Source organism: Eumetopias jubatus, unplaced genomic scaffold (genome assembly GCF_037043125.1).
Source record: "Eumetopias jubatus isolate StellerSeaLion01/CBP00866 unplaced genomic scaffold, mEumJub1_p1.0 scaffold_7, whole genome shotgun sequence".
In the NCBI taxonomy this organism is placed as follows: Eukaryota; Metazoa; Chordata; class Mammalia; order Carnivora; family Otariidae; genus Eumetopias; species Eumetopias jubatus.
The window spans coordinates 96,033,005-96,105,093 of record NW_028274813.1 but is presented as its reverse complement, the minus strand read 5'-3'; the positions used below and the strand labels follow the sequence as shown (position 1 = coordinate 96,105,093).

The window sequence follows — 72,089 nt, the reverse complement described above, 5'->3', positions numbered from 1 at the left end:
TAAGCATAGATCTGTACTTATCCACTTGTCAATTTTAACTGGATAACAGAAGATACCTGATGATCAGGCATTCAGTTAAGAAAGATGTGACAACTTTAAGATGCAACTAAAGCAAATTTAAATTTGCTTTTTAAGAAAAGAAGGCAGCTGTTAGGCATCCCTTCTGGGATGGCATTTGAAGAGTTCTGTGGATCTACTCCTCAGTGAAGCAAGGATAACTACTGGAAACTATAGCATAAAGCCCAAACATTTAAATTCTACGTATTTTTCTAAGGGCATACAGCTAATGAAGAAACGTTTATTCAAGAAAATCTCCTAAAACTGCGTAAGAGCCCTGAGAGTCTGTGGCACTTGAGCCATGACCAGTCTTCTCCCCATCATCTTGACAGAAGCTCTACTGCTAGTGGGTGTGGCCAAGAAGATGGGGCTCTCTTTCCCCTGAGTTCCTGATCAAGGGATGTATTTCATCAGGAGGGGAAGGTATACAGCACTTTTCATCCCTTCAAATTCTGAGTTGAAGAAGTTAACTTACTGTTGAGTGTGACTGGGAAATCAGAGAGTTCCCTTCATCTACCCAATCACAACTCATAAGGCAGAAGATCTCTTCCCGAAGTGGCAGACCAAGAATACTGAGGTCCCAAATGCCCTTGTCCCATTTCACTTTTTGAGCAGAGATTCCAAGCCAGGAGAGGTAAGCCAAGAAAATCAGAGTCTACCATACCTGCCCAGTGCTTGGAATACAAGCTTGAAAATTTTGCCCAAGGAGAGAAGCAATCCATATGGAAAGATGAACCTGAAGTTCTCTCCAAAGATATTGTTCTTATTTGAAAAAAAAAAATGTGGGGAAGTTTAAACCTAAGTATAGTCTCAAAAACAATGGAAATTTCTTAAAAATGGAAATGTTGGTGGCGCAGGTAGTTGCTCTAAATTAAGGGCAATAACCCAAGTCACAAGCCAGCTAGTTTACCAGTGAGAACTGGAGAGGCACAGCTAAGAAAGAGCCTTCTTCAGGTTAGAACAAACCTCAAAGACTGGTCCTAAGCACTACTACTGCCTGAATTTAATTGAGTGAAATTATAGAACAATTTATGCCCAAGCGCACTGTTGAAAACAGTAGAGCCATCAGATGGCAATTAGTGGAATGGAACAGTTGGGAATAATACCAAATGAGATAGACATTTTAACAGAGAGATCAGGGAAAGAGACAAAGAGAGCCCTGCTAAAACCACTGTCATCCAAGAGGCTTTGTCTCTGGTGGGGAAATAGACCTTACTAAAATTGTCTATCCAAGTGTCTAAACATGTAAAAAAGCAAACAACAATAAGAACAAGCCCCAGAGAAGGGGGATAGGAATCAGTATCCAGGGTTTCTACAATATGTTACCTAAAACATCCAGTTTTTAACAAAAAATTATGAGACATGCAAAGAAATAGGAAAGTGTGACCCATGTACAGGGAAAAAAGTAGGCAACAGATGCTGCCTGTGTGAGGGCCCAGATGTCAGATTTAACAGACACACTTCGAGGCAGCCATTATATATGTCCAAAGAACTAAAGGAAACCATGGTTAAGGAAGTAAAGGAAGGCATGATAACAATGTTTCATCAAATAGAGAGTATCAATAAAGTATATAAATAATAAAAATGAATCAAATTGAAATTCTGGAGTTGAAAGTACAATAATTGAAATAAAAAATTGACTCAGGTTCAATAGCAGTTTTGAACTGGCAGAAGAGAGAATCATCAAACTTAGAGATAGATTGATAGAGATTATACAATATGAAAAACAGAGACAAAAAAAAAGAAAAAAAAGTGAACAGAGCCTCAGAAAAGTGTGGGAAACCACCAAGCACACCTACATATATGTAATGGGAGTACCAGAAAGAGAGGCGAGAGAAAGAAGAAAAAAAATTCCAAAGAAAAATGGCTGAAAATTCCCTAAATTTGATGGAAATCATTAACCTACATACCTAAGAAGCACAACAAATTCCAAGTAAAATATACCCAAAGACTCATAACAACACATCATTGTAAATATGATAAAATCCAGAGAAAATCTTGAAATTATCAAAAGAAAAACGATTTCTTATGTACAAGGGGGCACCCATAAGATTAACTGCTGACAGAAACAATGGAGGCTATAATAAAGCAACTGTCCTGATTCAGTAATGCCGAAGTACATAAGTCATAAGTTTATAGACTGCAGCCCCAGAAAAGAACTTCCACTTATGATGAATTACATGTCAATACTTCCTAATCATTGTGTGCATTGCAGGCATCACTAATCAATAGCAATCCTCTTTCCCTTTGAATTTAGTTTCAGCCTTTGAAGCCTCACAAATAACCATCCAGGTTCCCACTGCCAGTCAACCAGAGCATGCATAAGAGTTGAAATACAGTTTTTATCATCCTAGCCTCATTTCACAGGTGAGGAAATCAAGGGCTAGAAGTTGTAGAGTTAAAGGCAGATGCAGAAGTAGCTCCCAAGTCTCCTGACAACTGGTCCACAATACCTCTCTACATTTGTTCATATTCAGCCAGCATCATAGGTCCTTTTTCTATCTCAGGAGCTTTGTGAGCCAACCTTGTTAGTTTGTTCTATTCCATATAAATGAAGAGCTTGAGAACTAGAACATTTATGTTTGAAAAGAAATGATTAATCAGTACTGAGGGAAGTTATATTTCTCTCTCTCTCTCTATATATATATATATATATAGAGAGAGAGAGGTTATATATATACCTTAGAAAGGTATATTCCCTCTCATATTTTGGGCTTCCCAGGGATTTCCCTGGGGTTCAAAGCTTTGTTCCTGAAGCACGACTTTCAGTCTTTCTGAAGGTAGTAGAATTGGCTGAGATAAGAAAGTAGCTTCCTGCCTTTCTCCCCTCGCACAGGGAGCATCCTGCCAGTGAGACTAATCTTTACTAGTACTTCAGAGGGAATTCTAAATTTCCATGGGTAAAGGCTTTCATTTGTCTGAGGTTAGCAAACTACAGCAAGTGTGTATTTAGTTCATACTTATTAATACACCTACCAACAGGAATTTGACAACTGAATGTACCTGTCTTTGGGTTTTTATTTATTTAGTTAGGTTTCCTCCTCTTGGTTTGAAGAATCCAGCTCTGAGAGCTCAGCTAGCTTGGTAAATTAGTTATGTAACAAAGAGCCTCCTGCCCCAGCCCAAATTGATGGGAGATATCAGTGGTTGAGTTATCACAGCTTCCAAGGATAATTCAACAAAGCCTCTTTCCACTATCTCCACCTATCCTCTTCTCATGCAGTTCTCTGCCTCTCCCAAGCCAATCCCTGCCTCCTGGAACCTTTCCTCCTTTGACAGGCCTACCATCTGGGTGAGGTTGATGTTGGCATTCCAGAAAGCTAGGACTGCACCTGTTTTCTCTTGATGACACTAATGTGAGGTACTGCTACCACTGCATTCTACTCTCCAATCTCCTACCCATCTTACTGATTTTGCTGAGACTAGCTTATCGTGAGAACTTCTAGATAATATCTATCTTGAAGGATTGCCTTCAAGTACTTTGTAAACAGTTAAGTGTTATAGTTTATTTATGTAGCTAAATCCACTCAGATTGTTCCTACAAACACATGTGTGTGAAATTTGGTAGATGGAAATGTAAAAATTTGTCTCATCTGTTGGTTTCTTTTTTTTTAATAATTTTTATTGTTATGTTAATCACCATACATTACATCATTAGTTTTGGATGTAGTGTTCCATGATTCATTGTTTGTGCATAACACCCAGTGCTCCATGCAGAATGTGCTCTCTTTAATACCCATCACCAGGCTAACCCATCCCCCTACGCCCCTCCCCTCTAGAACCCTCAGTTTGTTTTCCAGAGTCCATCATCACTAATGGTTCGTCTCCCCCTCCAACTTACTCCCCTTCATTCTTCCCCTCCGGCTATCTTCTTATTTTTTTTTTCTTAACATATGTTGCATTATTTGTTTCAGAAGTACAGATCCGTGATTCATCAGTCTTGTACAATTTACAGTGCTCACCATAGCACATACCCTCCCCAATGTCTATCACCCAGCCACCCCATCCCTCCCACCCCCCACCACTCCAGCAACCCTCAGTTTGTTTCCTGAGATTAAGAATTCCTCATATCAGGGAGGTCATATGATACATGTCTTTCTCTGATTGACTTATTTCACTCAGCATAACACCCTCCAGTTCCATCCACGCCGTTGCAAATGGCAAGATCTCATTGCTTTTGATGGCTGCATAATATTCCATTGTGTATATATACCACTTCTTCTTTATCCATTCATCTGTCGATGGACATCTTGGCTCTTCCCACAGTTTGGCTATTGTGGACATTGCTGCTATAAACATTGGGGTGCACGTACCCCTTCGGATCCCTACATTTGTATCTTTGTGGTAAATACCCAGTAGTGCAATTGCTGGATCATATGGTAGCTATATTTTCAACTGTTTGAGGAACCTCCATACTGTTTTCCAGAGTGGCTGCACCAGCTTGCATTCCCAAAAACAGTGTAGGAGGGTTCCCCTTTCTCCACATCCCCGCCAACATCTGTCGTTTCCTGACTTGTTAATTTTAGCCATTCTGACGGGTGTGAGGTGGTATCTCATTGAGGTTTTGATTTGGATTTCCCTGATGCCGAGCGATGTTGAGCACTTTTTCATGTGTCTGTTGGCCATTTGGATGTCTTCTTTGGAAAAATGTCTGTTCATGTCTTCTGCCCATTTCTTGATTGGATTATTTGTTCTTTGGGTGTTGAGTTTGATAAGTTCTTTATAGATTTTGGATACTAGCCCTTTATCTGATATGTCATTTGCAAATATTTTCTCCCATTCTGTCAGTTGTCTTTTGGTTTTGTGGACTGTTTCTTTTGCTGTGCAAAAGCTTTTTATCTTGATGAAATCCCAATAGTTCATTTTTGCCCTGGCTTCCCTTGCCTTTGGCGATGTTCCTAGGAAGAAGTTGCTGCGGCTGAGGTCGAAGAGGTTGCTGCCTGTGTTCTCCTTTAGGATGTTGATGGACTCCTGTCTCACATTTAGGTCTTTCAACCATTTGGAGTCTATTTTTGTGTGTGGCATAAGGAAATGGTCCAGTTTCATTCTTCTGCATGTGGCTGTCCAATTTTCCCAACAGCATTTGTTGAAGAGACTGTCTTTTTTCCATTGGATATTCTTTGCTACTTTGTCAAAGATTAGTTGATGATAGAGTTGAGGGTCCATTTCTGGGCTCTCTCTTCTGTTCCAATGATCTATGTGTCTGTTTTTGTGCCAGTACCATACTTTCTTGATGATGACAGCTTTGTAATAGAGCTGGAAGTCTGGAATTGGGATGCCGCCAGCTTTGCTTTTCTTTTTCAACATGCCTCTGGCTATTTGGGGTCTTTTCTGGTTCCATACAAATTATAGGATTATCTGTTCCATTTCTTTGAAAAAGTGGATGGTATTTTGATGGGGATTGCATTGAATGTGTAGATTGCTCTAGGTAGCATTGACATCTTCATAATGTTTGTTCTTCCAATCCATGAGCATGGTACGTTTTTCCATTTCTTTGTGTCTTCCTCAATTTCTTTCATGAGTATCTTATAGTTTTCTGAGTACAGATCCTTTGCCTTTTTGGTTAGATTTATTCCTAGGTATCTTACAGTTTTGGGTGCAATTGTAAATGGGATCGACTCCTTAATTTCTCTCTCTTCTGTCTTGTTGTTGGTGTATAGGAATGACACTGATTTCTGTGCATTGATTTTATATCCTGCCACTTGACTGAATTCCTGTATGAGTTCTAGCAGTTTTGGGGTGGAGTCTTTTGGGTTTTCCACATAAAGTGCCATATCATCTGCAAACCGTGAGAGTTTGACTTCTTCTTTGCCTATTTGGATGCCTTTGATTTCTTTTTGTTGTCTGATTGCTGTGGCTAGGACTTCTAATACTGTGTTGAATAGCAGTAGTGATAGTGGACATCCCTGTTGCGTTCCTGACCTTAGGGGGAAAGCTCTCAGTTTTTCCCCACTAAGAATGATATTCGCTGTAGGTTTTTCATAGATGGCTTTTATGATATTGAGGTATGTACCCTCTATGTCTATACTCTGAAGAGTTTTGATCAAGAAAGGATGCTGTACTTTGTCAAATGCTTTTTCTGCATTTATTGAGAGGATCATATGATTCTTGTTCTTTCTTTTGTTAATATATGTACCACATTGATTGATTTGCCGATGTTGAACCAACCTTGCAGCCCAGGGATAAATCCCACTTGGTCGTGGTGAATAATCCTTTTAAAGGACTGTTGGATCCTATTGGCTAGTATTTTGGTGAGAATTTTTGCATCCATGTTCATCAAGGATGTTGGTGTGTAATTCTCCTTTCTGATGGGGTCTTTGTCTGGTTTTGGGATCAAGGTAATAGTGGTCTTATAAGATGAGTTTGGAAGTTTTCCTTCCATTTCTATTTTTTGGAACAGTTTCAGGAGAATAGGTATTAATTCTTCTTTAAATATCTGATAGAATTCCCCTGGGAAGCCATCTGGCCCTGGGCTTTTGTTTGTTGGGAGATTTTTGATGACTGCTTCAATTTCCGTAGTGGTTATAGGTCTGTTCAGGTTTTCTATTTCTTCCTGGTTCAATTTTGGTAGTTGATACATCTCTAGGAATGCACCCATTTCTTCCAGGTTATCTAATTTGCTGGCATAGCGTTGCTCATAATATGTTCTTATAATTGTTTGTATTTCTTTGGTCTTGGTTGTGATCTCTCCTCTTTCATTCATGATTTTGTTGATTTGGGTCATTTCTCTTTTCTTTGTGATAAGTCTGTCCAGGGGTTTATCTATCTTGTTAATTCTTTCAAAGAACCAGCTCCTAGTTTCGTTGATCTGTTCTACTGTTCTTTTGGTTTCTAGTTCATTGATTTCTGCTCTGATCTTGATGATTTCTCTTCTCCTGCTGGGTTTAGGCTTCATTTGCTGTTCTTTCTCCAGCTCCTTTAGGTGTAGGGTTAGGTTGTGTATTTGAGACCTTTCTTGTTTCTTGAGAAAGGCTTGTATTGCTATATACTTTCCTCTCAGGACTGCCTTTGCTGTATCCCAAAGATTTTGAACAGTTGTGTTTTCATTTTCATTGGTTTCCATGAATTTTTTTTAATTCTTCTTTAATTTCCTGGTTGACCCATTCATTCTTTAGTAGGATGTTCTTTAGCCTCCATGTATTCGAATTCTTTCTGATTTTCCTCTTGCGATTGAGTTCTAGTTTCAAAACATTGTGGTCTGAAAATATGCAGGACTAATCCCAATCTTTTGGTACCGGTTGAGACCTGATTTGTGATCTAGGATGTGATGTATTCTGGAGAATGTTCCTTGGGCATTAGAGAAGAATGTGTATTCCGTTGCTTTGGGATGGAATGTTCTGAATATGTCTGTGAAGTCCATTTGGTCCAGTGTGTCATTTAAAGACTTCATTTCCTTGTTGATCTTTTGCTTAGATGATCTGTCCATTTCAGTCAGGGGGGTGGTAAAGTCCCCCACTATTATTGTATTGTTGTCAATGTGTTTCTTTGCTTTTGTTATTAGTTGCCTTATATAATTGGCTGCTCCCATGTTAGGGGCATAACTATTTACAATTGTTAGATCTTCTTGTTGGATAGACCCTTTAAGTAGGATATAGTGTCCTTCCTCATCTCTTATTACAGTCTTTGGTTTAAAATCTACTTTGTCTGGTATAAAGATTGCCACCCCAGCTTTCTTTTGGTGTCCATTAGCATGGTAAATGGTTTTCCACCCCCTCACTTTCAATCTGGGGGTATCTTTGGGTCTAAAATGAGTCTCTTGCAGACAGCATATAGATGGGTCTTGTTTTTTAATCCAATCTGATACCATGTGTCTTTTGATTGGGGCATTTAGCCCATTGACATTCAGGGTAACTATTGAAAGATATGAATTTAGTGCCATTGTATTGCCTGTAAGGTGACTGTTAGTGTATATTGTCTGTGTTCCTTTCTGGTCTATGTTGCTTTTAGGCTCTCTCTTTGCTTAGAGGATCCCTTTCAATATTTCTTGTAGGGCTGATTTCGTGTTTGGAAATTCCTTTAGCTTTTTTTTCCCTGGAAACTTTTTATCTCTCCTTCTATTTTCAATGACAGGCTAGCTGGATATAGTATTCTTGACTGCATATTTTTCTCATTTAGTGCTCTGAAGTTATCATGCCAGTCCTTTCTGCCCTGCCAGGTCTCTGTGGATAGGTCTGTTGCCAATCTAATGTTTCTACCATTATAGGTTACATATCTCTTCTCCCGCACTGCTTTCAGGATTTTCTCTTTGTCACTGAGACTCATAAGTTTTAGTATTAGATGTCGGAGTGTTGACCTATTTTTATTGAGTTTGAGACGGGATCTCTGTGCCTCCTGGATTTTGATGCCTGTTTCCTTCCCCACATTAAGGAAGTTCTCTGCTATAATTTGCTCCAATATACCTTCTGCCCCTCTCTCTCTTTCTTCTTCTTCTGGGATCCCAATTATTCTGATGTTGTTTCATCTTATCGTATCTCTTATCTCTTGAATTCTGCCCTCGTGATTCAGTAGTTGTTTATCTCTCTTTTTCTCAGCTTCTTTATTTTCCATCATTTGGTCTTCTATATCGCTGATTCTCTCTTCTGCCTCATTTATCCTAGCAGTTAGTGCCCCCATTTTTGATTGCACCTCATTAATAGCCTTTTTGATTTTGACTTGGTTAGATTTTAATTCTTTTATTTCTCCAGAAAGGTTTTCTCTAATAACTTCCACACTTTTTTCAAGCCCAGCTAGTATCTTTAAAATCATGATTCTGAACTCTAGGTCCGAGATCGCACTAATGCCCATATTGCATAGGTCCCTGGCAGACGGTACTACCTCTTGTTCTTTTTGTTGAGGGGATTTTTTTCATCTTGTCATTTTGTCCAGAGGAGAATAGATGAATGAGAGAAAAAAATGCTAACAGGTTAACAACATCCCCAGAAAATATACTCTAAACAAATCAGAAAAGACCTGAAACCAGGGGAAAAGAAAGGGAAAGAAAGAGAAAAGAAAGAGAGAAAAAAGAGAGATAAAAACAAAAACAGAACAAAATAAAAAAAACAGAATATGATCAAATATGATCAGGCTGGTGCATAGATCAGTGCCACACACTAGATTTTGGGTGTATTTTGGTCTGTTAGATGAACGTGCCTCCTAAAATTTTAAAGAAAGAAAGACTTATAAATGTATAAAATAAGGGTTGATATGATGAAGGGATGGAATATGACTGTAAAGATGAAAATTATAAACAATTTTAAAAAAGGAGTTGTTCAGAAGGTGTTTGAAAAAATAAAGAAGAGGATTTAAAAAAAGGAAAGAAAGAAAGAAAAAAAAGGGGATAGAATGTGATCAGGCAGGAGACTGGAAAAAAGCCATACACTAGAGATTTAGGTCATATTTTTATTTGTTAGAAGAAACTGTATCTAAAAATTTTAAAGAGAGAACAACTTATATATATATGCCAAAAATAAGAGTAACTACTATGAAGGGATAGAATATGACTCTAAAAATGAAAAATAATTTTTTTTAAAAAGGATTGATAATATGTTGGTTGAAAAAGGGAAAAAGAAAAATTTAAAAAAAAAGTTAAAAAATTAACTTTGAAAGACTAATGAATCATGGTAAAAAACCATGAATTCTATGTGTAGTATTCCCCTAGCGCTGGAGTTCTCCTGTTCTCCTTGATCAGTAAACTTGGTCTTGGCTGGCTGTTCATGCTGATATTCGGGGGAGGGGTGGGTGGCTGTTGCCATCGTTTCCAAATGTCTTTGCCGGAGGTGGAATTGCCCCGCCCTTGCTGGGTCCGGGCTAAGTACTCTGCTCGGGTTTGCTCTCAGGAGCTTTTGTTCCCTGCAAGCTTTCTGTACAGCGTTGGAGGACGAGAGTGAAAATGGTGGCCTCCCATTCTCCGCTCCGGAGGAGCCAAGAACTCGGGGTCCCACTCCTCAGTGCACCCCCAGAGAAGGGCAGTCAATCACTCCTGTCTCTCCCGGTCTCTGGCCGCACTCCGTGCTCACCCGGCCTGTGACCGAGCATTTCTATCTCTGGCACCCGACCCCGTGTGGAGTCTCCAAACCCAGCAGATCCATACGGTGTGCTTCTGCACCACTCCTCCTGGGGGAGGAAGGGGAGTCTTCTTGGATCTGCTGCTTGTTGGGTCCTTGCTGGAGGAGCAGTGGCCCGACTGTTTCGCCGATCACAGTTTATGGTGACCCCAAGCTGAGAGCTTGCTCCTCGGCTCCGTCTCTGAAGCCGGCTTCCCCACCCCAATATCTGGGAGCTCTGCTGCACTCAGGCACCCCCCCGTCTTTCTGTGACTGCGAGGGTCTTGAGACCACACTGTCACGCGAGGGTTCCAACCCCCGCTTAGCCACTGGAGTGACATCCCTCAGCGGAGCCGACTTCTAAAATTTCCGATTTTGTGCTCCGCAGCTCTATCACTTGCTAGAAGCAGCTGACGGAGGTCCCCTCCCCCACTGTCTATCCTCCCGAATATCGCCTCGGATTCACTTCTCCGCATGTCCTACCTTCCAGTAAGTGGTCGCTTTTCTGTTCACAGAGTTGTTGCTATTCTTTTCTTCAATCTTCTGTTGAGTTCGTAAGTGTTCAGAATGGTTTGATCCCTATCCAGCTGAATTCCTGAGACCAGACGAAATCCAGGTCTCCTACTCCTCCGCCATCTTGCTCCGCCCCCCTGCAATCATCTACTTCTGATCTCTTTATGCAAAGGCCAATAGTCATAGGATTCAGAAAAACATCTGGACCAAGGAATGATTTCCTAAAAAAATTCTAATAATAAAGCAGTCTTTTGATAATAATATTTTTATTGGGAGCAATTGAAGTTTTTGTCACTCTTTTTTGAGTGCTGTTTTAAACATGAACTTTAGTTATAAGTGTCAAACTTGTCTTTCCTTAAGTTCAAACCATGATGGAGAGGTGGCTGGAAGATGATCTAAAAATAAAACACTATATTTAGAAGTCATCTCTTGGTTTTGTTTGGAAGGCCATACATTTCCATACCTTTTTGCCTTTTACTGCTCATAGCTCCCTGGTCTGTAATTTATGCTCTGCCTAGTAGACAAGGTTAGGGTAGCCAGATGTCCCAGATTTTGATGTAGATAAATGGTGAGGTTTTACCTAGCACCATAACAAAGAACCACTCTCTGATTTGCAAAGTTATTACTGGGGGTCATAAGATTAGCAATTTTCCATAGTGGAGTTGAGAATATTCTCCCCTTCCCCCAAGGTGATTAACTTCTGAGGTGTTATTTGTTTGGACACTGTTAATAACCTTGAGCTAACATTTCCTCATGGATTATTTTAAATGGATAAAAGACAGCTGACAAACTGTGAACCGTGACCTCTTAGTTAAATAGGATTCCAAAAGGAAATGAAGAGAGGCATTCAGAATCTTCACAGATTATCACAGTGGTTTACTTATTCTAAAATTACAGTCTATTTCTTATTAAAAAATTTTTGCCTTTGTTTCTATCTTATTTGTTCCCCTTCCTGAAAGTAATTTACGACTTTTTACTTCTGTCCTTTTGACTCTTGTTGGGTCTTTCTGTTCTTACCAGCTCACTGTCATCCCACCTGCCCACTTCTCTCACTTTTTTTTTTTTTTTTTTTGAGGCTGAAATCCCAATCCTGGTACAGTGCCCTAACAATTGACTGTTTATCATAAGGGAACATTTAAGAATTTTCATAGTCTGAAACCTGAGGAGAAAGAAAGGAACAGATTCTCTATTGGAGACTTTGTGGTGCCTCAGATGCCTCTTAAAGTCTGGAGACTGTGGCTAGGGGCGGGAAATCTTCCTGTGTCTTGGCTTGCTGTCTTTAGTCAGCTTCTGCCACTTCCTCTTGTATCATTTCTATATCTTGAAGTGAGTGGTTGAGAGCACTATTCATTTAGACAAATGGCAGCTCAAATCTCTTTTCAAGGTAAAAAAGAAAGTGAGATTTGTAAATGAAACCCAGGTAGGCAACGTAGTTATTGTAGTAGCAATTATTTCTATAGTTCTTAGAAGTTGGGAAGACTGTCAATGTGAATTTTATAGGATAGTCAGTATGTAACTGGTACTTTGAACTAGCATGATGTGTGGGATGTGACCTATGGCTGAGACACAACTTTGCTTTTGTCTCCCAACTTCCTTATAAAATTTATTGAGTGGGAGTAATCTGCACCTACACCTGGATGAAAATTCCAGCCAACCTATGGCTCTTCTGGTTACTCTCAGGTAATAACATTGCCATAGTCACTTTAAGTTGCAAACACAATCTCAATTCAGCAATTGGAATGCCTAATGCTAGCAGTTGGAATAAATCAAAATGCTGACAGTTTAAAACATAAAGTAATTTCACCTGTACCATTACATTCTTATTATGGTGTTACATTTTTCTACCTTTACTCTCCATTTTGGCTGCTTGCAGGGGGAAAAGGGGATATACGTTTTCACTTCTCACAAAAGTGAAAGGTATTTATTTTTGTGGATAGTGCCCTTTTGCTTCCCAGACTCACCAACAATGTTTTCTTTTTGAGAGATCTATTTCTTGCTCCCAGAAAGGTAGAATAGTGTAGTCTGGTTAAGAATGTGGAATTTTGTGTCAGATTTGGGATTAAGCTTCTTACCTGGGGAAGTTTCTCTCCTCTAAACTTCAGTGTCTGATATGTTAAGTAAAAAACACCTCACAGAATTGTTGTGAAGATTAAATGAGTTCATGGGTAAGAACAGCCAAATACAATGTCTGGCAGATATTATTTACTCAATTAATGTTTGATATATGGTCACTCTTTGGGTTCCAACCCCAAATCCCTTCCTGATTGTGGTAGGTATTTCTAGTGCTCTTCATATCTGGTTTTTTTCTGTAGCATCATTAATCTGGGAAGATGATTCCACTCAGTCCTAAATTGGAGCAGGTATCTATAAGAGGACCCTGTCAGAGCCTACTCATATTCCACGGACACCTCTCATTTCTGTGTGCTCCAGCCCAACTGCTAACCAAACACCAGCCCCATGACTCTTCCTGAGGGCTGCTTCTGGCAGCTGCAGCCTGCTCTGATGTGCACAGGACAGGCCAGTTGTAGAAGAATTATGTCATCAAACAATGAATACCTTAGATCTTTTACTCCTCAGGTAAGATATTTGTGAGGCACATATTCCACATTGTTTCTCAAAGTTTTCTGGTGTGATTGCGCTCAATCATAGTGGTAAATTGCTTGATAATATACCGTATATTGGCTTCCTTCCTTTTCCTGTAGTTGTAGATGGGTTCATTAGCATGCAGGATGTTTATTAAGGGTTCTTTTGGGATCAATACCTATGGAAGGGAGGGGAAAGAAGTAGAGTAGCAGAGGGAGAAGTTGGACTATAATGCAGTCCAAACAGAGGCCTCAGTTGACCGTTTGGGGAGCTCTGGAGCTGGAATGCCCTTTAGAGTCATCCTGAATTGGGGGAGAAGTTTGGGCATTTTTAACCTCACAGCGATTAGTCACTGGGTGTGAGTTGTGCCTGGAAGGAACCTAACGTGGGAGAGGCAATTTTCTTTAGCCAAGGCAGTCTCCAAAGAGGGCTGATAGCTGAGGCTCTTTTGGTAACATCTGCAGCCTTCCTTTCTGAGGGAATCTGGATGCATCACAGTGCCAACCATACCTAGGCTTCCCATTCCTCCACCAGTGTTTTCTGAGCTAATCTCCCAATAAACAACCTGATCTTGAATCCTCGTCTCAGTGTTTGCTTCTGGGGGAACTGAAAACAAGACAGGGCTTTCACAGTGGAGAAAGCTCTAATGGGAGAGCTCACAATGTGTCCACTGATGCTGCCGGTATAGGAAACAGGGATGTGACTCCTGCCCAGGGAATCTGAAAGAATATATTGCTTTGCTGATGGGGGCAACAGAAATGTTACTGCCTAGAGATTAACCTGTACCCCATTGTTTACTGAGGCAAAGAAAAGTGAGTGTGAGTGTTTTCCATGGAGCAGAGATAGACCTTGGGTGAGAAAGGGCCTATGTGGGCTTGGCTAGGTCCTGACCAGCTGGCAAAGGGACCCCTGTAGTAAGAAGCTAGGGATGGACACCAGATTCCTGGGGGCTCTGGAGAGAGCACGTGTGCCTACTCAATGTAATAAAACCAAGAAAATTAAAAAAAGTCTCAAATCCAATTCCTCCTGCCTACATTAATTACAGAAAACCTAATTTATCTGCACTATAAAGTAACAGTGTCCAGGGGTTTATCTGGACTGCTGATCTTTTCACATTCATCACTCTAGCTATTTGCATTCTGGCAGCCAATCCAGACTCTTCTTGTGGAGGATTAACTATTCCATCTCAGGGCTATGCTTTCTAATTTTACATTCCCTTTTGACTGAACACACCACAGAGGATAATAGAATAATCAAAGTTATACTACCTCTGGTCATGATTGTATTATTTTCCTTAATCAGGGCACCATGAAAAACCATATTAATGATTTATATTTTCTACAGTAGATATCACCAAACAACGAATTTCGTAACAATCCAGTAATTCTAATTGTATATATTAGAATTGTATGATGTTCAATCAAACATTTGGCATCTTATTTTTCACCTGGGTTGGTCAGGCCGGGTTAAGTGGAGTCTTTAAGTGTTCAATCCTTGTGCATAATATGTGTTCATTCTGGGTGGTACTCCCCTTGGCCAACAGTTCAAATGTGTCATTCTGGAACATCATATAAAAACAAAATTCAGCAATGCTACAGAAGAAAAAAAATTTTTTTCAAGTAAAACTTTATTCTCCATCTCCCAAACTTTGGTATTAATGTTATGTGGTTTCCTGAGATTTTGATTTGCATGTAAAATTATATTAATCCCCAGATACATCATAAATGTTTAAAGATTTTAATGAATCAACTTAATCCCAGTTTGTCATTATATATTTTTTAAAGGATTTTATTTATTCATTTGTTAGGGAGAGAGAGAGAGTGCAGAGGGAGCAGAGGGAGAAGCCGGCTCCCCACTGAGCAGGGAGCCCAGATACGGGACTCGATCCCAGGACCCTGATTTCATGACTTGAACCGAAGGCAGATGCTTAATTGACTGAGCCCCCCAGGCATCCCTGACATTATATGTATATATATATATATTTTTTAAAGATTTTATTTATTTATTTGACAGAGTGAGAGAGCACAAGCAGGGAGAACAGTAGAGGGAGAGGGAGAAGCAGGCTCCCCGCCAAGCAGGGAACCTGATGCAGGACTCAATCCCAGGACCCTGGGATCATGACCCTGAGCCAAAGGCAGATGCTTAACCATCTGAGCCACCCAGGCACCCTGCTGCCATTATATTTTTAATGAAAGAATACAATTTTGGTGAGTAGTTGAGGAAATGAATCCAAACTCCAATCATACCAGTATCCTCAACTTAAAAAAAAAATCTAAACAAAAAAGTGGAACAGTGCTTTTCAAACTTGACTATACACACAAATTGCCTAGAAGCCTTGTTACGATGAGGGTTTTGATTTGATAGATCTGGGGTAGGGTCTGAGATTCTGCATTTCTCACAAGATCCCAGGTGTTGCTGACGCTGCTGTTTGTGACTGTATTATGAGTAGCAAGGACCCAGAAGACTTTTTTAAGCACTTATGAATTTAAGCACAACATTCATTTTAACATTTCTCCATAAGCCAATTTGCTAAAGCTAGGCTAGTTACCCAACTGCTCCAGGGTTAGGGACGAACTCTCTCATTAAACACTAAGATGCCATTGATTGTTAGATGAGTCATTATTTTAAGTGCTGCTAAGGGAAAATGCTGATAATTAACTATAATGCACCTTATTTCAGAAATGCTCAAATATGGTTTTAAAATTGAAGAAATATGGTGGTTTCTTTGACTTCTTTCCAGCTTCCAAAATGAGTGTTTATTCTCTAGGTACTTTTTCTACGAGGTAATTACTATGATTATCTAATTTTATAGATGCTTGGAGTGAAATTACTTTAAATAGCACAACTAGAATTTGAACCCAGATCTCTATGACTGGGGAGCCCATACTCTCAACTTCCACTGTATACGAAGGGCTATTGTCCCTGAGGAAGATGCTTCCCTGCGCTGTCTTCCATGGCATTCACTTAAGGTAACAGCACCTATAATACTATCTGGGACTGCTGTATTTCCTATTATTTATTTTTTAAAATTTTTATTGTTATGTTAATCACCATAGATTACATCATTAGTTTTTGATGTAGTGTTCCATGATTCATTGTTTGTGCATAACACCCAGTGCTCCATGCAGAACGTGCCCTCTTTAATACCCATCACCAGGCTAACCCATCCCCCACCCTCCTCCCCTCTAGAACCCTCAGTTTGTTTTTCAGAGTCCATCGTCTCTCATGGTTTGTCTCTCCCTCAGATTTCCCCCCCTTCATTCGTCCCCTCCTGCTATCTTCTTCTTTTTTTTTCTTAACATATATTGCATTATTTGTTTCAGAGGTACAAATCTGTGATTCAACAGTCTTGCACAATTCACAGCACTAGCCATAGCACATACCCTTCCCAATGTCTATCACCCAGCCACCCCATCCCCCCTATCCCCCCACCACCCCAGCAACCCTCAGTTTGTTTCCTGAGATTAAGAATTCCTCATATCGGGGGGCGGAGCAAGATGGCGGAGGAGCAGGAGACCTAGATTTCGTCTGGTCTCAGGAATTCAGCTGAATAGGGATCAAACCATTCTGAACACCTACGAACTCAACAGGAGATCTAAGAGGAGAGTAGCAACAACTATCTGAACAGAGAAGCGACCACTTACTGGAAGGTAGGACGTGCGGAGAAGTGAATCCGAGGCGATATTCGGGAGGATAGACGGCGGGGGAGGGGCCTCCGCCGGCCGCTTCTGGCAAGTGCTAGAGCCGCGGAGCACAAAATCGGACCTTTTAGAAGTCGGCTCCGCTGAGGGACGTCGCTCCAGTGGCTAAGCGGGGGTGGAACCCTCGTGGGACAGTGGGGTCTCAGGACCCTTGGGGTCACAGAAAGACCGGGGGAGCCTGAGTGCGCCAGAGCTCCCAGGTATTGGAGCGGGGAAGCCGGCTGCAGAGGCGGAGCTGAGGCGCGGGCTCTCAGCTTGGGGTTGCCATAAACTGTGATCCGCGGCCCAGTCGGGCCACTGCTCCTGCAGCAGGGACCCAGCAGGCGGCAGATCCGGGGAGACTCCCCTTCCTTCCCGGGGAGGAGCGGCGCGGGAACGCACCGCAGGGATCTGCTGGGTTTGGAGACTCCACACGGGGTCGGGTGCCACAGATACAAACGCTCGGTCACAGCCCGGGTGAGCACGGAGTGCGGCCGGAGACCAGGGACAAGGCAGTGACTGCTTTTCTCTGGAGGCGCACTGAGGAGCGGGGCCCCGAGTTCTCGGCTCCTCTGGGTGGAGATTGGGAGGCCACCATTTTTGCCCTGGTACTCTAAGGCTGTACAGAGAGCTTGCAGGGAACAAAAGCTCCTGAGATCAAACCCGAGCAGCTTGCTTAGCCCGGACGGACAAGGGCGGGGCAGTTCAGCCTCCAGCAAAGACTTTTGGAAACCACAGCAACAGGCCCCTCCCCCAGAAGATCAGCACCAACAGCCAGCAAGCCAAGACCAAGTTTACCGATCAAGGAGAACGGGAGAACTCCAGTGCTAGGGGAATACTGCACATAGAATTCATGGCTTTTTTTTACCATGATTCATTAGTTCATCAAAGTTAATTTTTGTTAACTGTTTTTTTTCTTTTTCTTTTTCCCTTTTTCAACCAAAATCTTATCAATCTCTTTAAAAAAAAAACATTTTTTATTTTTTTTTCATTTTTAGAGTCATATTTTATCCCTTCATAGTAGTTACCCTTATTTTTGGCATATATATATAAGTTGTTCTCTCTTTAAAATTTTGAGATACAGTTTCTTCTAACAGATAAAAATATACCCTAAATCACTAGTGTATGGCTCTGTTCTAGTCTCCTCCCTGATCACATTCTCTCCCTTTTTTCTTCTTTTTTTTAAATCTTCTTTCTTTTTTCAAACAACTTCTTATCTTATCAAGTCTTTTTATAAAATCTTTTATAATTTTCATCTTTACAGTCATCTTCTATCCCTTCATTGTATCAAACCTTATTTTGTACATATATGTCTTTCTTCCTTTAAAATTTTAGGAGGCACTTTTTTCTAATAGACCAAAATACGCCCAAAATCTAGTGTGTGGCACTGATCTATGCACTAGCCTGATCATATTTGATCACATTCTGCTTTTTTTGTATTGTTCTGTTTTTGTTTTTATCTTTTTTCTTTTTTTTTTCTTTTCTCTTTCTTTTTTCTTTCTTTCCCTCTCTTTTCCCCTGGTTTCAGGTCTTTTCGGATTTGTATACAGTATATTTGCTGGGGACGTTGTAAACCTGTTAGCATTTTGTTCTCTCATTCATCTATTCTCCTCTGGACAAAATGACAAGACGAAAAAAATCACCTCAGCAAAAAGAACAAGAGGTAGTACCGTCAGCCAGGGACCTACTCAATACGGACATTAGTACGATGTCAGACCTAGAGTTCAGAATCATGACTTTAAAGATACGAGCTGGGCTTGAAAAAAGCGTGGAAGTTATTAGAGAAACCCTTTCTGGAGAAATAAAAGAACTAAAATCTAACCAAGTCGAAATCAAAAAGGCTATTGATGAGGTGCAATCAAAAATGGGGGCACTAACTGCTAGGGTATATGAGGCAGAAGAGAGAATCAGTGATATAGAAGACCAAATGATGGAAAGTAAAGAGGCTGAGAAAAAGAGGGAGAAACAACTACAGGATCACGAGGGCAGAATTTGAGAGATAAGTGATTCGATAAGATGAAACAACATTAAAATAATTGGAATCCCAGAAGAAGAAGAAAGAGAGAGGGGCAGAAGGTATATTGGAGCAAATAATAGCAGAGAACTTCCCTAATGTGAGGAAGGAAACAGGCATCAAAATCCAGGCGGCACAGAGAACCCCTCTCAAAATCAATAAAAATAGGTCAACACCCCGACATCTAATAGTAAAACTTATGAGTCTCAGAGACAAAGAGAAAATCCTGAAAGCAGCTCGGGAGAAGAGATATGTAACCTACAATGGTAGAAACATTAGATTGGCAACAGACCTATCCACAGAGACCTGGCAGGCCAGAAAGGACTGGCAAGATATCTTCAGAGCACTAAACGAGAAAAATATGCAGCCAAGAATACTATATCCAGCTAGGCTGTCATTGAAAATAGAAGGAGAGATAAAAAGCTTCCAGAACAAACAAAAACTAAAGGAATTTGCAAACATGAAACCAGCCCTCCAAGAAATATTGAAAGGGGTCCTCTAAGCAAAGAGAGAGCCTAAAAGCAGCAAAGATCAGAAAGGAACACAGACAACATACAGTAACAGTCACCTTACAGGCAATACAATGGCACTAAATTCATACCTTTCAATAGTTACCCTGAATGTAAATAGGCTCAATGCCCCAATCAAAAGACACAGGTTATCAGATTGCATTAAAAAATAAGAACCATCCATATGCTGTCTGCAAGAGAATCATTTTAGACCCAAAGACACCCCCAGATTGAAAGTGAGGGGGTGGAAAATGATTTACCATGCTAATGGACACCAAAAGAAAGCTGGGGTGGCAATCCTTATATCAGACAAACTAGATTTTAAAACAAAGACTGTAATAAGAGATGAGGAAGGACACTATATCCTACTTAAAGGGTCTATCCAACAAGAAGACCTAACAATTGTAAATATCTATGCCCCGAACATGGGAGCAGCCAATTATATAAGGCAATTAATAACAAAAGCAAAGAAACACATTGACAACAATACAATAATAGTGGAGGACTTTAACACCCCCCTGACTGAAATGGACAGATCATCTAAGCAAAAGATCAACAAGGAAATAAAGACTTTAAATGACACACTGGACCAAATGGACTTCACAGACATATTCAGAACATTCCACCCCAAAGCAACGGAATACACATTCTTCTCTAGTGCCCATGGAACATTCTCCAGAATTGATCACATCCTAGGTCACAAATCAGGTCTCAACCGGTACCAAAAGATTGGGATCATTCCCTGCATATTTTCAGACCACAATGCTTTGAAACTAGAACTCAATCACAAGAGGAAAGTCGGAAAGAACTCAAATACATGGACGCTAAAGAGCATCCTACTAAAGAATGAATGGGTCAACCAGGAAATTAAAGAAGAATTAAAAAAATTCATGGAAACAATGAAAATGAAAAAACAACTGTTCAAAATCTTTGGGATACAGCAAAGGCAGTCCTGAGAGGAAAGTATATAGCAATACAAACCTTTCTCAAGAAACAAGAAAGGTCTCAAATACACAATCTAACCCTACACCTAAAGGAGCTGGAGAAAGAACAGCAAATAAAGCCTAAACCCAGCAGGAGAAGAGAAATAATAAAGATCAGAGCCGAAATCAATGAACTAGAAACCAAAAGAACAGTAGAACAGATCAATGAAACTAGGAGCTAGTTCTTTGAAAGAATTAACAAGATTGATAAACCCCTGGCCAGACCGATCAAAAAGAAAAGAGAAATGACCCAAATTAACAAAATCATGAATGAAAGAGGGGAGATCACAACCAAGACCAAAGAAATACAAACAATTATAAGAACATATTATGAGCAACGCTATGCCAGCAAATTAGATAACCTGGAAGAAATGGGTGCATTCCTAGAGATGTATCAACTACCAAAACTGAACCAGGAAGAAATAGAAAACCTGAACAGACCTATAACCACTAATGAAATTGAAGCAGTCATCAAAAATCTCCCAACAAACAAAAGCCCAGGGCCAGATGGCTTCCCAGGGGAATTCTATCAGACATTTAAAGAAGAATTAATACCTATTCTCCTGAAACTGTTCCAAAAAATAGAAATGGAAGGAAAACTTCCAAATTCATTTTATGAGGCCACCATTACCTTGATCCCCAAACCAGACAAAGACCCCATCAAAAAGGAGAATTACACACCAATATCCTTGATGAACATGGATGCAAAAATTCTCACCAAAATACTAGCCAATAGGATCCAACAGTACTTTAAAAGGATTCTTCACCACGACCAAGTGGGATTTATCCCTGGGCTGCAAGGTTGGTTCAACATCCGCAAATCAATCAACGTGATACAATACATTAACAAAAGAAAGAACAAGAATCATATGATCCTCTCAATAGATGCAGAAAAAGCATTTGACCAAGTACAGCATCCTTTCTTGATCAAAACTCTTCAGAGTATAGGGATAGAGGGTACATACCTCAATATCATAAAAGCCATCTACGAAAAACCTACAGCGAATATCATTCTCAATGGGGAAAAGCTGAGAGCTTTTCCCCTAAGGTCAGGAACGAGGCAGGGGTGTCCACTCTCACCACTGCTATTCAACATAGTATTAGAAGTCCTAGCCACAGAAATCAGACAACAAAAAGAAATCAAAGGCATCCAAATCGGCAAAGAGGAAGTCAAACTCTCACGGTTTGCAGATGATATGATACTTTATGTGGAAAACCCAAAAGACTCCACCCCAAAACTGCTAGAACTCATACAGGAATTCAGTCAAGTAGCAGGCTATAAAATCAATGCACAGAAATCAGTGGCATTCCTATACACCAACAAGACAGAAGAGAGACAAATCAAGGATTCGATCCCATTCACAATTGCACCCAAAACCATAAGATACCTAGGAATAAATTTAACCAAAGAGGCAAAGGATCTGTACTCAGAAAACTATGAAATACTCAGGAAAGAAATTGAAGATGACACAAAGAAATGGAAAAACGTTCCATGTTCATGGATTGGAAGAACAAACATTGTGAAGATGTCAATGCTACCTAGAGCAATCTACACATTCAATGCAATCCCCATCAAAATACCATCCACTTTTTTCAAATAAATGGAACAAATAATCCTAAAATTTGTATGGAACCAGAAGAGTCCCCGAATAGCCAGAGGAATATTGAAAAAGAAAAGCAAAGCTGGCGGCATCCCAATTCCGGACTTCCAGCTCTATTACAAAGCTGTCATCATCAAGACAGTATGGTACTGGCACAAAAACAGACACATAGATCAATGGAACAGAATCGAGAGCCCAGAAATGGACCCTCAACTCTATGGTCAACTTATCTTTGACAAAGCAGGAAAGAATGTCCAATGGAAAAAAGACAGTCTCTTCAACAAATGGTGTTGGGAAAATTGGACAGCCACATGTAGAAGAATGAAACTGGACCATTTCCTTACGCCACACACAAAAATAGACTCCAAATGGTTGAAAGACCTAAACGTGAGACAGGAGTCCATCCAAATCCTAAAGGAGAACACAGGCAGCAACCTCTTCGACCTCAGCCACAGCAACTTCTTCCTAGAAACATCACCAAAGGCACAGGAAGCCAGGGCAAAAATGAACTATTGGGATTTCATCAAGATAAAAAGCTTTTACACAGCAAAAGAAACAGTCCACAAAACCAAAAGACAACCGACAGAATGGGAGAAAATATTTGCAAATGACATATCAGATAAAGGGCTAGTATCCAAAATCTATAAAGAACTTATCAAACTCAACACCCAAAGAACAAATAATCCAATCAAGAAATGGGCAGAAGACATGAACAGACATTTTTCCAAAGAAGACATCCAAATGGCCAACAGGCACATGAAAAAAAGTGCTCAACATTGCTCGGCATCAGGGAAATCCAAATCAAAACCTCAATGAGATACCAACTCACACCCGTCAGAATGGCTAAAATTAACAAGTCAGGGAATGACAGATATTGGCGGGGACGTGGAGAAAGGGGAACCCTCCTACACTGTTGGTGGGAATGCAAGCTGGTGCAACCCCTCTGGAAAACAGTATGGAGGTTCCTCAAATGGTTGAAATTAGAGCTACCATTCGATCCAGCAATTGCATTTCTGGGTATTTACCCCAAAGATACAAATGTAGGGACGCGAAGGGGTATGTGCACCCCAATGTTTATAGCAGCAATGTCCACAATAGCCAAACCGTGGAAAGAGCCAAGATGTCCATCGACAGATGAATGGATAAAGAAGAAGTGGTATATATACACAATGGAATATTATGCAGCCATCAAAAGGAATGAGATCTTGCCTTTTGCAACGACGTGGATGGAACTGGAGGGTGTTATGCTGAGTGAAATAAGTCAATCAGAGAAAGACATGTATCATATGACCTCACTGATATGAGGAATTCTTAATCTCAGGAACAAACTGAGGGTTGCTGGAGTGGTCGGGGGTGGGAGGGATGGGGTGGCTGGGTGATGGACATTGGGGAAGATATGTGCTACGGTGAGCGCTGTGAATTGTGTAAGACTGTTGAATCACAGATCTGTACTTCTGAAACAAACAACGCAACATATTTTAAGAAAAAAGAAAAAGAAGAAGATAGCAGGAGAGGAAGAATGAAGGGGAGTAAGTCAGAGGGGGAGACGAACCAGGAGAGATGATGGACTCTGAAAAACAAACTGAGGTTTCTGGAGGGGAGGAGGGTGGGGTGATGGGTTAGCCTGGTGATGGGTATTGAGGAGGGCACATTCTGCATGGAGCACTGGGTGTTATGAACAAACAATGAATCATGGAACAGTACACCAAAACAAATTATGTAATATATGGTGATTAACATAACAATAAAAAAATCTAAAAAAAAAAAGTTGATAGCAGGAGGGGAAAAATGAAGGGGGGGAAATTGGAGGGGGAGACGAACCATGAGAGACGATGGACTCTGAAAAACAAACTGAGGGTCCTAGAGGGGAGGGGGGTTGGGGGATGGGTTAGCCTGGTGATGGGTATTAAAGAGGGCACGTTCTGCATGGAGCACTGGGTGTTAAATGCAAACAATGAATCATGGAACACTACATCAAAAACGAATGATGTAATGTATGGTGATTAACATAATAAAAAAATAAAATAATGGTAAAAAAATTAAAAAAAAAAGAATTCCTCATATCAGTGAGATAATATGATACATGTCTTTCTCTGACTGACTTATTTTGCTCAGCATAATACCCTCCAGCTCCACCCACATCGTTGCAAATGGCAAGATCTCATTCCTTTTAATGGATGCGTAATATTCCATTGTATATATATACCACACCTTCTTTATCCATTCATCTGTCGATGAACATTTTGGCTCTTTCCACAGTTTGGCTATTGTGGACATTGCTGCTATAAACATTGGGGTGCATGTACCCCTTCGGATCCCTACATTTGTATCTTTGGGGTATATACCCAGTAGTGCAATTACTGGATTGTATGGTAGCTCTATTTTCTCTTTTTGAGAAACCTCCACACTGTTTTCCAGAGTGGCTGTACAAGCTTTCATTCCCATCAACAGTGTAGGAGGGTTCCCCTTCTCCGCATCCCCGCCAACATCTGTCGTTTCCTGACTTGTATTTTTTTTTCTGACTTGTTAATTTTAGCCATTCTGACGGGTGTGAGGTGGTATCTCATTGAGGTTTTGATTTGGATTTCCCTGATGCCGAGCGATGTGGAGCACTTTTTCATGTGTCTGTTGGCCATTTGGATGTCTTCTTTGGAAAAATGTCTGTTTATGTCTTCTGCCCATTTCTTGATTGGATCATTTGTTCTTTGGGTGTTGAGTTTGATAAGTTCTTTATAGATTTTGGATACTAGCCCTTTATCTGATATGTCATTTGTAAATATCTTCTCCCATACTGTCGGTTGTCTTTTGGTTTTGTGGACTGTTTCTTTTGCTGTGTAAAAGCTTTTTATCTTGATGAAGTCCCAATAGTTCATTTTTGCCCTGGCTTCCCTTGCCTTTGGCCGTGTTTCTAGGAAGAAGTTGCCGTGGCTGAGGTCAAAGAGGTTGCTGCCTGTGTTCTCCTTTAGGATGTTGATGGACTCCTGTCTCACATTTAGGTCTTTCAACCGTTTGGAGTCTATTTTTGTGTGTGGCATAAGGAAATGGTCCAGTTTCATTCTTCTGCATGTGGCTGTCCAATTTTCCCAACATCATTTGTTGAAAAGACCGTCTTTTTTCCATTGGACATTCTCTGTTGCTTTGTCAAAGATTAGTTGACCATAGAGTTGAGGGTCCATTTCTGGGCTCTCGATTCTGTTCCATTGATCTATGTGTCTGTTTTTGTGCCAGTACCATACTGTCTTGATGATGACAGCTTTGTAATAGAGCTGGAAGTCCGGAATTGGGATGCCGCCAGCTTTGCTTTTCTTTTTCAACATGCCTCTGGCTATTTGGGGTCTTTTCTGGTTCCATACAAATTTTAGGATTATCTGTTCCATTTCTTTGAAAAAAGTGGATGGTATTTTGATGGGGATTGCATTGAATGTGTAGATTGCTCTAGGTAGCATTGACATCTTCACAATGTTGGTTCTTCCAATCCATGAGCATGGAACGTTTTTCCATTTCTTTGTGTCTTCCTCAGTTTCTTTCATGAGTATTTCATAGTTTTCTGAGTATAGATCCTTTGCCTCTTTGGTTAGATTTATTCCTAGGTATCTTATGTTTTTGGGTGCAATTGTAAATGGGATCAACTCCTTAATTTCTCTCTCTTCTGTCTTGTTGTTGGTGTATAGGAATGACACTGATTTCTGTGCATTGATTTTATATCCTGCCACTTGACTGAATTCCTGTATGAGTTCTAGCAGTTTTCGGGTGGAGTCTTTTGGGTTTTCCACATAAAGTGTCATATCATCTGCAAACCGTGAGAGTTTGACTTCTTCTTTGCCTATTCTTTTTGTTGTCTGATTTCTGTGGCTAGGACTTCTAATACTATCTTGAATAGCAGTGGTGATAATGGACATCCCTGCTGCATTCCTGACCTTAGGGGGAAAGTTCTCAGCATTGAGAATGATATTCGCTGTAGGTTTTTCATAGATGGCTTTTATGATATTGAGGTATGTACCCTCTATGTCTATACTCTGAAGAGTTTTGATCAAGAAAGGATGCTGTACTTTGTCAAATGCTTTCTCTTCATCTATTGAGATCTATTGAAAGGATCATATGATTCTTGTTCTTTCTTTTGTTAATGTATTGTATCACGTTGATTGATTTGAAGATGTTGAACCAACCTTGCAGCCCAGGGATAAATCCTACTTGGTCATGGTGAATAATTCCTTTAATGTACTGTTGGATCCTATTGGCTAGTATTTTGGTGAGAATTTTTGCATCCATGTTCAACAAGGATATTGGTGTGTAATTCTTTCTGATGGGGTCTTTGTCTGGTTTTGGGATCAAGGTAATGGTGGCCTCATAAAATGAGTTTGGAAGTTTTCCTTCCATTTCTATTTTTTGGAACAGTTTCAGAAGAATAGGTATTAATTCTTCTTTAAATGTTTGATAGAATTCCCCTGGGAAGCCATCTGGCCCTGGGCTTTCGTTTTTTCGGCATTTTTGATGACTGCTTCAATTTCCGTAGTGGTTATAGGTCCGTTCAGGTTTTCTATTTCTTCCTGGTTCAGTTTTGGTAGTTGATACATCACTAGGAATGCATCCATTTCTTCCAGGTTATCTAATTTGCTGGCATAGAGTTGCTCATAATATGTTTTCATAATTGTTTGTATATCTTTGGTGTTGGTTGTGATCTCTCTTCTTTCATTCATTATTTTGTTGATTTGGGTCATTTCTCTTTTCTTTTTGATAATTCTGGCCAGGAGTTTATCAATCTTATTAATTCTTTCAAAGAACTAGCTCTTAGTTTCGTTGATCTGTTCTACTGTTCTTTTGCTTTCTATTTCACTGATTTCTGCTCTGATCTTTATTATTTCGCTTCTCCTGCTAGATTTAAGCTTTATTTGCTGTTTTTTCTCTAGCTCCTTTAAGTGTCGGGTTAGGTTGTATATTTGAGAACTTTTTTGTTTCTTGAGAAAGGTTTGTATTGCTATATACTTTCCTCTCAGGACTGCCTTTGCTGCATCCCAAAGATTTTGAGCAGTTGTGTTTTCATTTTCATTGCGTTCCATAAATTTTTTAAATTCTTCTTCAATTTCCTGGTTGACCCATTCATTCTTTAGTAGGATGCTCTTTAGCCTCCATGTATTTGAGTTCTTTCTGACTTTCCTCTTGTGACTGAGTTCTAGTTTCAAGGCATTGTGGTCTGAAAATATGCAGGGAATAATCCCAATCTTTTGGTACCGGTTGAGTCCTGATTTGTGACCTATGATGTGATCTATTCTGGAGAATGTTCCATGGGCACTAGAGAAGAATGTGTATTCCGTTGCTTTGGGATGGAATGTTCTGAATATGTCTGTGAAGTCCATTTGGTCCAGTGTGTCATTTAAAGTCTTTATTTCCTTGTGATCTTTTGCTTAGTTGATCTGTGCATGTCAGTGAAGGGGGTGTTAATGTCCCCCACTATTATTGTATTGTTGTCAATGTGTTTCTTTGCTTTTGTTATTAATTGCCTTATATAATTGGCTGCTCCCATGTTAGGGGCATAGATATTTACAATTGTTAGATCTTCTTGTTGGATAGACCCTTTAAGTAGGATATAGTGTCCTTCCTCATCTTTTATTACAGTCTTTGGTTTAAAATCTACTTTGTCTGATATAAGGATTGCCACCCCAGCTTTCTTTTGGTGTCCATTAGCATGGTAAATGGCTTTCTACCCCTTCACTTTCAATCTGGGGGTGTCTTTAGGTCTAAAATGAGTCTCTTGCAGACAGCATATCGATGGGTCTTGTTTCTTAATCCAATCTGATACCCTGTGTCTTTTGATTGGTGCATTTAGCCCATTTACATTCAGGGTAACTATTGAAAGATATGAATTTAGTGCCACTGTGTTGCCTGTAAGGTGACTGTTACTGTATATTGTCTGTGTTTCTTTCTGATCTTTGCTGCTTTTAGGCTCTCTCTTTGCTTAGAGGACCCCTTTCAATATTTATGGTAGGGCTGGTTTTGTGTTTGTAAATTCCTTTAGTGTTTTTCCTGGAAGCTTTTTATCTCTCCTTCTATTTTCAATGACAGCCTATCTGGATATGGTATTCCTGGCTGCATATTTTTCTCATTTAGTGCTCTGAAGTTATCATGCCAGTCCTTTCTGCCCTGCCAGGTCTCTGTGGATAGGTCTATTGCCAATCTCATGTTTCTATGATTGTAGGTTACAGATCTCTTCTGCCGAGCTGTTTTCAGTATTTTCTTTTTGTCTCTAAGACTTGTTTTACTATTAGATGTTGGGGTGTTGACCTCTTTTTACTGATTTTGAGAGGGGTTCTCTGTGCCTCTTGGATTTTGATGCCTATTTCCTTCCCCAAATTAGGGAAGATCTCTGCTATTATTTGCTCCAATATACCTTCTGCCCCCCTCTCTCTTCTTCTTCTGGGATCCCAATTATTCTAATGTTGTTTCGTCTTATCGTATCGCTTATCTCTCAAATTCTGCCCTCTTGACCCAGTAGTTGTTTATCTCTCCTTTTCTCAGCTTCTTTATTTTCCATCATTTGGTCTTCCATATCACTGATTCTCTCTTCTGCCTCATTTATCCTAGCAGTTAGCGCCCCCATTTTTCATTGCACCTCATTAATAGCCTTTTGATTATGACTTGGTTAGATTTTAGTTCTTTTATTTCTCCAGAAAGGGTTTCTCTAATAAATTCCATGCTTTTTCAAGCCCAGCTGGCATCTTTAAAATCATGATTCTGAACTCTAGGTCTGACATTGTACTAATGTCCATATTGAGTAGGTCCCTGCCAGTTGGTACTACCTCTTGTTCTTTTTGTTGAGGTGCTTTTTCCATTTTGTCATTTTGTCCAGAGGAGAATAGATGAATGAGAGAACAAAATGCTAACAGGGTAACAACGTCCCCAGAAAATATACTCTAAACAAATCAGAAAAGTTCTTCCAGAAAGTGGTCACTTTTCTGTTCAGAGAGTTGTTGCTTTTCTTTTCTTCAATCTCCTGTTGAGTTCGTAGGTGTTCAGAATCTGTATTTCCTATTTAAACACATCTTTTTCAGCCTAGATTCTTGTATTCATCACTCTACTGAAGTGGTTTGTTTTGAATTCAGTAGTGACCTCTTTACTGCCAAATCTAGCAGTCCGTTCTTTCAGTTTGAATTTTCCTTACCCTAATCGCTATCTAACATAACCTACTCTCCTTGAAACTCCCTCTTCTGTGTTTTTGAGTAGGTTGCTATTTATGTTGGATGCTTCTCTGGGTATGAGCAAATCATATTTTGTCATATTTTGGCTAATGTATTTATCATCAGCTCTTTTCCTTTGAAACCTGTATCAGAAATGTACAGACCTGTACCTCTGAAACAAATAATACATATGTAAAAAAAAAGAAGAAGATAGTAGGAAGGGTAAAATGAAGTGGGGGAAATCGGAGGGGGAGATGAACCATGAGACTATGGACTCTGAGAAACAAACTGAGGGTTCTGGGGGGTTGAGGTGATGGGTTAGCCTGGTGATGGGTATTAAAGAGGGTACATATTGAATGGAGCACTGGGTGTTATGTGCAAACAATGAATCATGGAACACTACATCAAAAACTAATGATGTATTGTATGTGATTAATATACCATAATAAAATTTTAAAAAAGTAGAAGAGACTTCACAGGATATCTGTAAGGATGATATCCCTTAAAAAAATTTTACCTGCAAAAAAAAAGCCCCCCAAAGTAGTACAATCAGTTTAGTAGTCCAGCAAAAATAAATAAAACAATAAAAAGAAAAAAAAAAGAAATGTATGAGAAGAATCCAGGTGGTCTCCAAATCCTCACTGAATGAAAATGATGAATTTGGGGACACAAAACAAACTTTGATTTTGAAATCATGGATCTTGTTAGAACCCTCTCTTCTTAGCTCCTACTTTGTGCATATTTTTATTAGTGTTTACAGTGTTATATTCTAATTATGTTCACTTGTCTTTGTATCCGACTTGATTGAAATCCTTGTGGGTAGAGACTGTGTTTTATTTATTTCTGTTCCTCCAACTTGTGTCCAATTCCTGGCACATAAATGACTCAACACTCCTATACAGGACCACAATTCATTATTTTAGTAGCAAAAGAAACCATTTCCTGATATCTTGTTTTGCAAGGGAATGTCACTTACAAGGTCTCTAGCCCCAGGAACAGACTAGTCAGAATGGAGCAGGGGGCTGTGGGGATGTCCTTTCTCTTTTTCACAGGGAGACCTCATAGATCCCAGATTGAAATTACTCTTGGATTATTTGATAGTTTTTGGTAGCAAATATGGAGGTTCTGATTTTTTCACATATGAGGATAAAATGAACCTTTGCGTGGTGGACAAAGTCTTCTATTGGAAACCCCCCACCCCACCAACAAGGGTCACCCTATAATGTCATTTAAAAAGCTGCTGGATCAAGGACTGTAGGGTTAAAGTTTCTGTCAAGAAATGGTTCTCAAGATATTTGAAAGGGTTGCTTTCTGGAAGAGCTCAACTCTTCCTTCACAAGGAGCTTTGTTTTCTCATAACATCTGACTCCCTTAGCCCATTCTCAGCTCAGACTAAGAGGATGTAAACCTGGAGAAAATTAGCTTCCTCCCATTATGGCCTAGCATGATGCTCTCTTATCACTCCCCTGCTTGCTGGATCACTTTGGTTAGATTTGGTTCAGTTCATTGTCTGTTTCTGAAGCCAGTCACGTAAATCCACAATTAATGGTAATTCAGTCATGTAACAAGGCTGTTTTTTTAAAAAATCAAATTGAATATTTTTTTGAAAGAGGACAATGACATAATCATTGCCCCTGCCATAAATAATTGTACTGCTTGATTTTAGAGTCCATTATACCTATTTCTCCTTCCGTTTGTCAAATGATTTGTGTTCAATCCAAACAGCACTTTTCTTAAGCCACTAATTTATCTTCGGAGCTGTAGATGCAGAATGTTTAAAAACAACCTAGGTAGCCGCAGAGGCTAGAGAAGCAGTGTGGCGGGAACACCACTAGAGGGCACTGGGCTATTGGCGATAACTTTGGAAGGGCTGGAGAAGTCTGTTAACCAGCCTTTCAGTGAGGAGAAAAAAAAAGGTACACAACATTTTTTATCTCGCTAATTCTGTAGGAGAACAATGGAATTTTAAAAAAGTGAAAATGGAAAAATTCATCTTTAGTTGTGAATTCTACATAATGAATGTTTTCAATGCTGGCTGTTGATCGGTTACGAAGAGTTTATACAACCTAATGTGCACACACTCTCTTGATACACTTTTCCTGATAGATTTCAGTTTGCCTGCGGGGTGATTGTAAAGTAGTTAAATTATTCAAAGATCAGGTTTTGGAAGTAATTTGACTCTTAACTTTGTGGGAGACAGTTGGAATAAGAGAAATGCTGATTATGCAATATTTGGTTTCTAAAGAATATTGTTTTTCCCTCTGGAATTCTGATTCCCTTCCTCCATTCTTTCCTTTCTATCTTCCTTTGGAAGTTCAAGTGGGTGCTTTGTTACTATAATCTTCTTTGGGGGAACTGATTGGTAAGCTTATTATTCTTGTTCCTTCTTGTTCCTTCCTGTTCCTTCCCTTGGTGTCTTTGGATACTGAGATTGACTCTTGTCCCTTGCCCTTGCCTATCTCAGATACCTCAGTTGGAAAAATTTAGGAAGGAGTTTGGAGATGGAGGAAGCTGGGGCAGTGGAGGTTGACTGAGTTTGGAAAACATATTCCATGGCTTTCCGGTTGGTTACTTGGGTTCTCTCAACTCCTTCACTCCCCACCTGCATCCCCCTCCCCACCCCCAGGGCACCTGCTTCAGTCACATAGCCAAATGTCTTTATTTTAGCCCTAAGAACTCTCCCCCCTTTCACTCCATACACATCTGTCCAATTCATTTTTAGGCCTCTGATATTTGTTGTCTCCTAAAATTGTTTCAGATTTCTCTCTTCAGATAATGCATCATGGTTACAGCTCACTGGGTAAGTAGGCGATTTTCACTGCTAAAGGTTTAAAGCATCTAATAAAAACAACTTAAAATATTATATATTATATATTATATATTATATAATCAAAGAAAAACAATAACTTGTAATTATCTCAGGACTTTCAAATTTGTTATAGCAATATAAAAGTGCTCTTACATAGGGAATGTCTTCCCTTTGAATTCATCTGTAGTTTGCTTTTAGTTAAACCAATTTCACCTGTTCTGAAACAGTTAAAAATTTATAAAGACTCACTCATGTAACTTCAGTGGATTCTTGGACTCAAGTTCTTTAGGGATAATTTATTTTGAATAATTTACTTTGAAAAGAGTCATAAGACTTAAGACAGGATGGTTGTAAGGTAATTTATTCATGTAAAATTAATGGCAGATATGTTGGTTAGGTCAAGTCAGCTGAAGCAGAGATTGAGAATATCCATAAGGGAAAAGGTTGAGAAAAGAAAAATTTGACCCCCAGAGTAAGCAGCAGGAAGAAGGATGGAGAACAGGGAAAAGCAAATAAGAGATATATAGTAAGATTTGTTTTTGAGAATTTATCTTAAGAGTTTACCTGTGAAATAAGTATAAGAGAGATAATTTATGGAACATGTAAATAAATATAAAAAGTCAAGGACAGATGAACTATTCCCTTCTTCTGAGACAGTAAGAAATGGGAAAAGGGAATAAAGTAATGTTAAACTTAGGACTTTCTGTAAATTTCCTCCATTCCTCAAGCATATCTATGCTTTGCTTTGAAAACCTAACGTATTTTGACTCTCTAGCTATAAATGCCTTAATACAGGTTTTATAATGAATTTCCAAAGATATCCTTTACTATACTTCAGAGTTCTGTATTCTATAGACAATCAAATCATTATTGGTCAGATTGATATACAAAGGGGACCTCTTCTTTGGATTACATATGATTGAGACTTGGTGTAAGCTCTTTAAATCTGAATTCTTCTCCTCAATAGAATTCCATTTTGGATGCATCTTTTTACTAATAATTACTGGATAAGAATTGTGTCAGACTTTTGTGCTCAGTCTGGGCCTATGTAGAAGGGCAGCCATAAAAAGCCTGTTGTGACTTGAGTCTTTGGCTGTGGAACAGGGGAGTTTAATCTTTCCCCTGCTTCATTTATTCGCAGGGCCTGTAAACCTGTTTCAGGCATGGTTGTCGCAGATATTAGTATCTTATAGATGCTCTGGGAGGGGTGTTGCCCTGCACGCAGTAGGTCTACCACAAGACCCGTGTCCTAAGATGTACATGGTTCAGTGATAAGCAGGGTAACACAGTGTTGGAGCCACTTAGCAAGGTTTCAATTTTAGAGATCTAGGAGAGTTGCCCAAAACCTGAGGGTTCTTACCACAGGCTGTTCTTACACTGACTGTACAGAAAAAGGAGGCAGAGTATATCCACCCATATATAGCCCAGGCCCTTTGCCGGTATTGTGAATAGGGGGACATGAATTAAGGAAAAAAAATAATTTAAAAAAGAAAGAAGAAAAAAGAAAAATGCTGAGGCTTTCAGCTCAGTGGCCTCAGGTAATCTGCATATTGTCTTTGGGAGGCTGGGACATTGAGTGAAGTGGTTGTAGGAGAGAGGTAGAGGGAAGCTGATTGTAGGAACCAGAGAGGTTTCCCTCTTGGTGGAAGCTTGGAAGATTTGGGGGATATGACAGATGCTTTGGTTTTGGAAGTAAGACCTACAGTAGATAGAATTGACTACAGCCCTTCAGCTAAGAAAGTTGAATGCTGGGGAGGTGGGGGGGGATTGGAGTCATTGATTGGCATTTTTGTAGGAATATATACTGTGTAGGCAGTAACACTAATAACTTCATTCTTTGGCCCCTTCCTTCTCCTGAAGGCTTGGGAGGGCTGTCTTGAAAATGCAATTAGAAATGAGTAGAGCCAAGAGTTCTACCTTTAGGTAGGAAAGAAGACTTTTTGTGAAATTGTCACCATTTCCAAGGAAGTCATGAGTGGCAGAACAATAAAGAAATATGCAAGACTGGTAGTGTGAGAAGATAAAGCAGAAGAGAAAGCAGAATGTCTTTGGGGGGGTGGTTCTGGTGCCTATAGCTCCTCCTCCTCCTGCCCTTGGCAGAGTGTGTCTGACTTTGGCTGCTTGCAGCTGTGGGTAGTTGGCAGTAAAGAAGCAATAGAAGACCACTGGGCTGCTACAGCAGCAACAAGCAACCTCTACTTTTTGTACCCAAGACCTTGACCTTCAATTACTTGTGGGTTCTTATCTTCAACCCAGATGGCTGAAGCTACTTTACATATGACCTTTGCATAAATGTGATACTATTGTGCATATTTTAAGGATTTTTATAGGATTTGAAATACATACATCTATTCCTATCTGCTAGATACTCAAACTTATTACTTTGGTATATGGGATGAAAGCTAAAAGTTGACACAATCAAAAGAAATGCATATCTGATTTCAGATTAATTGAATGGAAGGTAGAAAAATGAAAATGCATTAACTCTAACAGTAGCTTTAAACAGAATAAACTATGGACTTTTCAAAGGATTATGATTACCCTTAAGCATGCCAAAATGAAGTAATATAGATGTATTATTAATACCAGCTGAAACCCAGGTTTTGCTTATATAAGAAAACAGACTTTTGGCAGATGGTGAACTTAAAAGTTCAAGAAAAGCTGAGTTTTTAAATACGGAAGATGTAGGGAGCATTTCTGCTTGATGAACCCAGATTTTTTTCTCCACAGGGAATACATTAAAACTGGAATTATCTCAGTGATCTCCAAGTGTGAGTCTGTTCTTTAGAAAGTAACTGTGCCTTTATTTTTCTGAATCCTCAAGTTTATAATTTTTCCAATGCATTGGGTTTGTCAGTTTTTTTGGAGTCTTTTTTTTTTTTTGACATATGCAGACTTCCATTAGTTTTTCTTTTCCTTTCTTAAGCTTTCTTTTTTATTTTTAGAGATTTATTTATTTGTTTTAGAGGGGAGGGACAAATGGAGAGGGAGAGAGGATCCCAAGCTGACTTACTGCTGAGCATGGAGCCTGACATGGGGCTCGATTTCGTGATCCTGAGATCATGATCTGAGGTGAAATCAAGAGTCGCACACTTAACCGACTGAGCCACCCAGGTGCCACTCCCCTTTAGTAATCTTTCTTGATTCTCCTTCTACAGGAAGTCCCTGGATTGCAATAGTGCAAATGGGCACCATGGTGAATGGGAGATTCTCTCTTGCTATAGCAGTGTGATCCCCAGATGAATCTAGGGCATGGAAGCAGGACAAATGAATGGACTGAAGTTGGTGGACGTTAACAGAGTGGTTTCTTATAGTTCAACAAGGGCAAGAAAGAATCTTTGATTTGTTTAGTCGAACTGCAGACCAAGGTTAAGGATTTCAGCACTATTGTCTCACCTTTTGGCTTCAGTATTATAGAGCAGGGTGTCTGCCCTGCTTTTTTCCCATTCCTGCTAATAAGAGGAGCAGCATTTTGACTATTTAGGAAGTGGAACGGGTGAAGAGACCAGAGCCCTGCCTTGGGAAATCACATTTTTCATCAATTAGGCCATTGTATTTTATGAGAGACTATGATTTGAATTTCATGTGAGTATAAAACAAACTAGTGGAAGAGTTTGGTTGCAAATATCCAGTGTAACTTTTTGGAGTAAGGGAATGAAATAGAAAATGACAGCAAGATTGAAAGAAGGAGAGAAATAGACAAAAAGATGATAGGGATCAGAATATTACCTGAAAATAACACACATGTGCATACTAACCACCTGTAAATTCATGAGATCTTTCTAATAGCTTCACAACTGGATGCTATCTTTAGGAAAATGTAAGTGGAGATTACTGATTGAGGATGAAGGGAATTCCCTAAAGTGAGTACACACATTTTATTTTAGAACACTTTATTAGTTAAAATGAATCATTATCAAGGAGAAAGAAGACATAGTTTCTTCTTTTAAGAAGTTTATCCTGTCAAAGGAGAAAAAAAGGACAAATACAAAAAGACAGAAAAGATCTAACATTCATTAAACACTTTCTGGGAACTAGACTAAATATACCATTTTGACACTAGGTTTGCTTATACAATATACCATATTTTTTGCATATACCATATTTGTTACAACACTATGAACTAGGTATTATTATCATATATTTTATTGATAAAAACTGAGAGTTAAGCAGTTAAATAGCTTGCCCAAAGTCCACATCAATTAAAAGACAGACTTCAGATCCTGAACTCTTAGTCACTGTGCTTTACTATCTCATTGGCACCTTCAGTGCCCTTTAATTGCTCATTAGGGAATAAACCCATCTTTATATATGTCTAATGGTTGAACAGCTGGAACATGAAGTCTTGTCAACTTGGCTTGGCTGATAAGAGTCAGATGGGGCTGAAGAGGGGTGGTTTAAAGAGGCAGGAAGAAAATATGAATTGGTCCTATACAGAGGCAGTTGAATAATTTCCTGGACTGATTCCATGTCTTAATTTCCTCTTTTTTAAAAAGTAATTTTCTTAGTTTGCTAGACCATCCTCTAATTAAGGGGCTCACAGATGTTTATTCATTATATTAAAAATGCCAGTTTTAATGGTGCAGTCTTAAGAGACTCAAACAAGTAATAATTAGCTCTGTGGCTCTTGGCCAAGCAGTGCTAATGCCTAAATTCATCTAATATTTCACTTGGCCAGACTGTAGGATGGCATTTTCCTACAGTAATTTTCTTTGCATCTTGACTCTCTGCAGTAAACGGCTCCACCAAGGAAATGAGCCACTAACCGAGCCTTTTCCCCTGTACCAGTTGGTTTTAATGACACTTTCAGTCTTTCCCATAATTTCCTAAAGTTGCTTAAATAGAACTTGTTCATTTCTTCATTCATTTAGCCATTTAGTCCTTCCTTCTTCCTTCTTTCCTCTTTCCTTCCCTCTTCCTTCCACTTATCCTTCTCTCCTCTTTCATGACCTACTACCATTTTTTCCCTTTCTTCCCTTCAACAATAATTACTAGGTTCTCAAGAAATGCTAGGCTTTGTTCTATGTACTGTGGGGGATAGATAGATATTATGATTGATTTTTTCATCCATTTAATGAATATTTATTCAGTGCCTACCGTATGCCAGGCTCTATTTTATAAGCTAGGAACAGAGCTGGGTACACAATAAAGTTTCTTTTTCTCAGTGAGTCATATTCCTGGGTATGTACTGGGGAGACAGATAAAAAATATATATCATATGTCAAGTAGTGATAAGAGCTCTGAATAAAAATGAAGAAGAAAATGGAGAGAGATGTGATGGGGAATGTATTATTTTTACATAGGCTGGTCAGGGAAGGGCTTTCTGACAAGATTACATTTGATCAGAAAAACATTTATCTGAGAGAAAAGTACCAAGGACCTGAGGGAATTAATTTCTAACAGGGAGAAAAGATGTAAAGGTAAATAACTGTAACAGAAGGTAGAAAGGGTAAGTGCCATAAGGGGGTATCGATGAAGAGCTACTGAACTGGGTAAGTTCGGAGGAAGGGGACATAACTGCCTGCTGGGGAGGGGGTGCTATGGAGAGCAAGCCCCACTTCCTAGGGGGTAACTCACACACTCTGATGCCTCATTGTAGAGCCTTTTCCCTAGGCCTTCTCTTGAAGGACCATTCTCCTTGGTTATGAGCCAGTTGGGCTGCACACCTAACCAAGGTGCCTTTGGTTAAGATGCTGAGATTCTAAGTATGAAACAAGTTATATCATGTGTTCAATTTTTCTTTTAATTGTATACTTCTCGAAATCGTGTTTTCTTTTTATAAGAAGACTAATCTTCTATGCCGAATGTTGGCCACCAAAGGCAAGAAGGCAAAGGGAGTACTCTTGTTTTTAGCTTTGTGCTCAAGATTAGGATGCCCTCATTTTTACTTGTTTTGGTCAGTGCGGCAAGTTCCTGGCTCTTCTACTAGAATGTAAATACCGCAGTGAAAAAGAAAACACCTAACACAGCATCAGCTAACATTTAGCTATTAGCAAGACAGAGTGCAAACAAGGAAGTATGAAAATGAAACATAGAAGTTTATATAATAGTTTAATTTTTAAAATGGAAGGTTGCAAGGACAGGATATAGGACACTAAATGGGGAAATAATGGATGGAAAAAGTACAGGGTGGAGGGAAAGATGAAGGAAAGAGAAAAAGGATATTACTTAATTACACAGAATAGATGTATCCAATTTGTGAAATTGATCTAATTGAGACCTCTTGAGATATAGTTATAGGTAAGTTTAGAAGAGCAAGATATTTTTATACCTTGATAAGCTACTTGAAGAAAAGGAGACCATAGAGTGGGGCATGGGCTGTACAAGAGCCCAGGCAAACTTGTGATAACTGAAGTAGTGTGCCTTAGAAACAAACAGGGGTTTAGAGGGGGCTGAGGGTGTTGGGAGAGACAAAAGAGGAAGGGGAAAGAGGAGAGAGAAGCAACAATATGAAGGGTGGCTGATGCTGAAGTCAAGGAAATAGCAACACAAATACCTTTTTTTTTTTTGTTTCTTTACCATGAGCTAACCAAATATATATATACATACATACATACATACATACATACATACATACATATTATTATCATTATCATCATCATTATTATTATTTTCAGGGGTAGAATTTAGTGATTCATCAGTTGCATATAACACCCAGTGCTCATTACATCAAGTGCCCTCATTAATGTCCATTACCCAATTATCCCTTTCCCTCACCCACTTCCCCTCCCGCAATCCTGTTTCCTAGAGTTTATGGTTTGCCTCCCTCTCAATTTTCATTTTATTTTATTTTATTTTATTTTTCCTTCCCTTCCCCTATATTTGTTTGTTTTATTTCTTAAATTCCACATATGAGTGAAATCATATGGTATTGTCTTCCTCTGACTGACTTATTTCACTTAGATAATACCTTCTAGTTCCATCCATGTTGTTAGCAACACAAATATCTTTTATTGAATTCTTAAATCATTTCTATTGCTGCAATGTAGATCCTCCCACCCCCCAAAAAAAACCCTTTAGTAATATTTTCTATTCACTCAAAATATCTTGATGGGAGGGTGTACTGGGTGGAAATTAAGGATAAGAGCAAACTAAGGCAGAGAGCATGGTTGGGCTGGCTGGGAGTGAATAATGAGAGGACCCATGGATCTCAATATTCACTCAGCAGAGGCAGAGAGGCAGAGGCAACCATTAGAGAATGTCACCCCCCACCCTCCAAAATGGGCAGAAATCCTGAGAATGCCACTGCATTTTTCTACAATCCATAACATGGAGATTTAAATCCATCTTTATCTAGATATTAAGAAATAGGTCAATGCCAACTGATATCTGGATTACATATACTTTAAAAACTACTATAAATTTTCATTGGGATGTTAGTGAATCAGAACTTCAGATGTGAAGATGAAAGCTGAAATTCCAGTGTTCAACATGAAGGGGAAGTGAATGTTTGAAGTTTAGCAGTAAGTGGCTCTTCCTTTAAAAGATGGGAATAAAACTCTTTGGTCAAGAATTATCTTATCTGTCTGTATCTCAGGAGGATCTTTCACAGAAGTGGGTCTTTGCTACCAGGATTCTGGGAGTAGGGGGGATTCTATGCTATTATTTCTTTTCATAGCTCTGAGTACACATTTGAACCTTTGAATGTCCCACTCAATTTCTCTGTTTTTGAAGCTGTGGAAAACCCCAACTATCAATAGAGGGAAAATATACGTAAGACTGAGCAGGGAGATGACTGAATCATTACAGTGCTTTTTAATTTGAATACTGACTAGCCAAGAACAGTGAGTGTTCAAAAACCTTCCAGTCCTGTTAGGAGACTTCTGATTTCTGATAAGATGATTCACTCAGCCCAGGTTGCTTTCTCCTTCTCCCTGCCAATGCTAAATCGCTGCAGATATCAGAGGGAAGTCAGCGGGACTGGCAGACTAATGAAAAAAACATAAGCAAACAAATTCAGAAACACTGAGCAAAGAGCGTGTCTGGGTTTCAAGGTGTGGGAAATGTCAACCCTACTCCCCAAAAGTCCTAGACAAAGTTGACTTTATGGGAGAGTTTTACCAAATTTTCAGTGAAAGAAAATTACTGTTTTATATAAGTTTTATAAATAAAGAGAAAAACTTCCAAACTCATTTTTTTAGTCTAGTATGACCTTAAACCAGATAAAGACAGCATAAGGAAAGATAATTAAAGGTCCACTTTACTTATGACTTGCATGTGAAAATCCCAAATAACATATACAACAGTATATTACAAATATCAGATCAAGTAATAATGGTTAACTTCAGAAATTCTATCAGTGTACTTCACTATATTAATTGACTAAACAAGACTTTTTTCATGGTTATCTTGATAAATGCAGAACAAACTTTTGATAAATTTCAACATCTATTAATGATTATATAAAACTTCTGCATGCTCTGTTCCTGCCAGTTGAGTTATATGCTTCCCATGAGTCTGTTGTGTTTGTTCCCAAAGCTCTTAATACCAGTTGTACTTGCTATTGTAATTATGTAATTTAGTTAAATATTATGTAAACCAAAGAATTATATGTGTGAAAAGAGAATTATTTCTCTGAAAGTTCAATTGTAAGTTTTGGAAAGACTTGCTAAAGGAAAGTTGCTAATAAATATTGCTATCAGACAGTTTTAATTCCTATCATATTAAAAGTGCAGGCCTTGGTCCTACATCAAAAGACTGGTGAATGAACATGGATTTGTATGTTTCAAGTTAAAACAAAAATTCATTCAATGAGTACATCACTTTGTATGCTTCCTTTTTACTGACTTACTTTGTTCATTTACCAATTGGTCCCAGTTACTTCAGATAAGAGGGTTCCTATTGCATTATTTTGAAAAACAGTACTGATACTGAATTCCCAATATCACCTCTTCCATTCTTTTCAGCCTCTCATTTGATTATGAAGAGGACTTGTAAGTGAATTACTATGCTTTCATCCTACCTACCCAGCTGTGTCACCGCATGAGTAGAAAAGATGTGTTGGACTGCCTATGTTAGGATTCTCTCCCCCCCAAATAATTAAATCTACAAGAGGCCATAGATTTAGGGATTCTAAACTCTCCTGTTTCTTTTTTTTTTTTCATTTCTGAAACTCTTTTCTCATCCTCTCTCAACCATGTATTCCCGAGTATGAATAAATATGATATATTAAACCTCTCTCTGTTCCCCTCTGCCCTAGATCTCAGCCACTGGAAATATTTTTTTGTTGTTGTGGGAATGCACTGGCATACAATTCTAGTTTGTCTTTCTTAGAGTTGTACAAATTGAAATAGCATTCTAGAACCCAGATTTCTGGAGAAATAACAATAATGTTGCAACTTTTTAAAATTTGTTTGCTATGGTATAAGAGAATTTTGGAGGAAAAGATCACAGAAAGGTGCTAAATATGATTCATTTATGGGCACATACATATATTGAACTTCTAATGCCCATCACTTTCTTGCTTATGTGAAAACTGTATATTTTTCTTTTAACAGTATAAAGAAAATCAGAAATCAATGTAAAACAGGAAATGGTTAAGGTGCAGAGTTTCTTGTAGGGATTTTCGTGTTTCCTTTTATGAGAAATATGTTAAGAAATTACCAAGAATATATATTTTATATACTTTATTTTCATTCAGGGTTATTGAGGTATAATATGCATACAACAAATGTCACTATGTCATTGTGACAACAACAAATGTCACTATGTTTAAATGTACAGTTTAATGAGTCTTAGTAAATTTGTTGTCATATAAAAACCACCACTGTTAAGTTATAGTATATTTCCACTACATCAAAAAGTTTCTTTTGCCCCTTTGCAGTCTTTCCTGCTTCCCAGTCCCTGTAACCATGGATCTGATTTCTATCCCTATAGTTTTGCCTTTTCTAGAATGTCATGTAAATGAAATAATAAAAAATATATCTTTTTTTTTGGTTGGGTTTTATTCTTTAGCATAATGCTTTGGATATTTATCCAAGTTGTTGCATATATTAGTACATACATTCTTTTTATTGCTGAGTGGTATACCATTGTATGATGTACCTCAACTTGTTTATCCATTTACTTGTTTTTTTTAATAAGTTTTTATTTTAATTCCAGCTAGTTAACATACAGTGTTATATTAGTTTCAGGTGTACGATATAGTAATTCAACAGTTTCATACATCACCCTGGGTTTATCAGAAGTGCACTCCTTAATTTCTATCACCCATTTACCCATCCCCCATGCCCCTCCCCTCTGGTAACCATCAGATTGTTCTCTATAATTAAAAGTCCATTTCTTGTTTGACCCTCTCTCATCTTTTTCCTTTGCTTGTTTGTTTTGTTTTTTAAATTCCACATATGAGTGAAATCATACAGTATTTTTCTTTCTCTGTCTGACTTATTTTGTGTAGCATTATACTCTGTAGCTCTATGCACGTCATTGCAAAGGCAGGATTTCATGGGCTTCTTTCATATCTTGCCTATTGTAAATAATGCTGCAGTAAACATAGGTGTGCATGTATCCCTTTGAATTAGTGTTTTTGTATTCTTTAGGTAAGAATATGATCCAGTGATGCTGGATCATAGGGTAGTTCTACTTTTCACTTTTTGAGGAACCTCCATACTGTTTTCCACAGTGGCTGTACCAGTTTGCATTCCCACCAACAGTGCAAGAGGGTTTCCCTCTTTCCACATCCTCACTGACACCTGTTATTTCTTGTGTTTTTGATTTTCGCCATTCTGACAGGTGCAAGGTGATGTCTCATTGTAGTTTTGATTTGCATTTCCATGATGATGAGTGATATTGAGCATATTTTCAGGTGCCTGTTGGCCATCTATATTTCTTCTTTGGAGAAAAATCTATTCATGTCTTCTGCCCATTTTTAAAGTGGATCATTTGTTTTTTGGGTGTTGAGTTTTGTAAGTTCTTTATATATTTTGGATACTAACCTTTTATTGGTTACGTCATTTGCAAATGTCTTCTCCTACTCCATAGGTTGCCTTTTAGTTTGGCTGATTGTTTCCTTTGCTGTGCAGAAGATTTTATTTTGATGTAGTCCTAAGAGTTTATTTTTGCTTTTGTTTCCCTAGCCTCAGGAAACATATCTAGAAAAAAGTTGCTATAGCTAATGTCAAAGAAGTTACTGCTTATATTCTCTTCTAGGATTTTTGTGGTTTCAGGTCTCACATTTAGATCTTTAATGCATTTTGAATTTGTTTTTGTGTGTGGTGTAAGAAAGTGGTCCATTTTGATTCTTCTGCAGGTTGCTGTCCATTGTTCCCAACACCATTTGTTGAAGAAACTGTCTTTTTTTCATTGGATATTCTTTCCTACTTCATTGAAGATTAGTTGACCATATAATTGTGGGTTTATTTTTGGATTTTCTGTTCTGTTCTATTGATCTATGTGTCTATTTTTTAAAAGTTTTTATTTATTTGAGAGAGAGAGAGAGAGAGAGAGGGAGAGAGAGAGAGGGAGCCAAGGGGGGGGGAGGGGCAAAGGGGGAGGGATAGGAAAATTCCCTGCTGAGCAGGGAGCCCAATATAAGGCTCAATGCCAGGACCCCAGCATCATGACCTGAGCTGAAGGCAGCTGCTTAACTGACTTAACCACCTAGGTGCCCCTCTATGTGTCTATTTTTGTGGCAGCAACATACTGTTTCGATGACTACAGCTTTGTAATATAACTTAAGTCCGGAATTGTGATGCCTCCAGTTTTGCTTTTCTTTTTCAAGGTTACTTGGGCTATCTGGGGTCTTTTGTGGTTTCATACAAATTTTAGAATTGTTTGCTCTAGTTCTGTGAAAATGCTCTTGGTATTTTGATAAGAATTACATTAAAAGGGTAGATTGCTTTGCGTAGTATAGACATTTTAACAATATTTGTTCCAGTCCATGAGTATGGACTATTCTTTGTGTTGACTTGAATTTCTTTCATCAGTTTTTTATAGTTTTCAGATTACAGGTCGTTCCTTTCTTTGGTTAGATTTATTCCCAGGTATCTTATTATTTTGGGTGCAGTTGCAAATGGGATTGTTTATTTATTATTTTGGGTCTAGTTGCAAATGGGATTGTTTTATACATTTCTCTTTCTATTACTTCATTGTTGTAGAAAAATTAACAGATTTTTGTGCATGGGTTTTGTATTCTCCTTATCAAATTCATTGATCAGTTCTAGTAGTTTTTTGGTAGAGTCTTTAGGATTTTCTGTATAGAGTATCATGTCATCTGCAAATAATGAAACTTTTACTTTTTCCTTACCAATTTGGATGCTTTTATTCCTTTTTCTTGTCTGATTGCTGTGGCTTGGACTTCCAGGACTATGTTCAATAAAAATTGTGAGTTTACATTCTTATCTTGTTCCTGATCTTAGGGGAAAAACTCTGTGTTTCCCCATTGAGTATGATATTTACTGTGGGTTTTTCACATAAGGGCTTTAATATGTTGAAGTATGTTCCCTCTAAACCTACCTTGGTTTTTTTTTTTTTTAAAGAGTTTTTTTATTTATTTATTCATGAGAGACAGAGGGGGAGAGAGAGAGAGAGAGAGAGAGAGAAGCAGAGGGAGAAGCAGGCTCCCAAGGAGCAGGGAGCCCAATGTGGGACTCGATCCCAGGACCCTGGGATCATGACCTGAGCCGAAGGCAGACACTTAACCATCTGAGCCACCCAGGCGCCCTAAACCTTGTTGAGGGTTTTTATTGAGAATGAATGTTGTACTTTTTAAAATATATTGTTGAATTCAGTTTGCTAGTATTTTATTGGGAATTTTTACATCTATGTTCATCAGAGTTGTTGATCTATAGTTCTCTTTTTTAGTGGTGTCTTTATCTGGTTTTGGTATCAGGGTAGTGCTGGCCTCATCGTGAATTTGGAAGTTTTCCTTTATTTTATATTTTTTTGAATAGTTTAGGAAGAATAGGTATTGGGGCGCATGGGTGGCTCAGTCGTTAAGTGTCTGCCTTCAGCTCAGGTCATGATCTCAGAGTTCTGGGACCAAGCCCCGCATCAGGCTCCCTGCTCTGCGGGAAGCCTGCTTCTCCCTCTCCTACTCCCCTTGCTTATGTTCCCTCTCTTGCTGTCTCTCTCTCTCTCTATCAAAATAAATAAATAAATAAATAAATAAATAAATAAATAAATAAATAAATAAATAAATAAATAAAATCTTAAAAAGAATGGATATTAACTCTTCCTTAAATGTTTGATAGAATTCATCTGTGAAGCCATCTGGTCCTGGACTTTTGTTTGTTAGGAGTTTTTTGATTACTGACAATTTCTTTACTGGTTATCAGTCTGTTCAAATTTTCTATTTCCTTCTGTTTTAGCTTTGGGCATCTATATGTTGCTAGGAATTTATCCATTTCTTGTAAATTGTCCAATTAGTTGGCATATAATTTTTCATAACAGTCTCTTATGATTGTATTTCTGTGGTGTTCGTTGTTATTTCTCCTCTCTCACTTGTGATTTTTTTATTTTTATTTATTTATTTTATTTTATTATGTTATGTTAATCACCATACATAACATCATTAGTTTTTGATGTAGTGTTCCATGATTCATTGTTTGCATATAACACCCAGTGCTCCATTCAGTACGTGCCCTCTAATACCCATCACCAGGCTAACCCATCCCCCCACCCCCCCAGAACCCTCAGTTTGTTTCTCAGAGTCCATAGTCTCTCATGGTTCATCTCCCCCTCCGATTCTCCCTTCCATTTTTCCCTTCCTGTTATCTTCTTCTTCTTTTTTTTACATATAATGTATTATTTGTTTCAGAGGTACAGGTCTGTGATTCAACAGTCTTACACAGTGCTCACCATAGCACGTACCCTCCCCAATGTCTATCATCCAGCCACTCCATCCCTCCCACCCCCACCACTCAAGCAATCCTCTGTTTGTTTACTGAGATTAAGAATTCCTCATATCAGTGAGGTCATATGATACATGTCTTTCTCTGATTGACTTATTTCACTCATCATAATACCCTCCAGTTCCATCTATGTCATTGCAAATGGCAAGATTTCATTCCTTTTGATGGCTGCATAATATTCCATTGTTTATATATATAACCCATCTTCTTTATCCATTCATCTGTCAATGGACGTCTTGGCTCTTTCCATAGTTTGGCTATTGTGGACATTGCTGCTATAAACATTGGGGTGCACGTACCCCTTTGCATCCCTACATTTGTATCTTTGGGGTAAATACCCAGTAGTGCAATTGCTGGGTCGTAGGGTAGCTCTATTTTCAACTTTTTGAGGAACCTTCATACTGTTTTCCAGAGTGGTTGCACCAGCTTGCATTCCCATCAACAGTGTAGGAGGGTTCCCCCTTCTCCGCATCCCCGCCAACATCTGTCGTTTCCTGACTTGTTAATTTTAGCCATTCTGACTGGTGTCAGGTGGTATCTCATCGAGGTTTTGATTTGGATTTCCCTGATGCTGAGCGATGTTGAGCACTTTTTCATGTGTCTGTTGGCCATTTGGATGTCTTCTTTGGAAAAATGTCTGTTCATGTCTTCTGCCCATTTCTTTGGGTCTAGAATGAGTCTCTTGCAGACAGCATATCGATGGGTCTTGTTTTTTAATCCAATCTAATAGCCTGTGTCTTTTGATTGGGGCATTTAGCCCATTTACATTCAGGGTAACTATTGAAAGATATGAATTTAGTACCATTGTATTGCCTATAAGGTTACCGTTACTGTATAGTGTCTGTGTTCCTTTCTGGTCTATGTTACTTTTAGGCTCTCTCTTTGCTTAGAGGACCCCTTTCAATATTTCTTGTAGGGCTGGTTTTGTGTTTGCAAATTCCTTTAGTTTTTGTTTGTCCTGGAAGCTTTTTATCTCTCCTATTTTCAATGACAGCCTAGCTGGATATAGTATTCTTGGCTGCATATTTTTCTCGTTTAGTGCTCTGAATATATCATGCGGGTCCTTTCTGGCCTGCCAGGTCTCTGTGGATAGGTCTGTTACCAATCTAATGTTTCTACCATTGTAGGTTACAGATCTCTCCTCCCGAGCTGCTGTCGGGATTTTCTCTTTGTCTCTGAGACTCGTAATATTAGATGTCGAGGTGTTGTCCTATTTTTATTGATTTTGAGAGGGGTTCTTTGTGCCTCCTGGATTTTGATGCCTGTTTCCTTCCCCAAATTAGGGAAGTTCTCTGCTATAATTTGCTCCAGTATAACTTCTGTCCCCCCCTCTCTCTCTTCTTCTTCTTCTGGGATCCCAATTATTCTAATATTGTTTCATCTTATGGTATCGCTTATCTCTTGAATTCTGCTCTCATGACCCAGTAGTTGTTTATCTCTCTTTTTCTCAGCTTCTTTATTTTCCATCATTTGGTCTTCTATATCACTAATTCTCTCTTCTGCCTCATTTATCCTAGCAGTTAGAGCCTTCATTTTTGATTGCACCTCATTAATACCGTCTTTGATTTTGACTTGGTTAGATTTTAGTTCTTTTATTTCTCCAGAAACGGTTTCTCTAATATCTTCCATGCTTTTTTTAAGCCCAGCTAGTATCTTTAAAATTGTCAGTCTGAACTCTAGTCCTGACATCTTACTAATATCTGTATTGATTAGGTCCCTAGCAGTCGATATTGCCTCTAGTTCTTTTTCTTGAGGTGATTTTTTCCATCTTGTCATTTTGTCCAGCAGAGAATAGATGAATGAGAGGACAAAATGCTAACAGGGTAACAACTGTTATATACACTATATATATATACAACTGATATATACACTAAATATACACTAAATATACAAAACAAAAATATACACTAAACAAATCAGAAGAGACCTGAAACCGGGAGAAAAGAAAGGGAAAGAAAGAAAAAAGAAAAAAAAAAGAAAAAGAAAAAGATAAAAACAAACAAACAGAAAAACCAGAATAGGATCAAATATGATAAGGCTGGTGCATAGATCAGTGCCACACACTAGATTTTGGGTGCATTTTGGTCTGTTAGAAGATAGTGCCTCCCAACATTTTAAAGAAAAATAGCTTATATATGTACAAAAATAAGGGTAAATATGATGAAGAGATGGGATATGACTGTAAAGATGAAAATTATAAAAGATTTTATAAAAGGAATTGATAAGAAGTTGTTTGAAAAAAGAAAGAAGAGGATTTAAAAAAAGAAAAAAGAAAGGGCGAGAGAATGTGATCAGGCAGGAGACTAGAACAAAGCCATACACTAGAGATTTAGGGTATATTTTGATCTGTTAGAAGAAACTGTATCCAAAAATTTTAAAGAGAGAACAACTTACATCTATATATACCAAAAATAAGGTTAACTACTATGAAGGGATAGAATATGACTCTAAAAATGAAAAATAAAAAAGATTTTTTTAAAAAGGGATTGATAAGATGTTGGTTGAAAAAGGGAAAAAGAAAACTTCAAAAAAAAAGAAAAAGAAAATTAAAAAAATTAACTTTGAAAGACTAAAGAATCAGGGGGACAAAAGCCATGAATTCTATGTGCTGTATTCCCTGAGCACTGGAGTTCTGTGGTTCTCATTGATCAGTAAACTTGGTCTTGGCTGGCTGATCTTGCTATCTTCTGGGGGAGGGGCCTGTTGCTGTGGTTCCCAAATGTCTTTGCCGGAGGCGGAATTGCCCCGCCCTTTGCAGTCCGGGCTAATTAATCTGTATGGGTTTGCTCTCAGGAGCTTTTGCCTGCAAGCTTTCCGTACAGGTTTGGAGGATGAGAGAGAAAATGGCAGCCTCCCAATCTCTGCCCCGGAGGAGCCGAGAACTTGGGGCCCTGATCCTCAGTGCGCCACCAGAGAAAAGCAGTCAGTCACTCCCGTCTCCCTGGTCTCCGGCCGCACTCCGTGCTCCCCCGGCCTTTAACCAAGGGTTTCTATCTCTGGCACCCGACCCAGTTTGGAGTATCCAAACCCAGCAGATCCCTGCGGTGCGCTTCCGCGCTTCTCCTCCCGGGGGAGGAAGGGGAGTCTCCCCGGCTCTGCCGCTTATTGGGTCCCTGCTGGAGGAGCAGTGGCCTGACTGTGCCGCAGATCACGGTTTATGGCAACCCCGAGCTGAGAGCCCACTCCTTGGCTCTGTCTCTGCAGCCGGCTTCCCTGCTCCGATACCTGGGAGCTCAGCCGTACTCAGGCACCCCTGGTCTTTCTGTGACCCTGAGGGTCCTGAGCCCACACTGTCACAGAGAGGCTTCTACCCCCCACTTAGCCACTGGCGTGACATCCCTCAGCAGAGCCGACTTTTATTTTTTTTAAGATTTTCTTTGACAGAGACAGTGAGAGAGGGAACACAAGTAGGGGGAATGGGAGAGAGAGAAGCAGGCCTCCAGCTGAGCAGGGAGCCTGATGCAGAGCTCGATCCCAGGACCCTGGGATCATGACCTGAGCCGAAGGCAAACACTTAACAACTGAGCCACCCAGGCGCCCCAGCAAAGCCAACTTCTAAAACTTCCAATTTTGTGCTCTGCTGCTCTATCACTTGCCAGTAGTGGCTGATGGAGGCCCCCTCCCCCGCCATCAATCTTCCCCAATATCACCTTGGATTCACATCACCGCATATCCTACCTTCCAGAAAGTGGTCGCTTTTCTGTTCAGAGAATTGCTGCTATTCTTTTCTTTGATCTCCTGTTGAATTCGTAGGTGTTCAGAATGGTTTGATCCTGGGAGGGGGGTGGGGGGATGGGTTAGCCTGGTGATGGGTGTTAAAGAGGGCACGTTCTGCATAGAACATTGGGTGTTATGCACAAACAGTGAATCATGGAACACTACATCAAAAACTAATGATGTTATGTATGGTGATTAACATAACAATAAAAAGAAAAAAAAAGAATGGTTTGATCCCTATCTAGTTGAATTCCTGGGACCAGAGGAAATTTAGGTCTCCTACTCCTCCACCATCTTCCCCTCACTCGTGATTTTATTTGAGTCTTTTTTCCTTTTTTCTTGATTAGTCCAGCCAGAGGTTTATTAATTTTATTGATTTTTTTCAAATAACCAGCTCCCAGTTTCATTGATCTGTTCTATTTTTTAGTTTTATATCATTTATTTCTGTTCTAATCTTTATTATTTCTTCCATTCTGCTGGTTTTAGGTTTTGTTTGCTGTTCTTTTTTCTAGCTCCTTTAGGTACAAGGTTAGGTTGTTTATTTGAGATTTTTCTTGCTTTTTGGACGTAGGGCTTGTGTTGCAATAAACTTCCTTCTTAGAACTGCTTTCTGCTGCATCCCAGAAGTTTTGGACCATTGTGTCTTCATTATCCATTTACTTGATGAAAATCTGAATTATTTCCAGTTTTTGACTCTTGTGAAATAAAGCTGCTATGAACATTCACATGTTTAGAATCCTTTAGAAATATGTTTTCAATTTTCTTGGCTTAATACCTAGGAATAAAATTGATGAACAATGTGATAAATATATATAAGTTTAACAAACTACGAAAATATTTTCCAACGTAGCTGTACTATTCTGTATTCTTATCAGCAATATATGAGAATTTTAAATTTTAGCAAAAATGGTAGATATGTTCATGAGTGATATTTGAAGTTATTCTTTCTTATTATTTCTTTGTCTGGTTTTCGTATAAAGTTAATGCTGGCCTCACCAAATGACTTGTGGAGGGGTTCCTCCTCATATTTTCTTCAAGAGTTTACTTTTTTAACTGTTTGATAGAATTCACCAGTGAAACCATCTGAGCTTGGCTTTTTTTTTGTCCAGAAAAATTTTAAACTATGGGTTAAATTTCACTGAGGGATATAGGGCTATTCAAATCATGTATTTCTTCTTGAGTGAGCTTTGGTAGTTTATTTATCTCAAGAAATTTTTTCTACGTCATCTAAATTGGTGGATTTTTGGCATAAAGTTGTTCATTTACATTTCCTTATTATCCTTAATGTCCATAGAATCTATAGTGATATCGCTTCTTTCATTCCTGATATTTGTAATTTGTGTTTTTCTTCTTGGTCTGGTTTTTTAATTTATCGATCTTTTCAAAGAAACAGCTTTTTGTTTCACCAATTTTTCTCTAGTATGAGAGCTAAAATAAGAAGTAGGGGAGTGCTTTGTTCAACCTTAGCAAAGAACTAGCCCATGATATGACTCAAATTTTTTATGGTTCTGTGCTTGTCCATGAATGACCCCCAAAGTGCCCTGAGTACTGATTTGGGTATTGCAAATAAATTTAGTGAGTAGATGAATTTGCAAATATGGATTCTGTGGATGATGAGGATTGATTGTAATTGAGTCTACTATTAATAGAGAGAGATTTTGGCAAGGCATGATTTGGGGAAAGAAAGTGGGATACAGTGCATTCTAGCATCCATAATAAAATAAACAGAATATTACTCATTTCCTTCTCAGGGCTGAGGTGGAGAAGAGGAAGAACTGTAGGTATTCTTTAATAGAACCCAGGCTATAGATCTTTGGATTAGGTGGATTTTTTTTGCCTTAGCTTCATATGCATAAAAGTCTCCACATTTGGATTTTTGATGTTATTTTCAAATAAATTTATTCATTTAGTAACAAAAATACTTGGATGGGATTGAAATAAGATGTTTGTTCATCCATAGTTTAAAATATGTGTTTGAAACTTGTTCTAGAATTTCTTCATTTTTAAAATGAACCTCAAAATTATAAATAGCCAGACCTTGCTTGACTTCTGAGAGACCATCCTTTTCCCTTTGGATGCAGAAAAAGAAGAGGGAAGGGGATGAATAGAAAGGTCAGGTAGTGAATGTTTGAGATAGAAAACTCAGCCGAAGATGACCTTAAACTCCCACAGAAGTGTACATTATGGCTTTCTGAAATCAGAGGTGGGCTGAGGGGCTGTGAGGTTGGACACCTGAAGCAGCTGCCATAGTATTTAGTACCCCCAGGGCTTAGAGAGTTTAAGCAACTTGGCCAAGATCACAGTAAATAAGTGTTAGAGCAATACTGTGTAGAAATCTTTGTATTTTAACCAGAAGTAAAAAACCTTGGATCCAGTTGTAATTTGCCACTACTTAGCTATATGACCCTGCACAAATCATTTAAGCTCTGCTGGCCTGTGTCTTTATCTGTAAGATATGAAGCTGGAATACTCAAGGTCCTTTGCGTGATATAAATTCATTTAATGTTAAAAGTAGTAGAATTTAAGGGCACTTGGGTAGCTCAGTCAGTGAAGTGTCTGCCTTTGGCTCAGGTTATGATCTCAGGGTCCCGGGATGTAGCCCCTCGTTGGGGTCCCTGCTCAGTGAGGAGTCTGATTATCCTTCACCCTCTGCCTCTCCCCCCACACCCACTCATGCTCTCTCTCTGTCTCAAATAAATAAATAAATTCTAAAAAAAGTAGTAGAATCTAGAAAACAGAGGAAACAAGGAAGATACTTGTTTCTTTTTGAATAAAAAGAATATGTTTTTCTAGTGAAGTCCCAATGATTTTCTATTTTTAAATAGAGAAAGTAGATCTTATCAAGTATTTATAGAAACTGCAGATTGCTCAGAGATACAATCCAATATCTCATTTGATACTGGCAAGAGACAAATGATGCCTCAAACTTTAACAAATGCTTAAGCCAATTCAGTGAATAAAGGAATATCTGAAAGTGGCTCAAGTTTAAAGGAATCCATCCATACATTTCTTGAATGATAAAATTTTGGGGGCTACTTGAGAAAATTAAGTTTTTCTAAAATCTTTATAGCTGAGGTCTAAACCATGCACCCACCTATTTTTTTTTTTTTTTAAGTAGGCTCCACACCCAGCATGGAGCCCAATATGGGACTTGAACTTTTGACCTAAAGATCAAGACCTGAGCTGAGATCAGGAGTCATATGCTTAACCACCTGAGCCAGCCAGGCACCCCATCCATGCATCCTTCTAAATGTAAGTTCTTTCTGTCATCAATGTTATGTCTTGACTCTATAATAACTACAGAAGGAAGAAAAAGGGGGCAACTAGAGATTGTAGCTAGTAATTCTTAGCAAGGACTCATTACATCACGGAATTCCATATTTTCTTTTGCATCTGTTTATTTTGAAAAATTTTAAGCACCAGAAAAGTTGAAAGAATACTTCAGTGAATAGCCATACACCCTCTACTTATATGCAACAATCGTTAACATTTTGTCATATTTTCCTTATTTCTTCTACATTGAATTTGTGGTGGAACCATTTGAAAGTAAGATGCAGATATCATAAATCACTCCTATATACATCAGCATGCATCACTTTAAGAATAAGAACATTCTCCTACACATATATAATACTGTTATCTAAATTAGCAGTGGTTCTATATTATTTAATATTGAATCCATATCCATATTCTGTTATACTAAATAACAAACATCTAATATCCAGTTCAACATTTAATATCCAGTCCAATTTTTCCAACTGTCCCAAGAATGTCATTTATATTTTTATTTTTTTGAATCATGATGTAATTGAGATTCATGCATTGCATTTGGTTATTATGGATATTTAGTATTTCTTAATCTAGAACATTTACTTTTTTGTTGTTATCATCAACTTTTAAAGAGTTCAGGCAGTTGTCATGTAAAAACCCCCAAATTCTGGATTTTTCTAATTTCTCCCTTACAGTGTTATTGAACTTGTCCTGCTATTTCCTATATTGTCTATAAATTGTAAAGTTAAGTCTTAGGCTTGACTAGATACAGGTTAAACATTTTGGCACAAATATTTCCACATATTATATATTTTATTTTCCATCATATGATGAGACACTGAAGTTCGGGTTGTCTTGCTATTAGAAACTCAAGGTTGTTCCCTTAGTTAAGGTTGTAATTACTAGGTTGCTGTATTATAAAGGTATATATTTTGCTTTGGAATCTGTAAGTAATCTGTGGGGAAAGACTTGGTACCAGAAGACAATTTTTAACTCACTGGTTTTAGTGTTCATTGAAGATCCCAAATCAATTTTTACAGTAGGGATAGAAATGTGGTAAGATTCTGATTTCCATGATTACTTTTATGTTTATTATGAAATAAAAGCTTTCTTTTTTCACTCCTTTGTCTTTCTTCCTTAAGTTTAATTATGGGTTCATGGATACTTATTTATTCAGTGCATTACAACCATTACAACCATTACATTACAGTCATTGTTTTTGAGGTATGTATTTGTTTCAGAGGCCAATGGAAGCCCCTTCAAGCTGGCCTCTGGGTCTTTTTATTATGACTCTTAGTCTTTGAGTGCTTTCTTACACTTTTTGACATAACAAGATGCCCTTGTCTTGTCTTGTGCATTTCCTTTCCAAGACCTAAAATAAGCTTTGTTTTTGCAAGGAATTCCAGTGTATATATTAGTGGAGACTTAGAAATCAAGACCTAGGGGCTAGATAGCTTCATTCCTACTGGACTGTTCTTGCATTCTGACTCATTTCAATGGACAGAGATAGGAATATATTTTTAAAAAGTTATGAGTTCATATCAATGTTTGTAATTAAAATTTAACATTACAGCATTTTTCTCTATTTTGTTTCTATTTATTTATTATTTATTATTTTTTTCTTCCAAGTTTTAATTTAAATTCAAGTTAGTTAGCATATAGTGTAGTGTTGGTTTTTAAGAGTAGAATTTAGTGATTCATCACTTACATATAATGCCCCATGCTCATCACAAGTGCTATCCATAATGCCTATCACCCATTTAGCCCATTCAACCTACCCCCCCTCTAGCAATCCTCAGCTTTTTCTCTATAGTTAAGAGTCTCTAATGGCTTGCCTCCCTCTCTGTTTTTATACTATTTTATTTTTCCTTCTGTTCCTCTATGTTCATCTGTTTTGTTTCTTAAATTCCACATGGGTGAAATTGTATGGTATTTGTCTTTCTCTGACTGACTTATTTTGCTTAGCATAATACACTCTAGTTCCCTCCACATTGTAGCAAATGGTAAGATGTCATTCTTTTTGATGGCTGAGTAATATTCCATTGTATATATATGTATATACACACCACCTCTTTTTTATCCATTCATCAGTTGTTGGACATTTGGTTTCTTTCCATAATTTGGCTATTGTTGACAGTGCTAATATAAACATTGGGGCACATGTATCCCTTTGAATTAGTGTTTTTGTATCATTTGTGTAAATACCTAGTAGTGCAATTGCTGGGTCATCAGGTAATTCTATTTTTAACTTTTTAAAAAAGATTTTATTATTTATTTATTTATTTATTTATTTTTCAGAGAGAGAGAGAGAGAGAGTACATGCATGTGTGAGAACAAGCAGGGGGAGCAGCAGGCAGAGGGAAAAGCAGGCTCCCTGCTGAGCAAGGAGCCCAATGTGGGACTTAATCCCAGGATCCTGGGTTCATGACGTGAGCTGAAGAAGTGGCTGTACTAGTTTGCATTCCTAAGAGTGTAAGAGAATTCCCCTTTCTCTGCATCCTTGCCAACATCTGTTGTTTCCTGCATTGTTAATTTTAGCCATTTTGACAGGTGTGAGGTGTTATCTCATTGTGGTTTTGATCTATATTTCCCTGATGATGAGTGGTGTTGAGCATTTTTTCATGTGTCTGTTAGCCATTTGTATGTCTTTGGACGAGTGTCTGTTCATGTCTTCTGCCCATTTCTTAACCGGATTATTAATTTTTTGGATGTTGAGTTTGATAAGTTCTTTATAGATTTTGGATACTGGCCCTTTATCCAACGTCATTTGCAAATATCTTCTCCCATTCTGTAGGTTGCCTTTTTGTTTTGTTGATTGTTTCCTTCACTGTGCAGAAGATTTTATCTTGATGAAGTCCCAATAGTTCATTTTTGCTTTGGTTTTCCTTCCCTCTGGAGACATGTCTAGTGAAAAGTTGTGACAGCCGAGGTCAAAGAGGTTGCTGCCCATGTCCTCCTCTACGATTTTGATGGATTCCTGTCTCATATTTAGGTCTTTCATTTATTTTGAATTTATTTTTATGTATGGTGTAATAAAGTGGTCTAGTTTGATTCTTCTGCATGCTGTCCAGTTTTCCCAACACCATTTGTTGAAGAGACAGTCTTTCTCCATTGGATATTCTTTCCTGCCATGTTGAAGATTAGTTGACCATATAGCTTTGGGTCAATTTCTTTGTTCTCTATTCTGTTCCATTGATCTATGTGTCTGCTTTTGTGCCAGTACCATACTGTCTTGATGATTAAAGCTTTGTAATACAGCTTGAAGTCCTGAATTGTGATGCCTTTAGCTTTATTTTTCATTTTCAACGTTCCTTTGGCTATTTGGGGTCTCTCTGGTTTCATACAAATTTTAGAATTGTTTTTTCTAGCTCTGTGAAAAATGCTGTTTTTGATATATTGATAAGGATTGCTTTGAATGTGTAAATTGCTCTGGGTAGTATAGACATTTTTTATTGTTATGTTAATCACCATACATTACATCATTAGTTTTGGATGTAGTGCTCCATGATTCATTGTTTGTGCATAACGCCCAGTGCTCCACGCAGAACGTGCCCTCCCTAATACCCATCACCAGGCTAACCCATTCCCCCACCCCCGTCCCGTCTAGAACCCTCAGTTTGCTTTTCAGAGTCCATCGTCTCCCATGGTTGGTCTCCCCCTCCGATTTCCCCCCCTTCATTCTTCCCCTCCTGCTATCTTCTTTTTTTTTTCCTTAATATATGTTGCATTATTTGTTTCAGAGGTACAGATCTGTGATTCAACAGTCTTGCACAATTCACAGTACTAGCCATAGCACATACTCTCCCCAATGTCTATCATCCAGCCACCCCATCCCCCACACCCCCCACCACTCCAGCAACCCTCAGTTTGTTTCCTGAGATTAAGAATTCCTCATATCAGTGAGGTCATGATACATGTCTTTCTCTGATTGACTTATTTCACTCAGCATAACACCCTCCAGTTCCATCCACGTCGTTGCAAATGGCAAGATCTCATTCCTTTTGATGGCTGCATAATATTCCATTGTGTATATATACCACATTTTCTTTAGCCCTTCATCTGTCGATAGACATCTTGGCTCTTTCCACAGTTTGGCTATTGTGGACATTGCTGCTATAAACATTGGGATGCACGTACCCCTTCAGATCCCTACATTTGTATCTTTGTGGTAAATACCCAGTAGTGCAATTGCCGGATCGTATGGTAGCTCTATTTTCAACTGTTTGAGGAACCTCCATACAGTTTTCCAGAGTGGTTGCACCAACATGCATTCCCACCAAAGGTGTAAGAGGGTTCCCCTTTCTCCGCATCCCCGCCAACATCTGTCGTTTCCTGACTTGTTAATTTTCGCCATTCTGACTGGTGTGAAGTGGTATCTCATTGAGGTTTTGATTTGGATTTCCCTGATGCCGAGCGATGTTGAGCACTTTTTCATGTGCCTGTTGGCCATTTGGATGTCTTCTTTGGAATAATGTCTGTTCATGTCTTCTGCCCATTTCTTGATTGGATTATTTGTTCTTGGGGTGTTGAGTTTGATAAGTTCTTTATAGATTTTGGATACTAGCCCTTTATCTGATATGTCATTTGCAAATATTTTCTCCCTTTCTGTCGGTTGTCTTTTGGTTTTGTGGACTGTTTCTTTTGCTGTGCAAAAGCTTTTTATCTTGATGAAATCCCAATAGTTCATTTTTGCCCTGGCTTCCCATGCCTTTGGCGATGTGTCTAGGAAGAAGTTGCTGCAGCTGAGGTCAAAGAGGTTGCTACCTGTGTTCTCCTTTAGGATTTTGATGGACTCCTGTCTCACGTTTAGGTCTTTCAACCATTTGGAGTCTATTTTTGTGTGTGGTGTAAGGAAATGGTCCAGTTTCATTCTTCTGCATGTGGCTGTCCAATTTTCCCAACACCATTTGTTGAAGAGACTGTCTTTTTTCCATGGACATTCTTTCCTGTTTTGTCAAAGATAAGTTGAACATAGAGTTGAGGGTCCATTTCTGGGCTCTCGATTCTGTTCCATTGATCTATGTGTCTGTTTTTGTGCCAGTACCATACTGTCTTGATGATAACAGCTTTGTAATAGAGTTGGAAGTCCGGAATTGGAATGCCGCCAGCTTTGCTTTTCTTTTTCAACATGACTCTGGCTATTCGGGGTCTCTTCAGGTTCCATACAAATTTTAGGATTATCTGTTCCATTTATTTGAAAAAAGTGGATGGTATTTTGATGGGGATTGCATTGAATGTGTAGATTGCTCTAGGTAGCATTGACATCTTCACAATGTTGGTTCTCCCAATCCATGAGCATGGAAAGTTTTTCCATTTCTTTGTGTCTTCTTCAATTTCTTTCATGAGTATTTTATAGTTTTCTGAGTACAGATCCTTTGCCTCTTTGGTTAAATTTATTCCTAGGTATCTAATGGTTTTGGGTGCAATTGTAAAGGGGATCGACTCCTTGATTTGTCTCTCTTCTGTCTTGTTGTTGGTGTATAGGAATGACACTGATTTCTGTGCATTGATTTTATATCCTACCACTTGACTGAATTCCTGTATGAGTTCTAGCAGTTTTCGGTGGAGTCTTTTGGGTTTTCCACATAAAGTGCCATATCATCTGCAAACCGTGAGAGTTTGACTTCTTCTTTGCCTATTTGGATGCCTTTGATTTCTTTTTGTTGTCTGATTGCTGTGGCTAGGACTTCTAATACTATGTTGAATAGCAGTGGTGAGAGTGGACATCCCTGCCGCGTTCCTGACCTTAGGGGAAAAGCTCTCAGCTTTTCCCCATTGAGAATGATATTCGCTGTATGTTTTTCATAGATGGCTTTTATGATATTGAGGTATGTACCCTCTATCCCTATACTCTGAAGAGTTTTGATCAAGAAAGGATGCTGTACTTTGTCAAATGCTTTTTCTGCATCTATTGAGAGGATCATATGATTCTTGTTCTTTCTTTTGTTAATGTATTGTATCACGTTGATTGATTTGCGGATGTTGAACTAGCCTTGCAGCCCAGGGATAAATCCCACTTGGTCGTGGTGAATAATCCTGTTAATGTACTGTTGGATCCTATTGGCTAGTATTTTGGTGAGAATTTTTGCATCCATGTTCATTAAGGATATTGGTCTGTAATTCTCCTTTTTGATGGGGTCTTTGTCTGGTTTTGGGATCAAGGTAATGCTGGCCTCATAAAATGAGTTTGGAAGTTTTCCTTCCATTTCTATTTTTCGGAACAGTTTCAGGAGAATAGGTATTAATTCTTCTTTAAATGTCTGATAGAATTCCCCTGGGAAGCCATCTGGCCCTGGGCTTTTGTTTGTTGGGAGATTTTTGATGACTGCTTCAATTTTCTTAGTGGTTATAGGTCTGTTCAGGTTTTCTATTTCTTCCTGGTTCAATTTTGGTAGTTGATACATCTCTAGGAATGCACCCATTTCTTCCAGGTTATCTAATTTGCTGGCATAGAGTTGCTCATAATATGTTCTTATAATTGTTTGTATTTCTTTGGTGTTGGTTGTGATCTCTCCTCTTTCATTCATGATTTTGTTGATTTGGGTCATTTCTCTTTTCTTTTTGATCAGTCTGGCCAGGGGTTTATCAATCTTGTTAATTCTTTCAAAGAACCAGCTCCTAGTTTCGTTGATCTGTTCTACTGTTCTTTTGGTTTCTAGTTCATTGATTTCTGCTCTGATCTTGATGATTTCTCTTCTCCTGCTGGGTTTAGTCTTTATTTGCTGTTCTTTCTCCAGCTCCTTTAGGTGTAGGGTTAGGTTGTGTATTTGAGACCTTTCTTGTTTCTTGAGAAAGGCTTGTATTGCTATATACTTTCCTCTCAGGACTGCCTTTGCTGTATCCCAAAGATTTTGAACAGTTGTGTTTTCATTTTCATTGGTTTCCATGAATTTTTTAAATTCTTCTTTAATTTCCTGGTTGACCCATTCATTCTTTAGTAGGATGCTCTTTAGCCTCCATGTATTTGAGTTCTTTCCGACTTTCCTCTTGTGATTGAGTTCTAGTTTCAAGGCATTGTGGTCTGAAAATATGCAGGGAATGATCCCAATCTTTTGGTACCGGTTGAGACCTGATTTGTGACCTAGGATGTGATCAATTCTGGAGAATGTTCCGTGGGCACTAGAGAAGAATGTGTATTCCGTTGCTTTGGGATGGAATGTTCTGAATATGTCTGTGAAGTCCATTTGGTCTGGTGTGTCATTTAAAATCTTTATTTCCTTGTTGATCTTTTGCTTAGATGATCTGTCCATTTCAGTCAGGGGGGTGGTAAAGTCCCCCACTATTACTGTATTGTTGTCAATGTGTTTCTTTGCTTTTGTTATTAATTGCCTTATATAATTTGCTGCTCCCATGTTTGGGGCATAGATATTTACAATTGTTAGATCTTCTTGTTGGATAGACCCTTTAAGTAGGATATAGTATCCTTCGTCATCTCTTATTACAGTCTTTGTTTTAAAATCTAGTTTGTCTGATATAAGGATTGCCACCCCAGCTTTCTTTTGGTGTCCATTAGCATGGTAAATCGTTTTCCACCCCCTCACTTTCAATCTGGGGGTGTCTTTGGGTCTAAAATGAGTCTCTTGCAGACAGCATATTGATGGGTCTTGTTTTTTAATCCAATCTGATAGCCTGTGTCTTTTGATTGGTGCATTTAGCCCATTTACATTCAGGGTAACTATTGAAAGGTATGAATTTAGTGCCATTGTATTGCCTGTAGGGTGACTGTTAACTGTATGTTGTCTGTGTTCCTTTCTGATCTTTGCTGCTTTTAGGCTCTCTCTTTGCTTAGAGGACCCCTTTCAATATTTCTTGGAGGGCTGGTTTCGTGTTTCCAAATTCCTTTAGTTTTTGTTTGTTCTGGAAGCTTTTTATCTCTCCTTCTATTTTCAATGACAGCCTAGCTGGATATAGTATTCTTGGCTGCATATTTTTCTCGTTTAGTGCTCTGAAGATATCTTGCCAGCCCTTTCTGACCTGCCAGGTCTCTGTGGATAGGCCTGTTGCCAATCTAATGTTTCTACCATTGTAGGTTACATATCTCTTCTCCCGAGCTGCTTTCAAGATTTTCTCTTTGTCTCTGAGACTCGTAAGTTTTACTATTAGATGTCGGGGTGTTGACTTATTATTATTGATTTTGAGAGGGGTTCTCTGTGCCTCCTGGATTTTGATGCCAGTTTCCTTCCTCACATTAGGGAAGTTCTCTGCTATTATTTGCTCCAATATACCTTCTGCCCCCCCTTCTCTCTCTTCTTTCTGGGATCCCAATTATTCTAATGTTGTTTCATCTTATCGTATCACTTATCTCTCGAATTCTGCCCTCATGATCCTGTCGTTGTTTCTCTCTCTTTTTCTCAGCCTCTTTATTTTCCATCATTTGGTCTTCTATATCACTGATTCTCTCTTCTGCCTCATTTATCCTAGCATTTAGTGCCCCCAATTTTTATTGCACTTCATCAATAGCCTTTTTGATTTCGACTTGTTTAGAATTTAGTTCTTTTATTTCTCCAGAAAGGGTTTCTCTAATAACTTCCACGCTTTTTTCAAGCCCAGCTAGTATCTTTAAAGTCATGATTCTGAACTCTAGGTCCGACATCGTACTAATGTCCGTATTGAGTAGGTCCCTGGCTGACGGTACTACCTCTTGTTCTTTTTGCTGAGGTGATTTTTTCGTCTTGTCATTTTGTCCAGAGGAGAATAGATGAATGAGAGAACAAAATGCTAATAGGTTTACAACCTCCCCAGCAAATATACTGTATACAAATCAGAAAAGGCCTGAAACCAGGGGAAAAGAAAGGGAAAGAAAGAAAAAAGAAAGAGAAAAGAAAAAGAAAAACAAGATAAAAACAAAAACAGAACAATACAAAAAAAGCAGAATATGATCAAAATGATCAGGCTAGTGCATAGATCAGTGCCACACACTAGATTTTGGGCGTATTTTGGTCTGTTTGAAAAAAGTGCCTCCTAAAATTTTAAAGGAGGAAAGACATATATGTACAAAATAAGGGTTGATACAATGAAGGGATGGAAGATGAGTGTAAAGATGAAAATTATAAAAGATTTTATAAAAGGACTTGATAAGATAAGACGTTGTTTGAAAAAAGAAAGAAAATTTAAGAAAAAAAAAAGGAAAAAGGGAGAGAATGTGATCAGGCAGGAGACCAGAACAAAGCCATACACTAGTGATTTAGGTTATATTTTGATCTGTTAGAAGAAACTGTATCTCAAAATTTTAAAGAGAGAACAACTTATATATATATATGCCAAAAATAAGGGTAACTACAATGAAGGGATAAAATATGACTCTAAAAATGAAAAATAAAAAATGTTTTTTTTTTTTTAAAGGATTGATAAGATGTTGGTTGAAAAAGGGAAAAAGAAAAATAAAAAAAAACAGTTAAAAAAATTAACTTTGATGAACTAATGAATCATGGTAAAAAAAAAGCCATGAATTCTATGTGCAGTATTCCCCTAGCGCTGGAGTTCTCCCGTTCTCCTTGATCGGTAAACTTGGTCTTGGCTTGCTGGTTGTTCCTGCTGATCTTCTGGGGGAGGGGCCTGTTGCTGTGGTTTCCAAATGTCTTTGCCGGAGGCGGAATTGCCCCGTCCTTGTCGGTCCGGGCTAAGGAATCTGCTTGGGTTTGCTCTCGGGAGCTTTTGTTCCCTGCAAGCTTTCTGTACAGCTTTGGAGAATGGGAGTGAAAATGGTGGCCTCCCAATCTCCACCCAGAGGAACCGAGAACTTGGGGCCCCACTTCTCAGTGTGCCCCCAGAGAAAAGCAGTCAGTCATTCCCATGTCCCCGGTCTCTGGCCGCACTCCATGCTCACCCGGCCTGTGACCGAGGGTTTGTATCTCTGGCACCCGACTTGGTGTGGATTCTCCAAGCCCAGCAGATCTCTGCGGTGCGTTCCTGGGCCGCTCCTCCTGGGTGAGGAAGGGGAGTCTCCCTGGATCTGCCGCTTGTTGGGTCCCTGCTGGAGGAGCAGTGGCCTGATGGTCACCAATCACAGTTTATGGCAACCCCGAGCTGAGAGCTTGCTCCTTGGCTCTGTCTCTGCAGCCAGCCTCCCTGCTCTGATACCTGGGAGCTCTGCTGCACTCAGGCACCCCCGGTCTTTCTGTGACCCCAAGGGTCCTGAGACCACACTGTCCCGGGAGGATTCCACCCCCTGCTTAGCCACTGCGGCGACGTCCCTCAGCCGAACCAACTTTTAAAAGGTCCGATTTTGTGCTCCGCGGCTCTATCACTTGCCAGAAGTGGCCAACTGAGGCCCCCTCCCCCGCCGTCTATCCTCCCGAATATTGCCTCGGATTCACTTCTCTGGATGTCCTACCTTCTAGTAAGTGGTCGTTTTCTGTTCAGAGAGTTGTTGCTATTCTTCTCTTTGATCTCCTGTTGAGTTCGTAGGTATTCAGAATGGTTTGATCCCTATTCAGCTGAATTCCTGAGACCAGACAAAATCTAGGTCTCCTACTCCTCTGCCATCTTGCTCCTGGGTAGTATAGACATTTAACAATATTTTTGTAAGTTTCACTATGATATGCCTTGGTGTTGACCTGTTTTTGTTGATTTTGAGGGGAGTTTTCTGTGCCTCTTGGACTTAATGCCTGTTTCCTTTCCCAGATTAGGGTAGTTCTCAGCTATAATTTGTTCAAATAAACCTGATGCTCCTTTCCCCCCACTCTTCTGAAACACCTATGATATTGTGCTTTATGGAATTGCTGAGTTCCCTGAGTCTACATTCCTGATCTAATAATTTTCTTTTCCTCTTCTTTTCAGCTTCATTATTTTCTATAATTTTATCTTCTGTATCATCTATTCATTCCTCTACTTCCATCTTGTTGTGATTACATCCAGTCAGTTTTGCATCTCAGTTATAGCATTTTGTCTTTCAGCCTGACTAAGTTTTAGGTCTTTTATCTCTGCAGCAAGTGTTTCTCTGGTGTCTTGTATGCTTCTTTCAAGCCCAGCTAATGTTCTCATGACTGTTGTCCTAAATTCTTATTCAGATATATTGCTTATATCTGCTTTGAGTAAATAGTTGGCTGTGATTTCTTTCTTTCTTTTTTTTTTAAAGGTTTGTTTATTTATTTTTAGAGTGAGAGAGTGAGCATGAGCAGGGGGAGAGACAGAGGAAGAAGGAGAGAGAGATTCTCCAGGAGCTCATGACCCTGAGATCATGACCTGAGCTGAAACCAAGAGTCAGATGCTGAACTTACTGAGCCACCCAAGTGCCCTCCCCCCACCCCACCCCAGCTGTGATTTCTTCTTGATCTTTATTTTGGGGAGTATTCCTCCATCTTGTCATTTTGTCTAGGTTTATGTCTTTGCATGTAATGAAAACTTGTTATGTTTCCTCTTCCTGAGAGTTATTCTATATTAAGAAGTGGCCATATACTGTCCAGGGCCTGGCACTTCCGGAAGTGTTTCTGGTGTATGCTGTGTGCACTTTACTATTGTATTTTGGCTGCTCTTTTCTATAGGTCAGTTCTCTGCCGAGTTCCTTCTTGCTTGCGGTGGGTAGCATTTGGATCTCTAATTAGGTGTGCTTTGATTTGTTAAAATAAGCCTGGGGGAAAAAAAGCCAGATCCAAAAAAAGAGAAAAGGAAAAGGAACAGAACAAACAGACAAACAAAAAAATTATAAGCCTGATTGCAAAGAAAAAGAAAGAAAGAAAAAAAAAGAAGCCTGATCCAAAAAAAGAGAAAAGAAAATGAGAAGAACAAACAAACAAAAAAGTATACATCTGATTCCAAAGGGTGGGGGGGGGGTGGGGAAGAAAAGAAAAGAAAAAGAAAGCCTGGTCCTATTTCCACCAAAACTGAAGCTGACGCTTGGAGCACTCTGTGATCAGTAGACTTGGTGCATGCAGGGGTCTGTGGTGGTCTGGGGGAGAGGCCTACTGTGCTGGCTCACAGTCCACCTGCCCTAATAAAGATGCACCTGCCAGGTGCAGGGGAGCAGGGTTTGGTGTAAGCAGCTCCAGCCTCCACTGGGGACACTGTTTGCTCTCTGAAGTCTGACCATGCTGGTGGTGGAGTGGTGGGGGTGGGGAATGGCATCACACTGCTTTCTCCTTCCTAGAGAGGGGAGCCCAGGCCTGCTGCTGTTTAGGAAGCCCTCACAGGTAAGCGAACAATCTCCCCTCTTGCGTCCCAGGCTTCCATTAGATCCCTGCCCTCACCCTGTTTGTGCCTGGGATGTTGGCATGCCTGGGGCCACAGTTCTCCTGTGTTTTATTTCTGGTGTGTGGCTGGGATTCAAAACTCCAAATCTTAAAGGATCCTGCACGGTGAGGACCCACTCCCCACCTCTGGAGAAGAGCCTTGCTGAGCTGTGTGGGGGCTGTTTCATCCTAGAAAAGCAGTCGCCTGGTGCTCAGGTGCTTGGAGTTTATGGTGAAGCACAGCAAAAAGCAGGGACAAGGTTACCTGCTTTCTGTGTGCATCTCTGTCCCCTCCCTATGAATAGCTGCTCAGTGGTGCCCTGCAGGTCTTTTGTCCTTAGAGAGGCAATATATCCTCTTCCAAATGTATGTCAAGAAGGGGAACATTCTCTCCCAGTGCAAACCAGGGGATCCCTATACCTCACAGCCTGCTCCAGGCCTCCAGCCTCCTCCCCAGGTGCACCACCATGCCCACCTGGCTCAACTCCAGCAAATGGTGGGGACTTTGAAAACCTCAGAATTTAAGCTCCATTGCTTGCAAAAGCTTGCAATAGTCAGTTCCTCTCAACTCCCCAGTCAATGGTTTTGGGCAAGTGTTTAAGTTCTATCCCTCTAATTGTGCAGATTGTTCTCTTAATCCTTAGATCTATTTCCTAGGTGTTCAAAATGATTTGATGTTAATCTATCTGTGTTTGGGAGGTGGGTGGGGGGATGGGACAACAATGCCATCCTTGATGGGCATTAAGGAGGGCACGTGATGTGATGAGCTCTGGCTGTTATATGCAACTGATGAATTACTGAACTCGACATCTGAAACCCAATGATGTACTATATGGCTAATTTGATTTAATTTAAGTAAAAAATGTAGCTGTGTTTGAGAGATGAGGCAAGCCCAGGGTCCCCCTACTACTCTGCCATTGTAACTCCCTTTCTAATATATTATCTCTCTTAGTTTCTATGTTTTCTCCTACATATGGAGTGGGGGAAGAAAAATAGGGAAGAGGTGGGAGCCATTTAAGGGTGTGGTTTCAGGCAAAGTCCCTCCAGGAGAATCCTATAGGGGAGCCCTGGAGGTGTTTTTTTTTTTAATTTTATTTTATTGTGTTAAGTTAGTCCCCATACCATACATCATTAGTTTTTGATGTAGTGTTCCATTGATTCATTGTTTGCATATAACACCCAGTGCTCCATGCAATACATGCCCTCCTTAATACCCATCACTGGGCTAACCCATCCTCCCAACTTCCTCCCCTCTAAAACCCTCAGTTTGTTTCTTGGAGTCCATAGTCTCCCATGGTTCATCTCTCCCTCCAATTCCCCCCCCTTCATTTTTCCCGTCCTTCTCCTAATGTCCTCCATGCTATTCCTTATGTTCCACAAGTAAGTGAAACCATATGATGATTGACTTTCTCTCCTTGACTTATTTCACTTAGCATAATCTCCTCCAGTCCCATCCATGTTGATGTGAAAATTGGGTATTCATCCTTTCTAATGGCTGAGTAATAGTCCATTGTATACATGGACCACATCTTCTTTATCCATTCATCTGTTGAAGGGCATCTCGGCTCTTTCCACAGTTTGGCTATTGCGGACATTGCTGCTATGAACATTGGGGTGCATATGGCCCTTCTTTTCACTACATCTGTGTCTTTGGGGTAAATACCCAGTAGAGCAATTGCTGGGTCATAGGGTAGCTCTACTTTTAATTTTTTGAGGAAACTCGACACTGTTTTCCAAAGTGGCTGTACCAGCTTGCATTCCCACCAACAGTGTAAGAGGGTTCCCCTTTCTCCACAACCTCTCCAACATTTGTTGTTTCTTGCCTTGTCAATTTTTGCCATTCTAACTGGTGTAAGGTGGTATCTCAATGTGGTTTTGATTTGGATTTCCCTGATGGCTAATGATGGTGAACATTTTTTCATGTGTCTGTTAGCCATTTGTATGTCTTCTTTGGAGAAGTGTCTTTTCATGTCTTCTGCCCATTTATTGACTTAATTATTTGTTTTTTGGGTGTTGAGTTTGAGAAGTTCTTTATAGATCCTGAACATCAGCACTTTGTCTGTAGTGTCATTTGCAAAAATCTCTCATTCTGTGGGTTGCCTCTTTGTTTTGTTGACTATTTCCTTTGCTGTGGAGCCCTGAGGTTAAGTTAACTATGGGAGTGGGAGTGTGTCCAGCTTTTACTCCCACCCTCAGGCAAGGAGCTGGGCTTTTTTTTATTCTACATTTTTCCATAGTTGGTCAAAGACTGCTCCAGAAGAAAGTAAATACTAGGCAGTCTGGTTCTCTGCATCTGCAGGTAAGAGTCTGACACTGTCTGCTATAAATTATCACCCTGGTTTAAAATGGAGTTATTTTCCTAGCCAACATTTTATAAAAGCAGCCATAAACATTGATAACAATCAACTATAAATGATAGTTCTATATTTAGTAAGACCCTCTAAAGTGTGTTTAAACTGAATACCAAATAAATATATATTTCAGATGGTGCCCATCATTGTGTGCAATACAAAGTTCTTTTTAATTCCTGCTTTATTTCTACTGCAACAAATCAGAATCCACCTTCAATAAGGTCATGATAATCATAAGGGGTTCTCTCTGAGGAGAAATTTTGTGTGGGGGACTTAGGACAACCTGGTGGGTTCTGAGAAATGGATTCAGAAATTTGTTTGGCTGTCCTATTCCCATTGTTGATTTCCCTGTAGAAAAGAGGCAGTAAAGATCACTCAAGAGCTCTTCTATATTGCCTTGCAAACAGCCTTTACATTTCCTTGAGCTGCCCTCTCATCAGCAATGGCAGGTTTACCTTATTCCTTGACGTGAAACAAGCAGATTCATCTTCAACTTGTACCAGTTGACTGATTTGCATTGACTTTTCTCATTCTTTGCTTCAACCATGTACCATTGCTTTTCAGTATCAAAAAAACAAATGCAGGACAAATTCAGCATAAGTCTCTGAATCAAAACCTTTCCTTCTCAGCCATAGATTCTGTCCTTTGCCCATAACAGAGACTCACAATCATTTCCTTAGAAGACTAAAATGTATATTATATTGAAGGAGTTTTTTTCCAACCAACATAATAGGGCTTACCTCTCCCTCTCACCACTTTTCTTCAAAATAGTCCTCTGGGGAGGCCATTTGTTTATTCCAAATAATTTAGGAACTAACTCATCCATTACAGTCATCACATAAAATGTCATAGGCTGGGTTCTCCAGAATTGGATGCTTTCAGCAGAGTTTGGGGTAACATGTTTATCAGGGCTCAACATCTGTGAAGGGAAGGGGCAAAGCAGGATTGGGCAGAAGGAGAAATTGAACTGTGATGCAGGCCTGACAAAGCCTCAACCAACCTGGGGCAGGCATCTGTGCTGTGAGGCAAGTATGCTTCTAGGGTGTCTTGCTTTAGACCAAAATGACTGTACCTTTTTACCCCTCCTTGTTCATTTACTAGAAGTAGGCTGCCCCTGGAATAGCATGACCACTGGTGAGGCAGCTCTCCGTGGCTAAAGTAAACTTGGAAGCAGTTGATTCCTGGATGCTGTCCTGATGATCACAGTCCCCAAGCTGGACATCCGTTCCTTCCTTTAAGGGGATTTGGGGTGGGTGTGCATATGTTCATATCTAGCACATAGAACCAGTTACAAGTCCAAGGAAAAACTTGATCTTACTACAATATTGTTATGACCCACGTTTGACTTTACTGAATGTTAGGACTGGAAGGTTTTTAGGGATTTTCTGGCTTAACCACTCCCCTTTCCCACCTTTTACAGATATTTAACATTTAACCCCTGAGACACATACCAAAAGACAGAAGGTGGCATGATGCTTCCTGTACCCCATTCTCCACACCCAACAATTAGCCCTTCTACCCACCTCTAAGGAATACAAGTGGCTTCACCACCTCATGTTTTTTTCCTCACTTTAACATAAGAAGGGACAAAACCCTAAGGGAAAGAGAGGAGAAGGATGGTAAAAATTGGGAGGAAAAGACTTCTTTGGGATTATAACTGTGATTTGTGAGAATTATCCAGAAAAACCTAGGTCACTCCCAAATGCTGACGAATAATTGGAGAGCTAAACAGGCTTCATCAAAAGGTGCTCTGTCTTTCCACCTATTGAAACTCTTGAACAAATTATGTAAAGATTTAACTAGGGAAAAGGTAATAAAAAGGGGGCCTCCTTAGCTGGTATTAATGGCCAGATCTGTGAATAGGTCATCTCTTAACTCCCCATTCTCTCAACAGAATAGCTATGTGGTAATTCTCATAAATCATTCATTCATTTGTCCATCGAGTGTGTTTTGAATGCCTACCATGTGCCAGGCTCTGGGGGGAGAGTGGAGAACTACACTATGGCATAAAGTGGTTCCCAGCCAAAGTTGGCTGAAGACCTAGCCAGCACTCCTGGCTGTTTCCCTCTGATTTTGACATCACTTTCCAAGTTATGCTATACCTATTAATTTGCATGAAAGTGTTCTAAAGCTTAATGTGACAGTTTTATTTTCCTTTTTAAACATCTCATTTTCTAATCCAAAATCTCTCTGTTCAGGGTCTAAAGGAAGCTGAGGACTGGCTTTCATTGCTCTTTTTCCTCCCTTCCTCATCCCATTTTTTCTTCCCTGTCTGCTCCTCTCTCCTTCCTTTGCTATTTGTGCTCACACTCAAGATTCTTAGGAGGGCCTGCAGTGTACTGATGGTGAGGTGAGGAGTGAGGAAAGGAAAGTGAGGATTGGGGAAGCCTTTTGAGGCTCCCATCAAGAAGGATTGTAGACTGAAGTCATAATAGCTAATGTTTGTATAACAGCAATGGTGTGCCAGCAAGTATGTTAACTTCTTAACTCCTTACAGCAACCTAGTGAGTTAAAGTTCTTCTGGCATTTTTTAAATTGTTATTTTATAGATGAGGAGACCAATACACAGAGGGGTTAAGGGACCTGCCTAAAGTCACACAGATAATTGTCAGGGTCAGGACTGAATTCAGGTTCTTTAGTCCACACTCTTAGTCACTACACCAAAGTGTCCCCTAAAAGTGAGGGCAGTCATCTGCTGAGGCACCTCTGACTCAGTGGTTCTCAACTGTAGGCAATTTTGTCATACTACTGGCATCTAGTGGGTAGAGTCCAGGGTTGCTGCTAAACACACTGCAATTCTCAAGACAGCTCCTACAATAAAGAAATATGTCAACAGTGCTGAGATTGAGAACCCTGCTCTACCTGGATATATACTCCATAGGTAGCCTGCACAGGAAACAGTAGTGTGACTATTTCTTCTCTTTGGCGAAAAGCAATGATGGTTATTAATGCAGCCAAACATTGCACTGGCTTTTCGCATTTATTCATGTCACACTATGTGGAGCTAGTGTCACCTAAACTTGGGGTGGTTTCCCCCTCATTAATTACTTTCAATCCACATGTTCCTTATATTTTCATTATATTATTATTTTTTAGAATGAAGATATAGAAACTTAAACTTAGCTGTTTAAATTTCATCTTGTTATTTCTTATTTTACCAGCCTGTGGACCTCTTTTTGAACCCCAATTTTGCTTTCCAGTATATGGAATAGCACTCTCAACTTTGTGCTATTAGTGCTATTGCAGATATAAAAATTATGATCCCTGAGTCTTCATCCATGCTGCCAATAAACTTCAAGGGCGCTACTAACTGAGCCCTGGTGCATACTACTAAATGCTTTCCTTCAGATCTCTGTTCCCTGAATGCAAATCTTTGTACCAGTTATATCAGTGATACTTGGGAATCTTAAAAATAAGTAATTCCTTCATCCCATCCTTGGGTATTTTGTTTTTATGTATGTGGGGTAGAAATCACAAATCAGCACTTTTAAAGCACTCCTTCCCTAGGATCATGATTTTGATGAGCAATCATACTAGGAGACATTGTTCTGTTCTGGCACTTCTCCATAAACTTCAGCCAGCTGTGAATCTCCCTTACTCATTTTATTCATATTTTTCTTTTTTAACAAGGATATAAATGAGAGAATGTCAAATGTCTTGTTGAAATCAAGATTAACTAGATGTAAATGATTCTGTTTATCTATAAGTATTGATTAATTTATTTGTTCCTGAGCATGTTCCAAAAGGATTTAAGGCAGTTGATGAACTAGGGCCTAATAACAAAGGAAATAATGTTCGTTTGCAATAAATGACACCTAGAATAGGCATCATGTTTTGTAGATGTTAAAACAGTGTTTGATAAATAAATGAATAAGTGACCAGTTCATGGTGTCTAATGTAGTCATTGCTTTACTTTCTAAATGAATATTTGCTGAATATTGACCCAAGTTTGCTGGTCTACAAGTCCCGGAAATCAAAACTTCCCTCTCTTGCCCGCATCTTTCTTGGAAAACTGGAACAACATTTCCTCTCTTTCATCTTCTGGAACCTCTTTCATTCTTTATGACTTCTCAAGTCAGTGATGGTATACAAGCACTTTTTAAAAATTTTATTTTATTATGTTATGTTAATCACCATACATTACATCATTAGTTTTTGATGTAGTGTTCCGTAAGTCATTGTTTGTGTATAACACCCAGTGCTCCATTCAACACGTGCCCTCTTTAATACCCATCACCAGGCTAACCCATCCCTCTACCCACCTCTTCTCTAGAACCCTCAGTTTGTTTCTCAGAGTCCATAGTCTCTCATGGTTCATCTCCCCCTCCAATTCCCCCCCTTCATTTTTCCCTTCCTACTATCTTCTTTTGTTTTGTTTTTTTTTGTTTTGTTTTGTTTTGTTTTACATATAATGTATTATTTCAGAGGTACAGGTCTGTGATTCAACAGTCTTAACACAATTCACAGCACTCACCATAGCCCATACCCTCCCCAATGTCTATCACCCAGCCACCCCATCCCTCCCACCCCCTACCACTCCAGCAACCCTCAGTTTGTTTCCTGAGATTAAGAATTCCTCGTATCAGTGAGATCATATGATACATGTCTTTCTCTGATTGACTTATTTCGCTTAGTGTAATACCCTCTAGTTCCATCCACATCATTGCAAATGGCAAGATTTCATTTTGTGATGGCCGCATAATATTCCATTGTATATATATACCACATCTGCTTTAATGTCTTGAAGGTAACTCATCTAGGTTTGAGCATTGGACTCATTTAAATAGCTGG

The 72,089-nt window shown here is 39.2% G+C and overlaps 1 non-coding gene across 1 annotated transcript; it reads left to right on the top strand.

The window, feature by feature from the left end:
- Nucleotides 1–33,293: 33,293 nt before the first annotated feature.
- On the top strand, nucleotides 33,294–33,405 carry LOC114206615 (small nucleolar RNA SNORA51). The gene has a single exon (XR_003608695.1). It is a non-coding gene; the product is annotated as a small nucleolar RNA SNORA51 (small nucleolar RNA).
- Nucleotides 33,406–72,089: the final 38,684 nt, after the last annotated feature.